Source organism: Lactuca sativa, chromosome 8, assembly GCF_002870075.4.
Source record: "Lactuca sativa cultivar Salinas chromosome 8, Lsat_Salinas_v11, whole genome shotgun sequence".
In the NCBI taxonomy this organism is placed as follows: Eukaryota; Viridiplantae; Streptophyta; class Magnoliopsida; order Asterales; family Asteraceae; genus Lactuca; species Lactuca sativa.
This window is the reverse complement of record NC_056630.2, coordinates 117,799,018-117,871,106: the sequence shown is the minus strand read 5'-3', so window position 1 is coordinate 117,871,106 and position 72,089 is coordinate 117,799,018. Positions and strand designations below refer to the sequence as shown.

The 72,089-nt window shown below is 35.3% G+C and overlaps 3 protein-coding genes and 1 pseudogene across 4 annotated transcripts; 2 read left to right on the top strand and 2 right to left on the bottom strand.

Annotated features, from left to right (window-relative positions):
• The first annotated feature begins 26,423 nt into the window (after positions 1-26,423).
• On the top strand, positions 26,424-27,963 carry LOC111897084 (replication protein A 14 kDa subunit B). The gene is made up of 3 exons (XM_023893055.3): positions 26,424-26,584; positions 27,088-27,355; positions 27,751-27,963. Exons 2-3 carry the CDS (start codon positions 27,100-27,102, stop codon positions 27,813-27,815), a joined length of 321 nt encoding a protein of 106 aa, XP_023748823.1. The 5' UTR covers positions 26,424-26,584; positions 27,088-27,099; the 3' UTR covers positions 27,816-27,963.
• Positions 27,964-27,990: 27 nt separating this feature from the next.
• On the bottom strand, positions 27,991-30,195 carry LOC111897083 (F-box/kelch-repeat protein At1g57790). Of its 2 annotated transcripts, XM_023893054.3 has the most exons (4): positions 30,037-30,181; positions 29,472-29,566; positions 28,276-29,385; positions 27,991-28,200 (listed from the first exon to the last, which is right to left on the bottom strand). In XM_023893054.3, coding segments are annotated over exons 2-3 (1,104 nt in total). In that variant the 5' UTR covers positions 29,474-29,566; positions 30,037-30,181; the 3' UTR covers positions 27,991-28,200; positions 28,276-28,283. The 2 variants fall into 2 exon arrangements, with proteins under 2 accessions (XP_023748822.1, XP_023748820.1); XM_023893052.3 differs by lacking the exon at positions 29,472-29,566 and having other exon boundaries at positions 30,037-30,195.
• A 10,014-nt stretch (positions 30,196-40,209) lies between these two features.
• LOC128127825 (formin-like protein 1) lies at positions 40,210-41,329 on the top strand (annotated as a pseudogene).
• Positions 41,330-42,824: 1,495 nt separating this feature from the next.
• LOC128127824 (protein FAR1-RELATED SEQUENCE 5-like) lies at positions 42,825-45,195 on the bottom strand. The gene is made up of 2 exons (XM_052766528.1): positions 42,934-45,195; positions 42,825-42,851 (listed from the first exon to the last, which is right to left on the bottom strand). The coding sequence occupies exons 1-2, from the start codon at positions 45,193-45,195 to the stop codon at positions 42,825-42,827; spliced, it is 2,289 nt and encodes a 762-aa protein (XP_052622488.1).
• Between the last annotated feature and the right edge of the window lie 26,894 nt (positions 45,196-72,089).

Sequence of the window (72,089 nt, the reverse complement as noted above, 5' to 3'; positions counted from 1 at the left end):
TTGAAAGTTCAATGAATCTCAAAGGATCTAGGAGTTTTCATAGATTTAAAACTTAAATTTCTTTTTTTGTTTTTCGTGGTGGAAATTAGTGAATCGTCATTCACTTACCTTCAAATATTCTGCAATTAGGGTTACGGCATCCCTCTCCCAAGTTGTAGAATATTGTGTTGGGTCCTAGCCTTAGTATCTCATTTGGGTGATTTACTAAGGACTCAATCAATCAACTAACTTGAATTTGTTTTTCTCCCATTTTGTAGATGTCAAAGTTCGACAACTATGGTCTTCCCAAATCCCGTGGAACAAGCATTCCACATGAAGATGATATTCCACGATTCAATCGAGGAACGAGAAATCATGCTTCAATTCCTCCTCCTCCTCCTATTGTTCTCCCTAACCCATAAGATCGAAGAATTGAAAGGTTCAATATCACTAAAGCCCTATTGGAAATGAAACATGAAGATGGTAAACCTGTGTGTGCCCACGTTCTAGGAATGAAATCACACATTGATAGGTTGATAATGTTGGGTGTGTCATTTCCAGATGAGTTGGCTGTGAATTGGGTTTTGCAGTCACTTCCTGAATCATATAATGAGTTCAAAAGAAAGTATTATATGATGAATCATGACGACAACCTCATTGACCTAACTTACATGCTCATTGCTGCTGAATCAGAAATGATTTGGCGAAGCAATGGAGTGTATTTGTTGGAAAAGTCAACCGACCATGCTTCCGAGGACGTTCTAGGAGAACCGACCTGCGTTTGCTGCCAAAAGAAAGGGCGTTGGATACAAGCCTGCCCAAAGAGCCTGAAGAGTCCAGAAGATGGGAGAGTCAAAGAGTATGGCTGCGCTTCAGGTAAAATCCACTATCTAACTCCATTAAATTCTTATTCATTAATTCTTAACACATAATGTAATAAGATTGCATTTGAATGTTTTACAGGATCGGTGAAAAGAAAGGAAGCTTGGTGAAAGAGCAAGATGAATCTAATCACAAGGAATGGATCTTGATCGCATGGACTTGAAGATTAGATTTTGATCTTAGATAGTTATGATAGAGTTGTTAGAAAATTTTCTTTTGAAATACATAGTTTTCAATGGATTTTGCATTGTAAGGACATTTGTTTTCCGCTGCTTTTATAAATAAAATAAGTTTTCGTTTGACTTATTTATTTATTTGTTTATTTCCTTGCAATGAAATCGTTATGAAAATTGGTGTTTGCATATTTCTACAACAAATGGATATGATTTTATTTATGGTGTTTATGGAAAAGTCGAGAATTTACCAAATAGGGAGAGTTTTCTCATCGCCCAAGTTTCAATTGGACAGAAATTTAGAATCATGCAACTTGGTTGCACGATGAATGAGAAATTTCATATTTGGAAATTAGACTAATTCATTGACAAAGTGTCAAGTAAAGGACTTGGAGATCGAATACACAAAGTTGCGTATTGATCAAGTCCACCATAAGAGTGACAATGATATTCGTCATGATTTACTAAAGGTTTAGTAAATATGATTATACTTACAAGATTAAGTGTAATTCTGAATTGATTAAAGGGTTTAGATCAATAGCAGAACGAATAAGAAGAATCAAGTAGGCAGAAAGATAAAAGTTTCTCCATTCTAAGAAGAAGGGAGAGTAGCTTTTATGCTTTATGATATGTCTTAGTGATTAAGAACCATATCTCAATTGATCCTCTAAGTGAGTCTTAGTACAATTGTATGTCTAAGAAGAGGAATCAAGAATTGAAGAAATGGTTAAATCAAGAAGTCAATCATACTTCGTCCCAATAACAAGTCTTAAAGTTAAGATTGTGACATTGAGTGAAAAGTATTAAGAAGGTTTGTAACATTCATCAAATGTGGAAAGTTGTGATGTCTTGGATAAGACAAAGACCAACTAGGACCAATTTATGAAGAGTTTTGATAAAAGCTACACTAACTCTTGAATATTTGTCAAGAAATGTTTTGACAAGAGAATCGTATATGTCAAGGAGTCAGTGGGAGTCTTAATAGTCTTAAAAGGTTTCAAGAACAAATCAAATAAACCTTATCGATCATCACTAGCACACGAGTTGACATTATTTTGATTATGTGCCAATCCAATCGAGTTAATTATGCATGTGAGTCCTATGAGTTCTCATTTGAATGCATAAAAGGCAAGGACCTTGATCAATGGAAAGTACATTGATAGGAAAATGTGAGCTGCTTAACTACTTGGAAGACGTGGTGGGCAGTTGTGCTACCATAAGGCAATAAATCAAGATTAAGAAAGTTCGATCCATATGAGTTTGAATTCGTCGTAAACTTTGGTTTTGACAAATTCACATGGATAGGAACATATACACCATTTAAATCTAAGTGTCATAAGATTTCCTCCTTCATGAAAATGGTTGTGAGGAAATGCTTTCACTAAGAAAGATTTTAAGAAGATAGTGATTGTAAAATTGCATTCTCGAATTCGATTATGGTTACGGTATCCCTTTCCATAATTTGAATTGTGAGGTTTGGCAATTAGTCTTAATTGTTTAGACACACATATGAACTATCGAAGGCAAAGGTGTATAAAGAAGCCTTGATAAAAGATTATCAAAGCATTAAGTATTAGAAACATTAACTTAAGAAATTCAATAAGCATTGTTTTCTGAAAGTTAAGATGTTTATGAATACATGTCGAAGCTAGTGGGAGCATAAGTGTTATGTTTTATAATAATCATCATGATAGTGGGAGCATAAATGTTATGATTGTGTGATTATTAAGGCACGTATTGCAAGATTGGCAATATTAATTATAGAAAACAAGAGTCATACTTTGCAAAGTCGCAATAGTTGAAGAGTTGTTTTGCTATAATTAAGGGAGAGAATATTATGCTTCATTTCAAATCTAAAGGTTTAGGTTGAGAAATGTTAATAAAATTAGTCAAAGGTACAAAGTGTGTTCTTAAAATTTCGATTATGATTACGGCATCCCTCTTCACTATTCGAATTTTGAGAACATAGCAAATAAAACATTATGCGTCGTGTTCCATACGCTTCGAGTATAGGATCGATTGCAAATGCTTTAATGTTTGACCATTCTAAAATTTTCCAAATGTCTAGCGCATTTAGAGGGAAAAAGGACAAGAATTGGTTTTGATTAAAATAATTAAACAACTATCAAAGGACAATCCAAGTTCGACGAGGATTGGTCGCTTGTGAGTAGTTGGAAGTATAGTATTGGAAAATATGGAAATGTTTCCATATTGGATGGACCATATCAACATCATTACGAATAGATAAGATTCTATTAAGAATGAGTTGTCATATGGAACATATGGAAGTGTGTCCATATTGGGAATTGAATATTGAGAAATCTATGACTAGATTAGAAACTTCTATGCAAAAGGATGTTCAAAGAAAGTACTTTGAGTGAGAGACATCACATCTATGGAATTGTCTTGTAACAATCTCCGATAGAAGACTTTGTAATATCATTGGCAATAGTCTTTGTGACTTTGGTGTAGTGACATTACAAAAGAGATCATTGCATAAAATGTTAGAATCTAGCATATTATATAAGTAGCAAGAATTTGATATTCTTTCACTTATGAAAAGGATTTGGAGTTGTGAAATGAGAATGATTGGAAATGTGTTCAGTGTGATCTATTTCACAAAGTAAGAACCATAGGTAAACATTGTGTGCATGCTAGGAGCATGGAACAAGTGTTGTAATTCAAGTAAGAAGTTGATTACCCGAAACGACAAATAATGAGTAATCAATATGGTGATAAATAAAATGTGTTTTATTTATACTCAAAGGTTTAAGGCCATATGGGATTAGTATTATTCTTGTGTTTCACATTTGCATGTTTTGACTTCCAGAATAATTGAGTTTATTAAGAATAATCGAATTATTCGAACGGGCCACAGTCGTTCATATGTTGGAAGTAGATATGAATGAAGACTGTCGTGAATTGGTGTGTGGATTGTCTAAAAGAGTATTAGACATAAGCAAATGTTTGCTGCAACGTTCATGAGTGCTTATGAATATGATTTGAGCATTGGATTAGACCCACGTTCACTTGGATCACTCCATGGATTGTATCATGAGTGATTGGTGAGACGATAACATCTTATATTCTTGAAACCGAGATGTGTGAGTTGTATCTTGCAAATCGGTTGCACATTGATAATATGTAAACGCACCAGTAACTTGGTGTTATAAAACATATTGTTGTGTGTGATTCGGTGCGTGAGTGCAAGCGAGCATTGTATCAAAGTTTATCCGTTCCTTTTATTTAAGTAGGATAAAAGCGATATCTTTGGGCCCCTCGATGATTTAGTGATGATAAACGTAAATGCTCGGTCGGGCTAGGGCTAATTTGATTTGTTCAATTAGTCAGTCGTCATAAATCGGGAATCGAGATATAGTACAAAGAGAATGATTTGAAATCATATCTTATATGATATCTAGAATGGAGGAATATATGATCCCTTATCTAAGGACACGTGTATTTGATATGATCAGAGTTGACAGCGGCTTTGGAAAGCTACGATTGCAGATCGGGATCCGAAGTCATATGCAGAATAGTTGTTAGACTTATCCAAGTGGGAGACTGTTGGATTAGTGTCTAAGTCCATAACTATTTTGGTATGTACTTGACCCGATGGTGCATGGTCCTTTTGGGTTGCCTTCACCAAAACAACTTGATTGGAGAAATAAATAAAGAGAGAGAGGTTATTATGATTTATTAATATGTTATAAGAATAATATATTAAAGGAGAAATCATATTTGTTTAATTAATATTGGTCAATAACTAATTAAGAATTAATTTTGTGATCAAGTGTAATTAATTAAACTAGAGGGGCTGAATTGTAATTATGTGATAGTTACAAAATAAGGTAAGGGTTATCTTATATATATGATGAACGAATTTGAGGTGTAAACCACTTAGAATTCGACTAGGATAAGGATTTATAGGACTTATCTTATGGTTGCTTGGTGGACAAGCAACTAGATAAGGATAAGGACTAAAACCCTAATCTTTACACCTATATAAACCCCCTAAGGCACATGAATTCGTCCAACCCTTCCCAAGAAGTCCTAAGGACGAATTCCTACCTCTCTCCTCTCTCTTTATACCTTCTCCACTTGCTTATGGTGTTTGTAAGCCATTAGAGGAGTGACACTTGTGACTCTCAGCTTTCCAAGGTCAATTCAAGGAGGAATTGGATTGTTATTGCTATATAACAATCAAGATATGTTCTTAAACCTAATTACATCTGAATTCTGATTTCCATATGCTAGAATTAGGGTTCAAAGTCTTGGATTCAAAGTATGTACAATAGAGAAACCTAGATCCAAGCTTTAGGGTTTGTATGAGCACATAGGATGTCTTATGACCAAAACCCATCAGTATATTGTTCACGAAAACGTTTCGTCAGAGGGTTTTTGGTACCCTTTGCATTTATAGTTTGTATATCTTATGTGGTTCGATATACTTAGTTCACTATAAACAATGCTCTGATACCAATCTGTCACACCCCCAAACCAGAATGGCGGAAACATTCGGGGGTGGATGACTTCACGTAGTATCACAACAATTGAATATTGTAAAGAAAGTAACACAACCATCATATATATATATATATATATATATATATATATATATATATATATATATATATATATATATATATAATGAAAACGTATAATTTGGCGTTATACATATTAGCAAAAGAATATTACAATATGATGATAAATGTTCGATAATAAAACATTCTTAGTGTTCCTTCTCCAAAAGCTGGTGGTTACCTGTATCACTAATTCCCTGAGAAATACAAGTGGTTTCGAAAAAGTGTCAACAATTAAGTTGGTGAGTTCATAAGTGTTTTTCCTTGAAATGTATGTCCTTTTTGGGTAGTAAATCGATGAATGAGGTTTTCAGAAAATCCAATATTTTCTATAAGTGGTTTGAAAAGTTTCCAGATGTTAGTGTGCGTTAGTGTGTTCCATACTTGAATAGTAATGATAGCTTCGTGCCAAAATGATGTAGAAAACTGAATGCATATATGAATCTCGTAAATCAAACTTGTTTTTATACTTTTATGTGAGTTTTATAACCATACTATTGACACTGACGGCCTCTAACAACATTCTTCAGGTATTGTAGTGTTATGACATTTGTCACCCCAGACCTGTCGGTCTAACTATAGCTAATAGTTTAGGTGCGGGGTTGTCAATCCCGTATAGATCTATACACAAGTATCACGCTCTCCCTCCAAGAGATTATGGTATATAATACAGGACTTAAAATGCATACATACGAGTACGTTGAAGTTTGAATGTCTCACATTACTTGGTATAAACATATTTACGATAATAAAGACTTTACTTCTTTTGAAAGTATTTCCTTTGTCGAGAGGTATATGTAAAATGTATGAATAACTTGAATACTATACTCATTATAGTTTCTCAAAAAGTATGTTTCCATTTAGTAAGAACAACTTGGTGATATAATAGCCCTTTAAACATAAAGATATTTTTTTATCAAAACCCTATAAGAACGATATTATAATTATGTTTATAAAACGATACTTTGATTTGTAATGTACTTGTATTCCCCCCCCCCCCTCTAAAATGTGAAAAGAATTGAAAAGTAGGGGTATGAACTCACTCGTTAAGTTCGAAGAGAGAGGCTAGAGTTGAGCAGAGTTTCGACCGCGGAAAGTTGCGTCTTCGGGCTCTCGGGAATCTCTGCAACGTAGATCTTTCGTCGGGGGCTCGAGTGCGGAAACCGAGGCGAGGGAATGGTCTCTGGAGCTGGGAGAATGACTGAGGAATTGTGAAAGTGTGCCAAAACTCGAAGCTCAACCTCTCTATTTATAGGCTGGAATTGCCTCGTACGCAGGGCGTACTTCCAGAGTACGCTGGGCGTACTCGATACGCGGGGCGTACCTCGGTTACGCGGGGCGTAATATGGCGTCATGGCTTACGACTCCTGGCTAGCTAAGCGTAGAGGGGGCGGGGCGATGGGACTCGACTCTGGGTCTAGTACGCGGGGCGTACTACGAGAGAACGCGGAGCGTAATCCGGCCTGTCCTCTTCTAAATTCTGTAACTTTCGCGTACAAGCTTCGTTTTTCGTGTTCTTTATATCCACGCGTAGGCGAGATTATGCTCTACAACTTTCATTTAGACTCCGTTGGCTAGTTTTGACTTTATTTTTAATGATATAATTTTAATAGGCCGGGCCTCCTAAAGTTCGTTAAAAATTCATAGGTTCTTTATTCGACGTCGGTTTTCGTTTGTCTTTTTATCAATTTGCTCCTATTGTGGAGCTCTTCAACTCTCATTTAGGTTGCATTAGCTAATTAACACTCGATCTTCAATCCGAGTTTTTAGCCCTCTACTACTGTTACGAAACTTTGAAAATTCGTAACTTCTTCATACGAGGTCCAATTTGGGCAATCTTTTATGCACGCTCACCTTTCAACGAGATCTACGATTTTTGTTTAGATACTTAAGGCTAAAATGAATTTTATTGAGATTTTACTTTTTACGTCAAATAATGTTTTAATGGCGTGTTGTAAATATACGAGTGGTTATAATTTCTTCAATATAACCCGGTTTTGAGCGTTCTTTATGTTTTTGGAAACCTTGGCATGATATCTAATATTTGATGCATCCCATCTTAGATATATGAACACTTTATTTTCGAGGTTAATTTCGTTGTATTTGACTTTCGAGCGTTACAATGCTTTTGGAAAATATAAGGTTGTCACATCATCCCCCTGTTAAGGGAATTTCGTCCCGAAATTTAATCTAAGATAGAGTTTACAGTTTTAGGAAAAAGATGCGAGTACTTTTGTTTCATCTGATCCTCACGTTTCCAGGTGTATTCAGGTCCCCGCTTGGCGTTCCAGCGGACCTTTACAATGGGTATGCGGCTTTGTTTAGTCCTTTTGATTTCCCGATCCATGATCTTTACTGGTTCCTCCACAAATTGGAGGTTTTCACTTATTGCAATTTCGTCTAGAGGGACGACAAGGGTCTCGTCGGATAAGCACTTCTTTAGGTTCGATACGTGAAAGGTAGGGTGTACGTTGTGGAGCTCCTGAGGTAGTCTAAGTTTGTAAGCCACTGGACCGATCCTGGCAAGGATCTCGAATGGTCCGATGTATCTAGGGTTCAGTTTTCCACGTTTTCCGAAGCGTATTAAGCCTTTCCAAGGCGAGACTTTGAGTAGGACATGGTCTCCAACTTGGAATTCCAAGGGTTTTCGTCTCTTATCTGCGTAACTCTTTTGTCTATCCCTTGATGCTTTTAGACGTTCTCGGATTTGAATAATCTTCTCCGTAGTTTCCCTTATGATTTCTGGTCCAGTGAGCGTGTTGTCAGTTGCTTGTCCTTTTGCTAGTTGTGTGTCCCCCACTTCGGCCCAGCACAAAGGTGACCTGCATTTGTGGCCATAGAGGGCTTCGAAAGGGGCAGCTTTGATACTGGTGTGGTAGTTATTGTTGTACGAGAACTCGACCAAGGGTAGATGTGTGTCCCATGCTTTGCCAAAATCGATCACGCAAGCTCTCAGCATGTCTTCTAGTGTTTGTATGGTTCTCTCGCTCTGGCCGTCGGTTTGTGGGTGATAAGCGGTACTCATGTCTAGTCTCGTCCCCAAAGCTTTTTGTAGCGACTGCCAGAACCTTGACGTGAATCTACTATCTCGGTCCGAGATAATGGATATGGGCACACCATGCAGTCGTACAATTTCTCTAAGGTATGTCCTTGTTAACTTCTCCAATTTATCCGTCTCTTTGATCGGTAGGAAGTGCGCTGACTTAGTTAACCTGTCGACAATTACCCAAATGGTGTCGAGTCCGCTTGTTGTTTTGGGTAATTTTGTTATGAAATCCATTCCACCTTGACTTTGGCACATGTCAGGCATTTGCTCACGTAGGTAGCAATTTTGGCTTTCATGTTTTGCCACCAATACAACTTCTTGAGGTCGAGATACATCTTATCGGAGCCGGGATGTATGGAGTATCGTGTTTTATGGGCTTCGTCCATAACGATTTCTCTGAATCCACCAAACTTCGGTATCCAAATTCGATCCATGAAATAACGAATTTTGTTGGTCTTGGTCTCAAGGTTCTTATCCATTCCCCTTAGGGCTTCTCTTGTCACATTTTTGGATTTCAAGGCTTCTATTTGGGCTTCCTTGATTTGCGTGTACAGGTGTGAATGGATCGTCATAGTTAGGGACTTTACCCGGCGACCTGAGTACTCCTTCCGACTGAGTGCATCAGCCACTACATTAGCCTTTCCGGGGTGATATCGAATTTCGCACTCGTAATCACTTAGTAGTTCTACCCATCGTCTCTGTCTCATGTTGAGTTCCTTCTGGTTGAGGATATGTTGGAGGCTTTTATGATCGGTGAAGATTGTACATTTTGTGCCGTAGAGGTAGTGTCTCCATATCTTCAGAGCGAAGACGACTGCCCCTAGTTCAAGATCATGCGTTGTGTAGTTCACTTCGTGCGTCTTTAGTTGCCTTGAGGCGTAGGCGATGACCTTCCCTCTTTGCATTAAGACACACCCAAGTCCTTGGTTTGATGCATCACAATAGACCACGAAGTCCTCCGTTCCCTCTGGCAGGGTTAGGATGGGCGCACTACATAAGGCTCGCTTTAGTGTCTGAAATGCGTTGTCTTGTTTTTCTCCCCAGTCGAAGGTCACATTTTTCTGGGTTAGGGTGGTAAGTGGCTTGGCAATCTTTGAAAAGTTCGGTATGAACCTTCGGTAATACCCAGCGAGTCCCAAAAATTTCCGGATTTCTGTAGGGGTCCTTGGAGTAGTCCAACTATCTATTGCCTTTATCTTGGAAGGGTCCACGTGTAATACTTCTTTGCTTACAACATGTCCTAGGAAATCCACTTCCCGAATCCAAAATTCGCACTTGGAAAATTTTGCGTAAAGTTTCTCTGCCCTTAATGTTTCCAGTACTTGGCGGAGATGTTGGCTGTGTTCTTCCTGGCTTCTTGAATAGATGAGTATATCATCTATGAACACGATTACGAATTTATCCAGGAAGGGACGACATACTCGGTTCATCAAGTCCATGAACACTGCTGGAGCATTCGTCAATCCGAAGGGCATTACCACAAATTCGTAGTGACCATAACGTGTTCGGAAGGCCGTTTTGGGGATGTCTCCTTCCAGTACTCGCAGTTGGTGATAACCAGATCTTAGATCGATCTTTGAGAAGTAGCTTGCTCCCTGTAGTTGGTCGAATAGATCGTCTATGCGCGCTAAGGGATATCGGTTCTTGATCGTGAGTTTGTTTAGTTCCCGATAATCGATGCACATGCGAAAGGATCCGTCCTTCTTTTTCACGAATAGGACTGGTGCTCCCCATGGTGTGAAGCTCGGCCTAATGAATCCCTTGCTCAGCAGCTCGTTTAATTGACTGGATAGTTCCTGCATCTCGGCTGGGGCTAAACGGTAAGGCGACTTTGCTACTGGGGTAGCTCCGGGGATTAAGTCGATTCTGAACTCAACTTGGCGTTCTGGTGGAATTCCTGGAAGATCTTCTGGGAAAATATCTGGGAAGTTGCAGACTTCCGGAATGTCTTTAATGTTCTTTGGTTCTTGTTTCTGGTCTACTATGTGGGCTAGAAAGGCATGGTATTCCTTACGAATATATTTTTGTGCCTTAACACAGGAGATGATTTGTAAACTTGAACTAGGTTTGTCACCATAAATGACACGGGTTTTGCCGTTTGGCAGATTTAGGCGAACGTCCCTTTCGTGACAAAGTATATCGGCATGGTGAAGGCTCAACCAGTCCATACCGATGATGACATCGAAACTTTTTATGGAGATGGGCATAAGATCGACTCGAAACAAGTATTCGTTTAAATTTAGTGTGCATCCTACGTACAAATCGCTTGTGTTTTCTGTTTTACCGTTTGCCATTTCTACAGTGAATATTTTATTGAGTGGTTGGGGTTTTTGACTAAGTAGGTGTTTGAATTTATGACTCACAAAACTTCTCTCCGCACCACAGTCAAAGAGTATGCATGCATAAGTGTTGTTGAGTAGGAACGTACCCGTAACCACCGTGGGGTCTGTTATCGCTTCATTCTGTCCCATTGCCAGCACTCTCCCCATACCGCCAACATTCCTTTCCTTGGGACAATTCCTCCTGAAGTGTCTAGTCTCTCCGCACCCATAACACGCCTGGCTTACTCCAGTACCAGAAACTTAAGTGATTGGTCGTGCCAGTGCTTTACAGAATCGGGCTGTGTGCCCTTTCCTGTCACAGTTCTTGCAGTGCATCTCGCGACAAATACTGTGGTGATGGTAGTTGCACTTGCTGCACTTGGGCAGATTCCCCGCACATGGTTTTGTTGGCGCAGAGGTAGCAGGAGTTGTGGTGGGGGTAGTAGCAGCATTGACCTCGCGAACTCTGGCTGCTTGCATGTCCATCTCGTAGTTCTGGGTAGCTATAGCGTTCACAATAACAGGAAGTGCTCGATCAGCTGAGCTTCCCCCACTGACATTGTAAAAATCTCGGCACATGCCGAAAGGAGGGCGTACACCTTGCTGGCGGCTCCAGTAGTAGAGGTGACTTCCCCACATGGGAATGGGTCCCGGTTGATATGGTATGATTTCGGGAGGATAAGGGATGGGAGGGTCGATTACTTCCGGCTCGGAGTCTGTTCCGCTAGAAATTTCCTCGACCTCTTCGTCGACTTCGAATTCCTCTCCGGCTTCGACTTCGAATTCTTCTTCGATAATCCCTTCGGGTTCTTCCTCGGCCTCTTCTTCGATTTCCTCTGGGTCTTCCTCCGGGTCTTCTTCTATCCAACCGCCGTTGCCTTGGTTTGGGTAGTAGGGATCTCCTGGTAAATGGAATCCGGCCATTTGTCTGTACTAGGATAGAGGTATGAGAAAAGAAATTTCTATTTAACGACTTACTATTTATAATTATATTTTTACGGAGCACAAATATTTTATTGTACAACTATTTTTAACAATACTCCTATAGTATTTCAAATTGGCGAAATCTAAAATAATTTGTATTTGGTAAGTTTTTGGCTTGTTGTCCACTATGACCATTCCTCGACGTATGTTGGTCAAATCCAGGATAAATATAGTTGATCAGGCTATATTTATTCTCGACCTGATTACATACCCCGAGGCTTAATCATAGTGTCGTAACTTGCCTTAATACTTTTGAGAAAACTTGTTATGATACGAGATTAATGCATGCTAGTAAAAATGTATATCTTTAAAAGGAAGTATATTGTTCACGAAAACGTTTCGTCAAAGGGTTTTTGGTCCCCTTTGCATTTATAGTTTGTATATCTTATGTGGTTCGATATACTTAGTTCACTATAAACAATGCTCTGATACCAATCTGTCACACCCCCAAACCAGAATGGCGGAAACATTCGGGGGTGGATGACTTCACGTAGTATCACAACAATTGAATATTGTAAAGAAAGTAACACAACCATCATATATATATATATATATATATATATATATATATATATATATATAATGAAAACGTATAATTTGGCGTTATACATATTAGCAAAAGAATATTACAATATGATGATAAATGTTCGATAATAAAACATTCTTAGTGTTCCTTCTCCAAAAGCTGGTGGTTACCTGTATCACTAATTCCCTGAGAAATACAAGTGGTTTCGAAAAAGTGTCAACAATTAAGTTGGTGAGTTCATAAGTGTTTTTCCTTGAAATGTATGTCCTTTTTGGGTAGTAAATCGATGAATGAGGTTTTCAGAAAATCCAATATTTTCTATAAGTGGTTTGAAAAGTTTCCAGATGTTAGTGTGCGTTAGTGTGTTCCATACTTGAATAGTAATGATAGCTTCGTGCCAAAATGATGTAGAAAACTGAATGCATATATGAATCTCGTAAATCAAACTTGTTTTTATACTTTTATGTGAGTTTTATAACCATACTATTGACACTGACGGCCTCTAACAACATTCTTCAGGTATTGTAGTGTTATGACATTTGTCACCCCAGACCTGCCGATCTAACTATAGCTAATAGTTTAGGTGCGGGGTTGTCAATCCCGTATAGATCTATACACTAGTATCACGCTCTCCCTCCAAGAGATTATGGTATATAATACAGGACTTAAAATGCATACATACGAGTACGTTGAAGTTTGAATGTCTCACATTACTTGGTATAAACAGATTTACGATAATAAAGACTTTACTTCTTTTGAAAGTATTTCCTTTGTCGAGAGGTATATGTAAAATGTATGAATAACTTGAATACTATACTCATTATAGTTTCTCAAAAAGTATGTTTCCATTTAGTAAGAACAACTTGGTGATATAATAGCCCTTTAAACATAAAGATATTTTTGTATCAAAACCCTATAAGAACGATATTATAATTATGTTTATAAAACGATACTTTGATTTGTAATGTACTTGTATTCCCCCCCCCCCCCCCCCCTCTAAAATGTGAAAAGAATTGAAAAGTAGGGGTATGAACTCACTCGTTAAGTTCGAAGAGAGAGGCTAGAGTTGAGCAGAGTTTCGACCGCGGAAAGTTGCGTCTTCGGGCTCTCGGGAATCTGTGCAACGTAGATCTTTCGTCGGGGGCTCGAGTGCGGAAACCGAGGCGAGGGAATGGTCTCTGGAGCTGGGAGAATGACTGAGGAATTGTGAAAGTGTGCCAAAACTCGAAGCTCAACCTCTCTATTTATAGGCTGGAATTGCCTCGTACACGGGGCGTACTTCCGGAGTACGCTGGGCGTACTCGGTATGCGGGGCGTACCTCGGTTACGCGGGGCGTAATATGGCGTCATGGCTTACGACTCCTGGCTAGCTAAGCGTAGAGGGGGCGGGCCAATGGGACTCGACTCTGGGTCTAGTACGCGGGGCGTAATCCGGCCTGTTTGTGTAACTTTCGCGTACGAGCTCCGTTTTTCGTGTTCTTTATATCCACGCGTAGGCGAGATTATGCTATACAACTTTCATTTAGACTCCGTTGGCTAGTTTTGACTTTATTTTTAATGATATAATTTTAATAGGCCGGGCCTCCTAAAGTTCGTTAAAAATTCATAGGTTCTTTATTCGACGTCGGTTTTCGTTTGTATTTTTATCAATTTGCTCCTATTGTGGAGCTCTTCAACTCTCATTTAGGTTGCGTTAGCTAATTAACACTCGATCTTCAATCCGAGTTTTTAGCCCTCTACTACTGTTACGAAACTTTGAAAATTCGTAACTTCTTCATACGAGGTCCAATTTGGGCGATCTTTTATGCACGCTCACCTTTCAACGAGATCTATGACTTTTGTTTAGATACTTAAGGCTAAAATGAATTTTATTGAGATTTTACTTTTTACGTCAAATAATGTTTTAATGGCGTGTTGTAAATATACGAGTGGTTATAATTTCTTCAATATAACCCGGTTTTGAGCGTTCTTTATGTTTTTGGAAACCTTGGCATGATATCTAATATTTGATGCATCCCATCTCAGATATTTGAACACCTTATTTTCGAGGTTAATTTCGTTGTATTTGACTTTCGAGCGTTACAATGCTTTTGGAAAATATAGGGTTGTCACAGGCGAGTAGGGTTGACCTGGGAGGTTGGCTTTGACCAGGACTTTGACTTTGACCAGAGTTGACTTGGTGGTCTTTCGAGGGTCAGTTAGACTCAGTTTTGCTTTGACATTGGTAGCTCGGGGAGCGAGTGGAGCAGGAGTTCAAAGAGTTGTCGGGCTGCAGCTAGTGGGTTCATCAGCCAGTTCAGCCAGGGCAGGTGAGTTTCCCTTTGTATGAATGGGTCTACGGCCACAATGCCGGCCCATGTAGTTTTGAGTAGAAGTCCCGGGGGTTATCCCTAGGCACAGTTGTTGGAATAGTGTCTAAGGCTGCAATTATATTAGGCAAGTATTTGACCCGATTGTGCATGGTCCTTTTGGGTTGCCTTCACCATAGCAACTTGATAGGATGATTTATTAAGAGAGAATAAATATTATTAATATATTATGAGAATAATATAAAGAATAATAATATTATTATTTGATTAATAAGTCATAAATTAATTAGAATTAATTTGGTGACTTAAAGAGATTAATTAAATAAGAGGGTATAAACTGTCAATTGTTTGATAGTTAAACTTTAGACTGTAAATCCATATTGGATAGATGATGGACGAATTCTAGAAGCTGGGGATAGCTTAAAATTGTCCAAGGTTATCTAAGGAATGGATTTGGATTTCTTTAAGGAAAGATTATCCAACTAGGGTTTAAGTTGTAATCCTTAAGGAGTCTACAAGTATAAATAGACCCTATGGCAAAGGGAAATCGATATCTCATCTCAAGTAGAGAACCCCTGGCCGATTTCCTCCCCTCTCCTCTCTCCCAAATCATCCTCCTTGCTATTTGGTGTTTGTAAGCCATTAGAGTAGTGACAATTGTGACTCTAGAGCTCCAAGACAACAAGATCAAACAAGAGATTCAAAGGTATGATTCTAGATCTGATTTTGTATTGTTCTTATACCTAATTAGTCATTAGAAGTCTTGGATTCAAAGCATGTTTAATTAGAAAGCCTAGATCCAAGCATTAGGGTTTTGCATGCGCACATAGGAAAGGTCTTATGGCTAAAACCCATCAGTGGTATCAGAGCCTAGCTTGGTTTCTATTAAATTGTTGCTTGTTTGTTTGAACTTAACTGCAAAATTCGTTTTTTGTGTTTCTGAGTCATGGACTCGGCGAGTTCAATAGTGGACTCGGCGAGTTGGCCTGACTCGGCGAGTCCAAGCGTCAGGAATGGCTAGATTCAGGATTTCTTCATGATTATCTTATGGAAACTTACCTTGATCATATTAGATCAACCCTAATCCGATTTTTTGATATATATGACTATAATCTTGATCTAATTAAAGATATTTATCAACTAATAAAATATTTAATTTCCATATATTATAATCAATTATTTTGATTAATTTGGTAATTATCTTGCAAGAAATCTCGAATAAATCAAATATAGATAATTAGGAGATTAATTGTTAATTAAAATTATTTGTTATTTGATCCTCCATGTTTTAAATGTTTAAAACTTGTCCTCAAGTTTTGAAATTTATATTTTGTGATTAAAAGTTTTAATTTAGACAATTCAAATTTCAAACCCTAGATTTTTTAAAAGGTTTAAAAAATACAACCCTATACTAATATAATATTACAAGAATAATATATATATATATATATATATATATATATATATATATATATATATATATATATATATATATATATATAACTAAAATGCTAGTCTTACCGTTAGTAGACCTCATTCACGAAGCCGATCTATAAGGTGGGTATAAGGTTGCGGCCTATAAAATGGCGCTTAATGGATGTACCACTCACACCCACCGCTTGCTTGATCGGTGGAGGGTCGTTAGCCGAACGGGTAGGATATGGCAACCTCATCCTCTCATTAAAAGTATAATATGAAATACAAAGTAACTACACATATTTTTAAAATTTCCCAATCTTAGTTACTTTAGGAAAAGTGAATTGATGCAATCCCATGAAATTACGCTTTGCACCCTTGCTAAGAAGTTAGTGGAGTGTGTGTGGTTTACCGGCACACTAATTGGTTATAAGAAAAGGTGGCAAAGGGTGATTCATTGTTTATCATAGTTCGATGGAGCGTGTGTGGTTTACCGGCACATCGAATAGGTGATCGTTACAATGAAGGCACCGTGTGAATTTGCATGGTAATTCACACCCGCTTTGTGATCCTCGGTATCCCGGTCACAAACAAGAAGGGCATATCGAGATTTAAACATGCCATTGAATAGTTTCAATGAATCTCATCCGAACCTAGGAATTCTCAATACATTTAGGACTTATAGTTAGGTTTTTATGATGGAGAATTAGTGAATCGTAATTCACTTACCTTCAAATTGTTTGCATGTTAGATTACGGCATGCCTTTTCTAATATGTAAATATTGTTGTTGGATCCTAGCCATAATTTTTCTTATTGGGTGATAATTAGGGATTCATATTCTAATCTATCTTTGTCCTTTCTATTTGTAGATGTCGAACGCAAACAACGTTGTTGCTAGTTCTTTCACATTGATGAGCCTTTGTCAAAAGGTCACTTTCGATGGGACGAACTTTAGCGAATGGATAAGATACATTCGCACCATTGCTCGCTATGAGGATAAGGAGTATGTCCTCGATGAGAAGCTCGAGAAAATCAACCCTGAAATCGCTACTCCGGCTGAAATGACTGCTTTTGAAACTCATGAGCGTGATGCAACGAAGGTACATTGCATCATGATAGCCACCATGAACTCCGAATTCCAAAAGTCCTATGAGGACATGTACCCGTACGAAATACATCAAGACTTATTGGAGAGATATCACCAGAACGCGAGACAAGAGCGTTATGAGATTTTCACTAACATGATTTCCGCTAAGATGGGTCATGGAGAGTCTCTTACCGTGCACCTGCAAAAGATGCAAAGGTATGTCGACCGCCTTCTCAAGTTGAACGTTGACTTTGGGGAAGACTTGGCGATCGACATGGTGCTTCACTCTTTGCCTCCGACCTACAATCAATTTAGGATGACCTACCACATGAACAAAGAGGAGGTCACCCTAAGCAAACTCCAAGGTCTCTTGAGGGTCGCTGAGAGCAACTTCAAAGACAAGTCTATTGCACCAACTCCCAATCCACCCGCTGCTCCTGTCTTGGCTATTGGTCAAGGAAAGGGAAAGAAGAGGAAGGCTTCGTCTAAGAACTATCGCAAGGTTAAAGCCCGAGATGGTGCCTCTTCTAGTGGGACCAAAGTTGATCCTGCTAAGCCCTGCCCTAACCCAAAGGAGGCAGAGTGCCACCACTGCCATAAGATAGGACATTGGAAGAGAAGCTGCCCAGAGTACCTGCAAGCCATTAAGGAAGGAAAGATCAAGCCGTCTTTCGCAGGTATATACACAATTAAATCTAACGATTCTAATCATGCTATTTCTTGGGTTCTTGGTACCGGTTGTGGTTATCACATTTGTTCTAATGTGCAGGGACTAAGAAGAAGTAGGGATGTGGAGCAAGGAAGGATCAATCTAATCATGGGGAATAGAAGATCGTCGCCTGTGACCAAGATTGGAGTGTATTCTTTAGTGCTTAGGAATAATTTATGTTTAGATTTGAACAATTGTTGTTATTCGCCAGAAATGGCTAGAAACATCATTTCATTTCATGGTTTATTTAGACAAGGTTTTAGATTTTCTTTTAATAATGAGAATGGTTCTATTTTGGCTTATCTAAATGGTGTCTTTTATTTTGAAGCTATACCATGTAATGGAATTTATGAAACTGTTATGATTGTTGATAACATAGGAAATGATGTTTTAAACATAGATTCTTCCAATAGTATGGATAGTGCATCCTTGTGGCATTGTCGCCTTGGACATGTCAACAAGAAACGCATAGCCCAACTCCAAAAGGATGGAGTGTTGGAGTCATTCGACATTAGGGAAGATGACACGTGCGAGTCTTGTTTGCTTGGAAAGATGACTAAATCACCCTTCATAAGCACGTGTGAAAGGGGTGAGGGTCTATTGGACCTAATACATACCGATGTATGTGGACCGTTTAGATCAACCACGAAGGATGGGAACCGCTTCTACGTGACTTTTACCGATGATTATAGTAGATATGGGTATATCTATATAATCAAGCAAAAGTCAGAAACCTTTGAAAAGTTCAAAGAGTTCAAGAATGAAGTGAAGAATCAATTGGGAAGGAAAATCAAGATGCTTCGATCCGATCGAGGAGGAGAGTACCTAAGTCTTGAATTCCACGATTATCTCAAGGAGTGTGGAATAGTTTCGCAATTGACGCCTCCTAGGACACCGCAGTTGAAGGGTGTGGCAGAAAGGCGTAATCGAACCTTATTGGATATGGTTCGCTCTATGATGAGTCGTGCTTCACTACCTATCTCTTTTTGGGGGTATGCCTTAGAAACTGCCGCTCATATCCTTAACCGAGTCCCTACTAAGAAGGTTACCAAAACACCTAACGAAATGTGGACAGGGAAAGCTCCCTCGTTGGCACATATCAAGGTTTGGGGTTGCGAGGCTTTCGTAAGACGAGATACTCACGACAAGCTCGAACCTCGAAGTGAGCGATGTATTTTCATCGGCTACCCGCAAAAATCCTTTGGATATCTCTTCTATAGACCGAAGGACAATGTTGTCTTTGTTGCGAGGAGAGGAGTTTTCCGAGAGCGAGAACTCATAGGCCAAGGAGACAGTGGGAGGCAAATCGAGCCTGAAGAGATTCAAGAGTCAATAGATGAAGGAACCTCTACCGCTGGCACTCAACCCGAGGAGGAAACTCCGGTTGAACCGATTGACGAGTCCTTACCTCTTAGACGTTCCGATAGAGTTAGAGTTCAAGCCCAATTTTATGGTTTTCATATTACTACCAAAGGGGACACGTATATTAGTGATGGTACACTAATAAATCTTGATGAACCTAATAGCTATAAGGAAGCCATGGCAGTCCCAGAGTCTGCGAAATGGAAAGAGGCAATGGATAGCGAGATCCAATCCATGTATGATAACCAAGTTTGGAATTTGGTTGATAATGTGCCCGGACGTAAGACCGTTGGGTGCAAATGGATCTTCAAGAAGAAGACTGACGTGGATGGAAACGTACACACATATAAAGCGCGATTGGTTGCGAAGGGCTTTACTCAAACTCTCGGAGTTGACTATGATGAGAGCTTCTCACCAGTTGCGAAGATAAAATCTATTAGAGTGATGCTATCGATTGCCGCATTTCATGATTATGAGATTTGGCAAATGGATGTCAAGACCGCTTTCCTTAATGGAAAGCTGGATGAGGATGTTTACATGGCTCAGCCGGAGGGGTTTGTGGATCTGAAGCATCCGAATAGAGTGTGTAAGCTTGAGAAGTCCATTTATGGACTTAAGCAAGCGTCTCGCAGATGGAATCTTTGCTTCAATGAGAAAGTCAAAGAGTTTGGATTTGTACGAAGCGAAGATGAATCATGTGTATATGTCAAAGCCAGTGGGAGTATAGTTAGCTTCCTCATTCTATATGTCGATGACATATTACTCATAGGAAACGACATCCCGACTTTGCAGGAAGTTAAGTCCTGGCTCGGGAAGTGCTTCGCTATGAAGGACCTCGGAGAGGCTTCTTACATTTTGGGAATAAGGATAGTAAGAGAAAGAAGTAAGAGACTAATAGGACTTAGTCAGAACACTTATTTAGAGAAGGTAATAAAACGTTTTAGTATGGAAAACTCAAAGAAGGGAGAATTACCGATACAAAGTAATGCATGCCAAGTTGAGTAAAACTCAAAGTCCGAGTACCGAAGCTGAAATAGCATAAATGAGCCGAATACCATACGCTTCCGCAGTTGGCTCAATCATGTACGCTATGACTTGTACTCGCCCTGATGTACCCTTTGCTTTGAGCATGGTTAGCATATATCAAGGGAATCCTGGCAGAGCCCATTGGATTGCAGTGAAGAATATCCTTAAGTACCTTCGGAGGACGAAGGAATGGTTCTTAGTCCTCGGAGGGAGTGATGACTTGAAGGTGCGAGGGTATAGTGACGCCAACTTTCAGACCGATAGGGAAAACTACCGTTCGCAGTCGGGATGGGTCTTTACCCTGAATGGAGGAGCAGTGACATGGAAAAGTTCCAAGCAGGAAATCGTAGCTGATTCAACGTGCGAATCAGAGTACATTGCAGCGAGCGAAGCGTCGAAGGAGGCAATATGGCTGAAGAACTTCATCGGTGATCTTGGAGTTGTACCTGCCATAAAGGAGCCCATGGAGATTTTCTGTGATAATGAAGGAGCGGCTGCCTTGACCAAGGAACCAAGAGATCATGGTAGATCACGACATATCGACAGAAAATATCATTTCATTAGACACCGTGTAGAAGAAGGACAACTCGTAGTGAAGAGGATATCATCAGAAGATAACCCAACAGATCCGCTTACAAAAGGGACTGAGTAGGGTTAAGCACTTGCAGCATGCTAGGAGTATTGGGCTGAAGGGTGATATTAACATAGATTAGATAGTATTAGAAACTTGTAATAGATAAATGTAATTAACATTTGATGATTAAATAAATGAGTTTTATTTATGAGTAATGTTACTGTCTTATGTTAATTGTTTAACTATTGTTTCTCTTTGCATGTTTTGACTTCCAGAATAATTGAGTTTATTAAGAATAATCGAATTATTCAAATTGTCCATAATCGTTCATATCTTGGAAGTAGATATGAATGAAGATTGTCATGAATTGGTATGTAGATTGTCTAAATGGTGTTAGACATGGAAAAGGGTTGTTGCAACGTTCATGAGTGCTTATGAACTAGTTTTGAGCATTGGAATAAACCCGCGCTTGCTGGAATCACCTTATGGAATATGATATAAAAGGGTGATCGCAAGACGATAATATCATATAGTCTTAAAACCTAGATATATGGTTTGTTATTTGTTAATTGATTGTACATTGATAATGCGAAAACGCATCAGTAACTCGGTGTTATAAAACGCATTGTTGTGTATAGTTGGTTAATGAATAAGTAAATGCATATAAGTCGAAGTTTATCTGTAACTTTTATCCCAAGAGGGTAAAAGCGATATCTCGGCCGCTCGATGATTTGATTTGACTTATGTGTCGGGCCCGGTCAGAACTGAATTGATGTGTTCGATTAAGTCCTATGTCAAATAAATCAGAGATCGAGAAACCTAAATGATTGACTAATCATTCCATAGAATTGTCAGCATGATATCTAACAGAGGACTGTACGATCCCTTATCTAAAGGACAAAGATTGATTAGATCAAAGTTTGACAGCGTCTTTGAGAGCTACGATTGCAAATCGAATTGTACTTGTGCATATAGTTACTAGACTTATCCAAGTGGGAGACTGTTGGAATAGTGTCTAAGGCTGCAACTATATTAGGCAAGTATTTGACCCGGTTGTGCTTGGTCCTTTTGGGTTGCCTTCACCATAGCAACTTGATAGGATGATTTATTAAGAGAGAATAAATATTATTAATATATTATAAGAATAATATAAAGAATAATAATATTATTATTTGATTAATATAAGTCATAAATTAATTAGAATTAATTTGGTGACTTAAAGAGATTAATTAAATAAGAGGGTATAAACTGTCAATTGTTTGATAGTTAAACTTTAGACTGTAAATCCTTATTGGATAGAGGATGGACGAATTCTAGAAGCTAGGGATAGCTTAAAATCGTCCAAGGTTATCTAAGGAATGGATTTGGATTGCTTTAAGGAAAGATTATCCAACTAGGGTTTAAGTTGTAATCCTTAAGGAGTCTACAAGTATAAATTGACCCTATGGCAAAGGGAAATCGATATCTCATCTCAAGTAGAGAACCCCTGGCCGATTTCCTCCCCTATCCTCTCTCCCTGATCATCCTCTTTGCTATTTGGTGTTTGTAAGCCATTAGATGAGTGACAATTGTGACTCTAGAGCTCCAAGACAACAAGATCAAACAAGAGATTCAAAGGTATGATTCTAGATCTGATTTTGTATTGTTCTTATACCTAATTAGTCATTAGAAGTCTTGGATTCAAAGCATGTTTAATTAGAAAGCCTAGATCCAAGCATTAGGGTTTTGCATGCGCACATAGGAAAGTTCTTATGGCTAAAACCCATCAACAGTATGCTAGTATGATATTCGGGACGAGGTCCAATGATAGAGGGCGGGTGCCCAAGGAGTGGTTTATGTGATAGTTTATACTTGTTGTCTGCGTGATACTTGTATGTGCATGGTAGGGAGGTGAGTGTAGGCGAGGTCCTGTGTCTCACCAATTACAGAGTGTGGATGGTGTTCCACATCTCATTAGCAGCAGATCAGGGGCGAGGCCCAAGTTAGGGAAAGAGTGAGTGTGGGTTGGGCCCATATATCACTATCAGTAGGAGCATGGATGGGGTTCCATGTCTCATTAGTAGAGTTCAGTTGTTAGGACCGGAGGGTAGTCAGACGCCCCATAAACATCTGACAGTATGTGATGATATGTTTATATGCTGACAAGTTATGTTATATGTGATAGTGTTAGTAGGAGGGGAATAGTCCCCAAGTTCGGTCGTTAGGACCGAAGGGTAGATCGAACAACCCATATATGTCTGATAATATGTTGTGTTATGATATATGTGATAGTAGCAGTAGGGGGTGAAATAGTTACCGAGGATCGGTTGTTAGGACCGATGGGTAGTCAGCACCCCATAACGGCTTGACATGGGTAGTCAGCACCCCAGAACGACTTGACTCGGGTAGGTCGGCACCCTAGAATGGCCGTACCGGGTAGGTCGGGCACCACAGAATTGTCCAGCAGTGTGTATGATATGTGATTGTATGGTATGTGGTAGGGTGGGGAACTCACTAAGCTTCGTGCTTACGGTTTTCAGTTTTGGTTTCAGGTACTTCCGGTAGCGGAGGGAAGAGCTCGGGGTGATCGCATGACACACACACCATAGATTAGACAGTCTGGGAATGTTTACTCTGATAACAAACATGTATTTTGGAAATTAATACTCTGTTTATGTTTTGGAATGATGAATTTGCTTAAAGAAATGTTTTATTAAAAGAAATTTTTAGTCTTGAATTTTGGGACGTTACATAAGGACCACTATCAGGGAAACTATCCCTATCATGTAACATATCATACAAATATAACTCATAACCAAACGTAAACCAGACCAAGATAAATTATCACAAAGACAATTATCTTCTAAATACTCCTCAATGGTGGGCCGACATTGTGGCCTTAGACCCACCCCTACTGGAAGGTAACTCACCTCGTATCAGCTGAATTGTGCGGGAATCCTCTAACTGCTGTCGCTGCTGCTCTGGAAGTCCTTCGGCTAAAATTCCCACAAAACACTTAGTCAGAAACTGACATATACCCTTAGGATAAAATGACCATTTTACCCCTTGACCAAGTCAAAGTCAAAGTCAACTTCTAGTTGACCTGACTCGTCAACTCGCCGAGTCCCTATCCTTCCATCAGACCTCATACCCGTCTCTACTCGTTGAGTTAGGCGATGACTCGACGAGTTTTCCTTTTAAATGAACACTGACTGAATCCACATCTGACTCGTCAAGTTGTATGAACAACTCGTCGAGTTCATCATCAACTGATACTTATGTCCCGACTTGACTCGCCGAGTTGTATGAACAACTCGTCGAGTTACTCTTCATCCTATGAACACGTTCTGTCCTCGACTCGCCAAGCTGATGAACAACTCGCCGAGTTCCATGAAGATTGTCTTGGACTCGCCGAGTCCGTTCATGCACTTGCCGAGTACCATGAATTCCCAGAACACTTTGCTTAGTCCAGAACGTTGGGTCACTCCCCGGGACTCCTAAAACCCTTCCACACTTAATTGGTCCTTATGACCCTCACTGATATGGGATCAAAACCCTTGGACTCGCCGAGTCTATCACATTCCTTACTAAGAACTTCGATTTCTGATGTACAACACTTAACCAAATGATAGATCCAGGCCCCTAAACTCGATCTAGCACGTAAAGTTTCATACTTTACGTGCATGCATGGGACATTAGAGCTTAAAAGGCTCTAAAATGGTTCTTTTGTTGCATGGGGCCTTCCTTGGTGCAAAAAGCAACCTAGATCTGACTTATGGCTCATAAAATGACATGATACAGAAGCCCAAACCCCCAACCATGTCTGCAAACATGGTTGGCCACCAAAAACGCCTTATAAAAGCCCTAAATCACCCCAAAGTGGGATCTAACAAAAGAATGAGCAAGGTTCAGACTTTATACCTTCCAAAGACTGCAAATGATGAACCAAACTCGAATCCTTCAGTCCCCTATTGATTCCTTCTATGCTCTTCCTTCTTCATTGAGATGAAAACTCACAAGAATCACTCAAAAAGCCTTAGATCTTCACAAAAACGGCTAGGGCTTGCTATGAGGAGTGTTTGGGAGCATAAAAGGAAGAGGAGGCTGCATAAGGTCGTTTAAATAGGATGCAAACCCATGGATTAGGGTTTTTGTCCAAACAACGGCTACTCGCCGAGTCCGGGACTCGACTCGCCGAGTCCGCAGCTTAAACTCCGCGCCCATCCCGCTTTTACTCGACGAGTCCGTCCTTCAGCTCGCCGAGTCCAAGGTCAAAAATGCAAAATAAATGAAGATTTAATAACATAATACATACCAAGAACCAGGTGCTACATTATCAGTGTGATTTAACAGTACAAAATGAGTTTCTTCACCATGTTTAACAGGTTAAATGCACCAATATCGAACCATGATCTGTTATGTTAGAATACTCATTGTCTGTGTGACACTAGTATGTGTATGTGTTTGTATGGTTACTAGACGGGGCCCGATGATTATTCTGTATGCTATTACTTGTTATGTAGTATGAATTGTATGTGGGCGGGGCCCGTTATGCGAGTTAGGACAGGGCCCATTATGTGTTATATGTTTGGTATGCGGTATATTGGGAACTAAGTAAGCTTTTTGCTTATGATTTTAAATTTATGTTTCAGGTACTTCTAGTTCCAAGGGGAAGGGCTTGGGATGATCGCAGAGCACACACAATATCTTTTCGCTTTTAGTGTTTTACTTTGATTGTTATGATGTTTGACACATTATTTTGTTTGGCTTGCATTGATGATGTTTTAAAAATACTGATTTTACTAAATTAAAAATGAAAATTTTTGGTCTTATTTTTAGGACGTTTCAATTGCCGCTCCTGTTGACATCCGTGGTCACACCTGAAGCTCCATTGTTTTGTTATACTTTTTCGACTAAGAACAATTACTTAAGAGCTGCGAATTACTTACTAAGTCACAATATCGTAACTCATTTAAATTCGAGTTGATAACAGATAGATGAGGAGCTCTTTGTGGTTCTCTCCACGACCATTTAGAGACAATGATAGTGTGTGTAAGAGAAAAAAAAGGTCCATGTGGTGTGAATAGTCAATTTTCTATTTTCCTTTTTTTTTAAAAAAAGTGTTAAAAGAAGAGAAAAAAATTAAAAAATAAAATAAAAATGGAAAGACATACTTTTCAAATCTTCGAGGATTAAAACCACAAGAATTACTTGATTTTGCATGCAAGTGGAATTTTTTTTTGGATACTATGTACAATTTTTTTTTTCAAACATAAGGATTAATCTTTTTTTTTTTGTTTAATTTTTTTAATGATAAAAAAAACAAGGTTCTTGATATGCACCTCTACCAATAAGTCGTAACCTATATTTGGCTAGGCCCAAATATTTCTGTTTGAACTAAAAATCATTTCCATAAATTTTGTAATCTTATCAAAACATAAATCGGGTCCTGTTTATTCGGAAAGCCGACCCACACCAGTTACGGGTTGGCGGGAACTTTTACCGCCTCTGATGGCATTAGGGCTCCAAAAATATCAGTCCAGTTCAAAGAATTTTCAATCTGCGCCTCTGCATCACAGATCGTCTCCCCGAAAATCTTATCTGATCGACTCAGCTCACGGCAACAGGTTGGTGATGAACTCTTCTATTTTTCTTTGTCCGATTGTGTGTTTGTGTTGTAAAATTCTTTGATTGTAACCTTGTTATGCGCTTTCACCAGTTAACAGTATATGTCTAGTTTTCTACAAAATTTGCGATATGTCGATACTGGTAATGGAAACATACCGGTTTTTGGCGTATAGGCCGCTTCATCGGGTGATTCACAAGAAAACACGTTAGAAACCCCCTTTCTTTTCTCTCTCTATGTACTTCACATTTTAGTAGGGTTCGGGATATGGATCACTGTTTTACTAATCGTGATTCTGTAGTTTATAATCCTGAAAAATATGCTACACCATGTCTCGACTTAATTTGTATGAACACCACATGTTCGATAAAATGCATCTGGGGGTTTCTGCTGTTCTCTTTGAGGTCTATACTATATATACCTAGTCGTCTAGCTGATTGAAAGTTATTTTGTTTCTAAGTTGAGTGAACGAATCAGATCTTGAAAACCTTTTGCTGTTTAAAGTGTTTGTAGGAGATGGATACATCGAACCCAGCTGTCCTTGTCAATGGTGATCTGCTTCGTAACTATGTGGGCCGAAGAGTACGGACAGTGATTCAGGTAGTAAGACCTGATGGTGGTGGCCTTATTGGGAGATCGACAGATGAAAAGCAAATTTCTGTAAAGGGCCACCCTCCATCTGATCTTAGTACTTTTGTTGAAGTAATTGGTGTTGCTGATAGTGCACAATCTATTCGTGCAGAGATAGTGACCAACTTTGGTGATACTTTTGGTATGGCTTTTCCCCCAATATGAAATGTCCATTTTATCTTCAAATCCTAATGAATTAGTAAATATGTGTTTAATTTCTTATTTTAACTGGTGTTTGCTAGTTATGTTATAATATGGGTTAAAAGCAATTACATAATTCATGTAAAGGTGATAGGAGCTACAAATGCTATAAACAAGTGCTATTTAAGATCTACTTTTACTTTTTTTTTTTTAATCTGGGAAATGTTTAAAATGTTTAAAGATTCCTACTTTTGTTAAAAAGAATCACCATTGATGCGGGGAACCATAGTGCATCAAAAAGACACCCACCACAAGTTTGAAATATTTGAAATACCAATTATGATTTGTTTCTCTATAATTGATTATTTGTTTATGTTATTGATTGATATTTTGCAGATACAAATAACTTCAACCAACTTTGCCAACTTGCTAATGGAGAGTTTAGGCACTTGTTTATCTGAAGAGGACAAAATGGAGTCCTGTCTACTTAAATGAATTTAGATGAACTTGGCTACTTATCTTTTTTTCTTATCTTTATTTCTGAAACTTTGGTGGCATTTGGTAAAAGTTGTCTTGTGGCTTTAATGCAAAGTTGAAAGATATTATGCACTCAAACATATAAATGCACCATGTATCTAGTCAAAACTCAGGTACATTAATGATTAAACAAACCATTATCACAAGAAAAAGATAAAAGTTATCTCTTACTTTTACATAATAAACTACATAAATTATGTAACTTTCTAAATCCTACTACTTGGGTTCTAACAGCATCTCCTAGTATACATCAATCCTCATGTTACATCCACAACACATTTTTCCCCACTTATTAATCTTTAATCACAACTGCAAATAACAAAAAACGAATTTAGCCATAACAATGAAACCAATCATCAGAAATAAGTAGAGTAAAGAAATTACCTTCACCACTAGCTTTCCAATGCTGATACGTCATCAGGCGGGTCGACCCAAATACTTTCAAATGGATCTTGTTCGCCCCAATCATGACACTGTTTCCGAGGGTAATATCGTTTATGATCAAGAGAATAAGAAATACACCGTTTCCCATAAAACCGAACTTTAGAGAAATAAACACAATTCCTCATCATACCCAAAAGATCCGTTCTTGCATGTGACGACAAAAAACTAGCGAACAATGTCACACCTTCAAGCGTTTTCATTTCTACCCACTCTTTATTTTCTTGATCTAACTTATAAATAATCGGGTTTTCACTATAACATGTGTAAATAACAAAAATGTCACCTTTATTTTCCGCCATAAACTTCCCTTTCCACCAATTTTTCACAAAGAAATTATCAGGGCAACGAGGTGGGGGGACAATCCGGATGCTCCATGTGTGCTCTATCGGGTCATAAACTCCAAGCCATCCGGTTAAACTCAAACAGTAAAACAACCCGTTACAGAAAACAAGTTTGTTCCAAATACTGCTAACGAATGGCAACCGATTATGGTAGTTTACAGTAGTCCATTCGGTTGCATTTGGTGAACAGGTGCTAATGGCGACGACTGTAGGGCTGACGTGTTTGACTGTGAAAAGAATACAGTTTTGCGATTTGGGGGAGTTCGAAAAGGCGACGATTTGGTATGTCATTTCGAATCTGGGTAGTTTAATCATTTCCCTTGTGAAGGGATTAAAGAATAGGACGCGTTGTGTTCTTGGTTTGTAGAGTAATAACCACCCGTCTTTGTTGTAACAGATTCTGCATCCATGGAGTTGTGGTAATTCGAGAGAGTATGTTTTGCGTTTTGATGGGTCGTAGAACTCGAAGAGGTGGCCGAGTTTTGGGAAGTACATTAGCCATGGCGGTTTGTTGACTTTTCTGACTGATAAAGCGACTGAAAGCCATTTTTTGCAGACGGAAGATGTGCGGATGTTGTCTTTTAGAGTTAATCGGGAGATTATGAGTTCGAGAAGTTCAGACGGAAGGATCGACCATGATTCGTGATGATCTTGCTCGTCGTTTTCTTTCGTTGATACTCTTTTATCATCCTTGAATGTTTCAGACAACCTACAAACGGAAAATTTTAAGAATTATTTTGCGAAAAGAGTTGAATTCTATGAAATGCAGACTAAAGTCACGAAACCAGGATCTACATTTATGATCTATAGACTATAGATAGAATTGAATGATGAAGGAGCACGGAAGCACAAAATTTCTCTGTTGCCATTAAAAATACCTGATTCATACACTAAACAGAAACGTAAGTTACGTAATCTAGTAAGAAGATAAAATATAATCAACTCAGATCGAACATTGAGAACATAAGTTTTTACTAGAAACCCTAAAACCTAAAAACCTACACCTGCCAAACTTTATAAATTGTCGATGAATGAACCAAAACCACTATTTGTCACATACGTATACAATCCAATCAAGCAATTACAGAAAACGCAACAAATTCCATAAACTCAGCTGAATTACGACAATATGTAAATTACCAGCAAAACGCACACATGCTACCATTAATTTGGACCAAATTCACTTGAATTGAACAGAAACTGTAGCTGGATTGTAAAATCAAAGACGGATCTCATTTCTATAAACCCTAAAATCCAAATTCATCAATAAACCCAACAATAATTCAAACTCCAAACAAAAAACAGTAAGGAGTCCTCAAACCGAATTGGATTTCACTTGGAGTTGTTGAAGAGGACTTACAATCGGTGTTTCCTTCTCTTCCTTCCTGCCATAATTGCGAACAGATTAAGCTAAGCTCCTCCCACCACCAGTGTATGTGTGTTTTTGTAGAGAGAAAGATATGTTGAAGAGAGATGATGGGAATGGGAATGGGAATGACTGTTGTTGTCACGTTATGAAAACACCTAGGCTTTGTTACTACAACACGTGTACACAAAGAACTTATCTGGTGAGACGGGCCGCAGGGTACGTGGTAGTGGTAACTAATGGGATTGTTAGGTGAAAGATTAAGGGATGAGGTGGCAAGTTTTAATTGGTTGAGGAATGAGGGTGTTTGGAATACATTCGGTGGTCATCTCTGGAACTACCGTCACATGTGGGAATCGACAAGCTGGGTGCTGTCTATCCGCTTGTGGGTAAATCTGTAAATGATCCAAGCATGATGTGGCAATCATTCTTTGCACCTTGATAAAAGTCACAGCAGAATAAAAAAAAATGTTAATTTCTATTATAATAAATAAATAATTTTAATTTTTTATGTAAAATCTCATTTTAATAAAACTTTCATAAATATTATGCTTTGTGTGATATAGATATATATTATACAACTCATTTCAAAATTCAAATTTACGTTTTCTAATTATATGTTAAATTTGAAGTTATAATAATTTTAAAAATTTTAATATATCTCTTAATTAATAATTTATTTAAAATGAGTTATTTAAAATAATTGATTAATAATTATAAATTTCTATTTTAAAATTTTAATTAATTTTATAACCGTGTTTTCCATATGTTATAAACTAGTTATTTAGATAAACTAATCATACATATTTATAAAGCTAACATTTTTTCTTGAATCTCATGCATTTGAAACCCCCATTTTTTTTTCCTTTCACCACATTCATTTGAAACTCCCATGACTTTTCGATTTCCTTATAATAATAATAATTATAATTTGGTAATTAGGTTAAATAAATATCAAATCTAAAGTGTATTCATATATAAACTAAATTTGAATATTAAAATAATATTTTTAATTTTACTTATGAAATTATGTTTTTTAAGTTTTAACATATTATACTTAATTTATTAGTTTTAATAAATTGTTGGATGTAAACAATTATCATTTTAAAGGTATAATTTTTGAATAATTTGTATAAAATACTTAAACTATTAATTAAAATATAACATTATAGTTTCCAAATAAGTAGCTTAAAATATTTCTTAAATATATTTTTATAATCGTTGAAAGTTTCCAAATAAGTAGCTTAAAATAACTTACAATAACAATAGTTAAAAACAACTATATATAAATGATTATATTGTTAGCTTTAAAATAAAAAAACAATGTTTGATGTTTTAAATAATTATAATGATAGAAATTAAAACATTAAGCAAATTAATTTTAAAAATTAATTAATAATAAAAACAACTATATATAACATCAAATCATATATTATATTTAATTTTATTCATGTGTAATTCGCGGGTAGAAGTCATTCAAATGATTGAGATTATGAAGTTATAATAAATGTATATATTATCATATAATTCAAAATAATCAATATATTATATCAATTTAGTATATCCAAATTATTATATCAAATTTAACAACAATGTTATTGTTATATTTAAAAAGTTATATATTTGTAAATACTTCAACTATGTTGGTGTTTCTGCTTCAAAGTAGTATTATATTTCGTTCCACATTATTTGTCTCAGTTTCAAATTCGCATATCGGACAACGAGTTCAATTTAACACCCCCCCTTCTTCCAAATTAGCAAGATTGATCAATCCAAGGCCGGTATGCCAGATTCGAACCAAGGCCCAACAATTTTGAGGGCCCAAAATCTTTTATGTTTAAAATATAGCAAGTATCATTATACTCTATCTCATACAATATAGACTTTATGAGCAGAGTTTTATTAATTTAATACTAAATTATTATTTATTATCTCCCTACCTAATAAGAGAGTAGTACATTTGACACATGTCAATCAATTAGAGCTTCACATTAATTATTTGTCACTTGTCATTCTAAGGTTTTTCCTCATTAATTAAATTTCCACTAATTCACTCCTTCATTTTACACATATCAAACACGTCAACAAAAAAATTATTTATAATATCTATTGCCTAATTTATTAATTTTTTTTTATCATAGCTCAATAATTACCTTATAATTTAATTAAAATAATTTTTACCTTTCTAATCCGTGGTGCCCACGGGTTATAAACTAGTTAAGTAATAATTTTCTACCATTTTCCCAAGTTATGTCGGAGATAACGACGTTTCTATAATTATATATCATCCTTATTATCAAATAATAATGTTCATATTTAATGTAAACATGTTTAATGGACCATGTGATTGGAGCTGAAAAATGTTCCATGGTTTTCTAACTGTTTCAAAGTATTTTCTACAACCAAACATTAAATTTTCATGTACTGTTAGATACACCAAACAATCGAGGGAATTAAATACGCCACAAGATTTGTTAGTGGCTACATGTTGGAGATGTTTTTGGTCCGATAACATTTCCATTGGCAAAGTTAGTTATAAGCCCAATCAAGTTTCCAAACCGTTCAAATAACCTCAATTATATTTTTATCTATTTAATAAAATCCAATAAACTTAATATTTTGTTTAAAAAAGCTCAATGAAGTTTTTGAACCGTTCAAAAAATTCAATCATGCTTATCTGTTCAAAAAGTTAAGTTTGTTGAATTTTTTTTGAACAGACAAAACATAATTGAAGTTTTTTCAACAGTTTGGAAACTTCGATGGTCTTACAAGTCATTTTGATGATATGGTAATAAGCAACGTTCTTTGTTTTTCTTCTTTGACTTCCATATAATTAAACAAAAGTGTAATTTAGTTGGGCTTTTTTAGATAAAAAGTTAAGTTCGTTAGGTTTTTCTTGAACAAACAAAATATGATTGCGGTTTTTTGAACGATTTGGAAACTTCGTTGGTCTCGTAAGCCATTTTCCCCATTTCCATTCAGTTCATTGAGGCCACAGGTACCATAAATTATGGTATAGCAAAATATTTAGATATTTCGCTACTAATACTCAATACGAAATCATGAAACAAATTTTGGGGTTTTTTTTTTATTCCTTAAACATATTTCATCGATTTACAAGACCTAGTAAAAAAGGTTTGTTTTACATGTTTCTGATACACAATTATTTAATAGGTTTATCTTCACAAAGCACTTTCACATTTTAAATATAATGGATGAAGGAAGCTGGTTTTTCTCAGCTACCTACAAAGAAAGTTAAGAGGATGTGTTAGAAATATATTGGGAAATTTGAGTGCTGGTTGTTGATACTTTTCGATACATACATAAGCCAAAGAAAAAGTAGAGAATATATGTTGTGTACCATTAATGTTTCATTTGTAACAGTTTTGTCCTTAAGTATGGATTATAAGTGAAAAGCAATATGCAACAACATCACTAGTCTTTTACTATAACCCTTTCAAATTACCATCAAAAGAAAATTTTGGGTTGCCCGAACCACCCACTACAACATCTTCAAGGTTCACAAGAAGAGAGGGTTCACCTTTGACGATTGGACTAAAGCAGTTTTGACTTTTGAACCCCTCCTTGTTGCCTCTAAATTGAAACCTTCAAAATATATTTAAACCCAATACATTCTTTATTGGGAGTTTATCCTTTGTTTCTCAACCACTCAACAACTATGATGGTGGTTATTTGAAAAAGAAAGGGCCAATGAAGTTGTAGCCATTTTTTTCTTGAAAGATGAGGCCATTTCAAGATTGGAACATACGGGATTCAAATCTAGATCAAGTCTAATTTAGATTGTTTTTATTCTAAACGATGGAGGTATAGCCCTTATGTATAATTAGGGGTGACAAATCGTGCTATCGTTTGTGTTTCTGTCTGACACAACACGACACGACAAGGTTTTTGTAACACGAACACGACACGACACGATGTCTTGTTTTTTTTAACTAACACGAAAACGAACGAAGTAAAAAAAACGACAAACACGACACGACATGACAAATATAACATATACTAAAAAACTAGTTCATTTAATGAATAATTTATCAAATACATGACGATAAACACGACAAACACGAAAACACGATAAATAACTGCTAAATCGTGTCGAATTTCGAACACGAACACGACACGACATTGTGTTTTTTATAACTAACACGAACACGACACAAACACGAATTCAAATTTTAGTTTCGTCCTAATTTCGTTTCGTGTCGTGTATTTTTGTCGTGTCGTGTCATAAATTGCCACCCTATGTATAATCATCATTCTAAGACATCGTGATCTATCGTTTTCTATTTAAAATTTCTTGATTGAAGCAATTTACCATCAAATAGGCCATTATATTATTGTAATAAAATACTAAATGAGCAAAACATAATTTTAACTAGATGAGGCGCCCCGCGTTGCGGGGATGGATCTAAATAGATATGATAGTTTTTGGCATCTGGTGCTTCTTATGAATACGAAGGATTACATTTGTGGGAAGGATTACATTTGTGGGACGTTATCGCTTTGCTATAAGAATATTGACCAATCATGTTTTAGAAAAATACAAGATTAAAAAGCAATGGCTTTAAGAAAAGATCAAAAGAATAAGAATAATTACATTTGTGGGACATCATCGCTTTGTTGTAAAAGTGTAATCTCCTAAAATGCAAGTATTTAATAAAAACTTAATTTATAAAAATAAAACCCAATGCAAGGATAGGAAAACCTCAATTAAGGGCCAAAAGTGTGAGTTGGTTTCTCTAGGGACAAAAATTGAAAAAGGGTTATACATATCCCGTGGATCAAAATACCAAGATGAACCTTTTGATCATATACCAACTTCAACATCTTATCATCTGACTTTTGTTGCTCCGAAGTTGGCAATTCATTCTGCAAAAAAAGAACCTTACTTTAATGATTAATACTTTGTGTAAATTGGGAACTAAACAATACTTACCTGTGAATTTTGTAAATCCACTTTCACCAGCCTTTCTAAATCCCTAAAAAGGAGAATCAAAGGAATCAACAGTAGATACGGAAGAAGGTGAAGTAAAAGATATGTAGGTTTTCTGATGCTTATTACGCATGTTATCTAGTCAACTTACAAACCCTCAATCAAATTGCTCAAATCTGAAAAAAGTCATTGACTATTCAGACAAAGAAGTCAATCTACATGATTGTATCTACTGAATTACTACAATTTCAAGGCCAAAGCTATAAGAAGACATCAAAATCAACCATGCTTACCTGTGATATAATATAACCTATCTATTGTTTGGCATTATAACAATTTGAAGAGTGAAGCTTCCCGATGACGAATAGAAGTTCCACATCATACAGGTAGCTACAATATCAAAACTCAACCTCATTAAAAAATTTAAAACCAGTTGTGTGAGAAGTCAATCCATAAGATATTAGCAACTCCCAAATCATAGAAAAAAATTATAAAGCAGAACACTTCTTTGTAGGGGATTCCAATGAATCAGTAGATTCATGTGCAGGGCCGGTCCAAATGTATATGGGGCCCAGGGCAAAAAGACAAAAAAGGGCCCCTTAAAGACAAATATAATAAAAATTAACAAAAAAATATCTTTTATTCTTCACTATAAACACGTTCAATTAGCAATAACAAACAAGCCAAATTGTTTATGTTTTGAACTGGTTTGAGTTTGAACCAACTTTAGGCCCTAAAAATCATTTTAGTAATAATTGGTTTACATATATACACTATATAACCCATAAATTTTGGGCCCCTGGAATCGTGGGCCCTGGGCGGTCGTCCGGGTTGCCCACCGTCTGGACCGGCCCTGTTCATGTGAATAATTATGACTATCTTCATCATATTTTCTTACAAGGTTAAATAGTTCATGGAAGAACTCCTTGAACTTACTTTGAATCAGTCTTGGATTATGAGTCTCTGCAGGGTGCTGAAAGCTAAATATCACAAAAAGCCTCAAATTTTAGGAGAAGAAGATGATGGAACTGTAAAAAGAAAACCGTTTTTACACCTTTAATAAGATACTCATTGAAGTCAGTTACATTCAACAAACCATCTCCATCAGCATCAGATGCATTGAAGCGCTCCTCTTTTCGCCACGAAGGGTAAAATTAGGGATGAGCATCGGAACCGGGTACCCGCTTTTGGAACCGTAACCGCCTCGGAACTGCCGGTTTTGGAACCGAAACTGCCTTACGCGGTTCCGGTTCCGGTTCCTAAAGTTATGGAACTGCCTTAAGCGGTTCCGGTTCCGGTTCTCGTTTTTTCGGAACCACTACCCGCTGGGTACCCGCCGGAACCGGTTAATATATATATATATATTATCTCATATAAATATGTGTGTTACTTAGACCAATTTAGAATATATATTGGTCCGGTTTTGTCCGTCTTTGGTCCGAATTGACTTGATTTGAATCGAACTAAATTGTGGTTTTATCAACAAAAATTAACAAAATTAATGTAACCGGGTTACCCGCTCCCGGAACCGGAACTGCCGGTTCCGGGACTGGTTCCAAACATTTAAGAACTGCCTAGAGCGGTTCCGGTTCCGGTTCTAACTTTCTAAGAACCGCCGGTTCCGGTTCCGGTTCTCGCCAAATGAGGCGGGTACCCGCCTATGCTCATCCCTAGGTAAAATCACTGAAAAACGAAGATTTGAAATAAAATCAATGTTGGGCGTAATCAAATTGAATGAGAAAAAAAAGCATATGAAATTTAGGGTTTAAACATTAATGGAGGGAAAATAGAAACGAATTGGACCAACACATATGCACCAAAACCGAAAGAGATATGCTATCCTTCATCTGATTATCTAAAAATCAAATGAAATTAAATGTAAATAGGAACGTCGATGCGTAGGAAAAAAGGAAATTAGAAATTGAAGCCCTTTACCTGAATTGATTCCAGATGAGAGAACGGATACACGGAGCACGTTCAAAACCAGTCGGTATTGGAGCTGGTTGAAAACCACCTCCGCTGCCAGATTTAATAGCTATAATTAAAATCACAATAAACCCAAAATAGAAACCATACCTAGATGAAGGATCGACTTGTACCTGCCGAGAAATAAAGAAACGAAGTCGCTAAAAAGAAAAAGCGGAAACATGTCTGATTTGAATTGGAAGCGGAAGAAGGGAGAGGCGGCCTCAAAATGGAATAAAGGAGTATTAGATGAGGCGGTGGAGGAATAAGCAAAACGGTGAAGAAGAATAAGCCAGAGTACGTCGCAGTCGGATATGGGAGTCAACCAAAGATGGGGGCAGCAGATGCAGAAGAAGAAGTCGATGAACTATTGTTTGAGTTTGGGTTCGAAGACAAAGAATAGTTGCAGTTGAATAGATAAGGAGTAAGAACGGTGACAGAGAGAGGCGGTGGGAAGGATCCGGAAGCCACAACCATGGCATAGAGGAGAGTAGCCGGAGGAACAGTACCCTGGTTAAACCCCGGTTAGATACTGTTTCTAAGGATTGTCCATCTTTAATATTTATATATAATGTCGACTTCTATTTATATTAATTAAATATAGAAATCCCTTTTCCTAGCCATTTTGATTTTTATTGGCAAACAAAAATCACTTATAGTAAATCATATCCAATTAAATTTACCATGACGAGAAAACAATGTTCACTTACGAAAAACTTATATAATTAAGTAGAAAAACGTATAGTAACTAACAAAAGATAATTATAGGTTGTATTTTGAGTTTCTTTAACGAAATAGATTTTAATAAATATGTAATAAGACGCCACAAAGAACAAATTATAAAATTGAAATGACTAAACTACTAATGTGTAACCAACCAATACAACAATTTTATCGTTTTGCCAAGAACCCGACAAAACTTAATTGCAAACAATACTCAAAGTCATGCTTAGAATTTGGAAGTCAATTGAATTTCAATCAGTGTATTATTTTCTACACCATATTGAGAATTATATACATTTTTTGAAAAATAACATCTTATCTAATTATTCTCACTATTTTTGCCCATAAAACCTAACGCAAATCAGCAATCAACCAAATATTCTAGTTGTTTTATGCAATAAGGGTTGAGTGGCCGCCTGACCGGGTCTTTTCCATCTCTTGCAAATGATCATCTTTTTCATTCATCCCATCTCACATTTTTCTATTAAACTATTTAAAAAATTGAAACTAATATAAATTAAAAAAAAAACTAGTAATTAAAACGAGATTCTTGTAGTAAAAAAAACAAGTCCAAATGAAGAACATAAAAGCTAGTTTTCGAGGTTGGATATGTATGTATATGTATGGAATATCTTCAATGAGTTTTGGTCGCAAGTTGTTGCGAGTTTCTTTGAACTTATAAAGTGTTCATGGTTTCGAATAGTGGGAGCAAATTTTTATTGTGAAAAAATAAATAGATTAAAATAATATCAAGCAGAGTGTTTTTTTAAATAATTGAAAAATAGGAAAAGTAACTGCTGGAGGGGAGTCCGTAGGCAACGGTTGAAAATCGATAGTAAACCCCAAATCGGGTTTAAAAATCGCAGTACTGTGAGTCTGTATCGACCGGTTCCACTCTTGTTGCTTGTGGCTCGATATTGTCTAGCCTTATAACGGGAAGGACTAAGTTTGTGGTGATTGTTTGAAGAGCGTGAAGAGGTCCGGTCCAAAAATATAATGAATTTAGGATGAAAAGAAAAAAAATGGATTCCCAAAATCATAAATATAATAAAAATTAAATCGAAATAGACGCACCGTTATAAAATTTAATATTAATATTAAAAAACATAAATATCATCAAAACATTACAAAAATAACTAATTTAAAGAAAAATACATATATTAATACTTTTAGCTAAGTCAGTTTTTAAGAAAAAAAATATATAATTATATAAGAATTTTGGATCCTTAGAGATATGGGTCCTAAAAGACTACCCGTGTTGCCCACCATCAAAACCGGGGCATGAGCATAAATGGTGTGACAAAGAGTTTAGTGCCGTGAATTTTGAGAAGTAAACTTAGAAGACAAACAAATAGATTAGGTTGACGATTTGACCAAGTAATACAGAGTATTAGATACGACAACCTCAATAGAGGTTGACCATGACCATTTTGATGAAGTTGATTTTGATTTTTGCCTTTTCAACAAGGCATATGATATTTACGTCTAACAAACACTTGAATCCATTCTGGTTTGTATATATTTAATTTATATAAAGTGTAAAAAGTTTTTGTCAAACAAACACTAAAATAACTATTCGTTATTTTCCATTTTAAAATTTTTATATTAAATATAGGAAGTTTCATAGGATTCCATTGGAATTGTTGTTTCGTCTTCATTTGCAATGCAGAGATCTATTTTGTTTTTTTTGTGATTTTATTTATTTCTTTCATGTTATATATATATATATATATATATATATATATATATATATATATATATATATATATATATATATATATATATATATATATATATATATATATATATATATATATATATAGGGAAAAGTGAATATACCCTTGAGGGTACTAAGGTTGTGTACCCTGATTATTAAAACTACGTAGTTTTGACTTTTGATGTTTTACTCCTTTTATTTTTGTTTGACTTTACCCACCATCGTCCCCTTTTCCTCCTCCCTTATCTCTCTTCATCAGAACCGTGTATTACACCTCCTCCATTCATTCGCTACACCTACAAAAGAACAGTCACCGTCGATTCATTCATCACACACTGATGCATCAAGAACAAAATTTTCTTCCCTTCCTTTACCCACCGATGTTCGCATCCGCCACGACCACGAATGAAACTGGAATCTAAGCTCCCTTAGCTAATATTTAGACCTGCTTTCGCTTCAATTTTGGTTTACCGCCGCAGCCACCGACGAAGCACAGAGAAACCCTAATTCGCACAACTCCACCACCAGCAACTCGGCTGAATCCACCGGTTTTGATCAAACCTGCAAGACATGTGCCTATATGTAGCCATCAACCAGCGATTTCTGCTACAGAAATGTTGCTGATAAATCAAGAAAATCTTGAAACAAACGAGAAAACCCCAAAACCAAAATTAAAACCTCTTCATTGGGATAAATTGAGAGCAAGCTCTGATCATTAAATGGTGTGGGATCACCTCAAATCCAGCTCCTTTAAGTAAGAAACCTGTCGATATTCTCCTCCTTATATGTTTTTGTTTTTTCTTCTCATGTTATGATTTGGGGCCAGATTCTTTCCTCAACAATCAACCATGAAAACCAAGTTCTTGATCCAAAGAAGTCTCAGAACATCGCAATCTCATTGAGGGCACTTAGCGTGACAACTGAGGAAGTTTGTGATGCACTTTTAGAAGGTGAGCTTCTTCATTTCTATTTACACCACACCATAATTTATAAACGACACTGTATCAATCACATTATGCACCGATTATACAGGCAATGCAGATACACTGGGCACCGTGCTCCTTCAAAGTTTAATGAAGATGGCTCCAACAAAAGATGAAGAACGTAAACTTCAAGAACATCAAGACGATTCACCTCTCAAAATTGGTCCAGCTGAGAAATTTGTCAAGGCTGTTCTTGATGTGCCTTTTGCATTTAGAAGAGTTGGTGCAATGCTCTTTGTTTCCAATTTTGATTCAGAAGTGGAATACCTCAAACAGTTGTTTCAAACTCTAGAGGTAAATTTTAAACACCATAGCTCTATTTAACATCAATTGTAAATGACAATATTCATTGATTTCGTGTTTTAATAACTCCCAAATGTTTCAATCTAAATCAGGTTGCTTGTGAAGAACTTAAAAACAACATGATGTTCCTAAAACTGCTAGAAGTTGTGCTCAAAAGTGCTAACCATGATGGCAATCAATGCCAGAAACTTGGTCTTCAAATTGTTTCTAGTTTGAGTTCGGGTCTTTCAAATGTCAAGAAAGCTGCTGGAATGGATAGCACAAGAGGAGGTCATCAAGATTCATGCCCAAGAAGAGGTGTCACTTTCTGTAGTCAAAGAAATCACTAAGTATTTCCATGGAAACTCAGTGAAATTTGAAGCTCAGCCTTTTAGAATATTTATGGTGGTGAGGGATTTCTTGACTGTTCTTGATAGGGTCTGCAAGGAAGGTGGTTCCATAAACATGGAATCCACTCAGAAACTGCCAGTATTGGTAAACCGAGGTCTAGTTTTTGATGGATTTCATGGAAAGCGACAGTACTTTACTCTAATTACCAATATACGTAATGTACATTGTTTTTATTGGTTAAAAGAGTAATTACATTGCTATTTCTTGCAATTTGTCTTTTCTAGTTTTTTAATGAAAAAATTCTGTTTTTTTTTCTATCTCAGGTTGAACAAATTTCTTTTACTTTTTTTTTTTTTTAATTTTTAATTTTTATCTGTTTTTGCTATCCAACATTAGGGGTAGTTTTGGAAATGTTTGTTTATTTATCTTTACTATGAACATGGATCACCATTTTATTCTACAAATATCATAACATAACATTTGGTTTTGTGATAAACTTAAAGCCAGAAGATATCAGCTGGATTAACCCTCGATTGCTTCCCATTTGCTTGTGTATCATTTGTTTGTTTGTTTACCCGGAGGTATATTGGGCATAACATAACAATTAGACCAAATGCAAAGAAGTTGAGTGTTTTATTCTTGCAAAGATAGAAGATATCATGGGGGGGTTTCTCAAGTAAAGTGAAATCAACAATTTTCAAAGAGAAAACCTTGAAGAGAAAAAAAGATGATGATTTTTTTAGAATAATGGTTAGCAATTTTTTAGAATAATTGTTTGTCATTTCAAGTCACTTTACTCATTGTGTATTTATATATGCGATTTTTTATGAACCAAACATCCATGAATGGTATTTGATTATTGATCATAATAGATGATATTTCGCATGCTCAACAAGTGTTATGGATGGAAATAACAGATTTACGGATGTTTTGACAAAAAGTATATAAAACATGTATTTTGTGGATTGAGCTGAAATACCAACAAAGTTACATTTTTAACCCAAAATGACAACAAACTTTCGTTTTTAACCCGTAATTGCAGCAAATTTACATTTGTAGCCCAAAATGGCAGCATACTTCCGTTTTTAACCCGTTGTTGCAGCAAATTTACATTTTTAGCCCAAAAGGACAACATACTTTCGTTTTTAACCTGTAATTGCAGCAAATTTACATATTTAGCCCAAAACGACAACATACTTTACTTTTTTCACAAAATACCCTAATACTTTTGTTTTTTCACAAAATACCCTCGTACTATGTTTTTTTTTCACAAAATTCCCTAAAATTTTCGTTTTTTCACAAAATACTCTCATACTTTTGGTTTTTTCACAAAATACCCTAATACTTTTGTTTTTTCACAAAATACCCTCGTACTATTTTTTTTCACAAAATACCCTAAATTTTTTGTTTTTTCACAAAATACTCTGATACTTTCATTTTTTTCACAAAATACCCTCATCCTTTCGTTTTTTCACCAAATAACATCATACTTTCATTTTTTTTCAAAAAATACCCTCATATTTTCGTTTTTTTCACCAAATACCATCATACTTTCATTTTTTCACAAAATACCCTCATACTTTCGTTATAAACAAATTGTGGCAGCCAAATTTCAGTTATAAACACACAAATCATAAACAATCAAGAAATTTCATTCAAAAACATTAAAATTGTTAAGAAACATCAATAACTTCTATAATATTCACATATCAATTGTGCGTAAAACATGGAAAAGGTGTAGTTAACCAAAAAAAGAATGTCATTAAGCATCTACTTTTTCTTTTGCTTATAGTAACAACATGTCTCATCATTATGTATCTTGCAAGGATTCATCCGCCTGATCCATGAAAAAAATAAATAATTGTTAATATAATTGTTAGAGTTGTAAATCATGAATATTAAATTAATATAATAAGAACCTTTCTTTTTAAACAACTAGTAGCGTAATGGCCCAATCTTTGACAGTAAGAGCATGTTCGTTTTTTGGGGGCTTCTAAAGAAGACTTGATTCTACTAGCAATTTTAGGACGCCCTTTTGTAGTAGTTGGACCAAGAGGATCACGGACAGATAACTGTGGCATCATATCTATTTGCGAAGCTCCCATACAAGAACCTTGAGATGCATTCTCCAAAGACATAGATTTCTTTCGATTTGTTTGATCATCTAAAAGACTTATCAATAGCGTATTGACTTTTTGTATCTCTGAAGGGGAGTCTCTAGCTTGTTCAATTAGTTTTGTAAAATTTGAACGGACACACCATAGTGTGTACGCACTAACTCCATTTTCATTATTCATTTCTCCGATTCTGATACTATCACTACCTAGTTTGTACCTAGCATTAAGGGTCCATCGTGGTAAAATATAGTGACTCGGGAGTTCTTTAACATGCTTCTTCTTCATCACATATAGGCTATGTTTACATAAAATCCCATTTGTCTCATACTTAGCACAGGAACATGTGACGCTAACTTGATCCAAAGAACGAAAGGTAACAATGCGCCAATATTTTTTATCAACATCCAATTGCCCAACTCGATATGTGCTTTCTTCTGTAGTTTTTCCTATAGTCTCATGAGTCAAATTGGTAATAGCTTCGGTCCATTCTTTTTTGAAAGTATCAAACATCTTTCTAGTATAATATTGACCTGCTTTTGCTTCGATTGGATGCACTGAAGAAAGAACCGGCCTCGAGTTCATAGTCTTGAAGTCTTCATCTTCTTCAGCGGCCCTTCGAGACTCAATTGCTTTGTCGTATTGTACAACAAATTCATTCAACATGGTCCTCGAATTAACAAATCCATCAAAAAATGAATTGATGCTCTCACTTCGTCCGGTTGTTGTCATACCAGCAAAGAAAGTATCTTTCAAGAAGGGTTTAGCCCAATGTATACGTTGGTTATACATGTCACTAATCCAACAATTGCTTTCCAGTTCATACTTACTACGCATAACCTCCCATGTTGCTTCAAATTGTTCAATGGTGTCGCTATTTATCCATTGTTTGTGCGTTTCTTGAAAATCACTGTAACGGGAAACATACGATCGAAGGTGCTCGGTTTCATGCTTCATGATATGCCATGAACAGAAACGATGCCGAGTCTTCGGAAACACTTTTTTTATTGCATTTCCCATTGCTTTGTCTTGATCTGTTATAATTGCCTTCGGATACTTGTTAAACATACATTTGAGGAAATGTTTAAATAACCATTCAAATGTCTCTTCCTTTTCATTTTCAAGCAATGCTCCACCAAAAAGTATAGACTGCCCATGATGATTGACCCCAGTAAAGGGAGCAAAAGGCATCTTGAACTTGTTAGTCATATAAGTGACATCAAACACAACAACATCTCTGAATTTTGTATAAGCATCTCTTGATCTACCATCAGCCCAAAAGATATTTCTAGGATACCCATCATCAGACAAATCCACGACAAAATACTGGTCACTATCAACTAATGTTTTATCTTGAAAATGTTTTATAAGTCCATAAAACTCCTTTCCTTTATGTTGTTTTCGTTGCTCAGATAAGACATCAGCACATTGCTTTGAAGTAACATCAGCTATATTTGAGGTTTTCATTGTATTAACAGCCTTTTTAATTTGAGAAGGTTTCAACCCTGCTTGACCAAATTGCACCATAAGAGATTTACCTTCTATTGAACGGTGGAAACTGCTATGAGATCGATGCTTCATCACCTTTGTAGGTGTCATGGTCAAGTCGTGATTGTGTGTGTCATTAAACGAGTCCACCAACCATTTTCCATCCTCCTGTCTTGTTATTCGAAGCTTTGCTTGACATCCGGTTCTAACATCTCTACGACGTTTTTTCTCATTTTCACTTGAAGCATTTTTGTCCATCCTTTTGAAACCTTCTTTGTTGCATACATATATCTTCCGAAAAGGCTCATTTGTTTTAGGATTTTTAATTGTGTCATCTCTACGTATACCAAAGCCATGTAAAAATGAATAATCATTATAAAATGTATAGGCATCATCGGGTGTATCAAAAACCTTTCCAAGTATACTTTCTTTGTTAACTTCATCTTCGTCAAATTCAATGTTCTCACCGATACTATTTGTTTTTTCACATTCATATGTTGCTTCCAAGTAATCATTTGTGTCACTATCTTCGGTTATATATGGCTCTATAGCTTGATTAGTTGCTTCGGCTTCACTCATTGTGGTCTGCAATAGACAACGATGCATATTTCCAAATAAAAGATTAACACCAAATTATTTTATATTGAATATAATGGAAACATTATACATAAAAAAACAAAATAACAAAAATTTGCAATTTGTATGAATTCTTGTCAATTTCAATTTGTATGAATTCATGTGAATTACAATTTGTATGATTTACCTTAATTGGCTTCCATGGAATCGGAGCAGAAAAAAATCATTCATTAAAATACATTACAGCTCATAACATAAAAAATCATTCGTTAAAATACATTACAACTGATGACTTCATATTCAATTCATTTGTTACTTTTTATTATTAATTTTTCATTGTTTGCAATAAGTTGGATCAAGTTCATCCAAGTTACCCCAAAATATAGACTTTAGATGGCACCATGAAGTTAGCTCTTTAGAATAATGAATTGCCTAAACTAGCTATAAACAATGAAACTGTGTTTAGCAATGAGGTATATATCTTCAGCAGCAGCAGCAAAAAAAAAAAAAAAAAAAAAAAAAAAAAAAAAAAAAAAAAAAACGCAGCATTGCAGACCGCACGCACACAGGACCAAAAAATTGAAATTAAGGACTACATGTATGAATTGAAAACGATTCCAATTAATAACAAAAAATACAAACCTTGAAACATCATAATTAGTTGATATAAAAAACAAACGATTAGAATCAAGGAAAGTCACATACTTTGAAGCCGTCGAATTAAAAAAACAGGGGAAGCAATCGATTCCTTGTCGATTACAATTTTTTTGATTTCAATTTGTTGTAATTTTTTTTCCAGCTCCCTGAATTGCGATTCCAGATTGTATCATTCGATTTTAGTTGAATCCGATTTCTTGAATATGGAACGAATCAGGAACGTGATCACGTAGTCGATTCCTTGTCAATTTCTATTTTTTATTTCAATTCGTTGTAATTTTTTTCAGCTCCCTGAATTGCGGTTCCAGATTGTATCATTCGATTTTAGTTGAATCCGATTTCTTGAATATGGAACGAATCAGGAATGTAATCACGTAAGGAAACCTGCATACTTTTTTTAAGGATTTGTTTTATTTAGAAAATTAACCCAATAATCAAAACTACGTAGTTTTAATAATCAGGGTACACAACCTTAGGTACCCTTAAGGGTATATTCACTTTTCCCATATATATATGGAAAAGTGAATATCTCGTTAAAGGTATATAAGATTAGAAACCCAATATTTAAAACTACGTAGTTTTAATTAGTGGTTTCATTTTCTGAAAAAAAAACAATTACCTAAAACAAAATTATTACGTTTCCTTATTCACATTGAGTGACAACATCGAACACAATGTATCCTTGATTTTCGAATTATTCATGGAAATCACAATTCAATATAAATCGGCCCAATTTATGAATAAAGTTAATCAATCGTCTTCTGCAACAAATTTATTTTTTGTGACGCTATTCATCGGTTGAAACACATACACAAAATTGATTGAACTGGAGTTTTTCTTTATTTTATGCTCGTATTATTAATTTAATGAATCCAAAACACAAACAAAAAACTTGAATCCTACTGGGTGTGAATGTAGTCATTTAATCACTTTTTCAAGATTGAATTTGGATTTTCGTTTAGTTTATACGAATATTACTAATTCCATGAATCCAACACATATACATTAACATGAAACCTTACGCGTGGCTATAAACATTTAATCAATTTTTTTTCCTCCGATTACTAACACCATGAAGTTATAAAAAAAAATATTTGAACATGAATTAGAAGCCAAAGTAATTGATAGTAGATTGAATAACATCGTTAGGTTTGGATGAAGGAATAAAAGAAAACGAACCGATACACTTTAAATATTGTTTTTGGATATTTTTTTGGTTAAAAATTAAACCACTAATCAAAACTACGTAGTTTTAACTATTAGGTTCTTAATCTTAATATACCCTTGAGAGTATATTCATTTTTCTCATATATATATATATATATATATATATATAACATTTGTGCCCACGTAAAACGTCCTCAATAAACAGTTTTTTTGGTAAATAATTAATTACTAAGAAATAATTATTAGATTTTATTAGTTATTATGTAATAAAAAATTATCACTTTTAAATAAAATATTTAAGTTTATACCTTATATTTATAATGTTTGTTTATAATATTGTTTTAAATTAATTAATATTGATGTTTAGTTTAAGAAATATAAATTAATTTAATATTTTAAAGTTTTCATTTGGTTCAAATTGAATCTCTTAATTACTTTTTTTTAATATAAATCTTAATTTTTTAATAAGTATTAATGAATTATTTATTTAATAACTGATTTGTATAAAAATTTATTACTTATATCTCTTAAAATTCAAAATATGAATAATATGTTTTAGGATATATATATATATATATTCTTGATTTGGTTTTACCTTAGGGAAGTTTTTGTTTATCTTTAACAACGATAAAAAACAATAGTTTTATAATAAATATATATAAAACATTTGTGTCCACATAAAACGCCCTCAATAAATAGATTTTTTGTTAAATAATTAATTACTAAGAAATAATCATTAGATTTTATTAATTATTATGTAATAAAAAATTATCACTTTTAAATAAAATATTTATGTTTATACCTTATATTTATTTTGTCTGTTTATAATATTGTTTTAAATTAATTAATATTGATGTCTAGTTTAAAAAATATAAATTAATTTAATATTTTAAAATTTTCATTTGGTTCAAATTGAATCTCTTAATTACTTTTTTTAATATAAATCTTAATTTTTTTAATAAGTATTAATGAATTATTTATTCAATAATTGATTTGTATAAAAAATTTATAACTTATATCTTTTAAAATTCAAAATATGAATAATATGTTTTAGGATATATATATATATATATATATATATATATATATATATATATATATATATATATATATATATATATATATATATATATATATATATATATATATATATAACATTTGTGCCCACGTAAAACGCCGTTAATAAATTGTTTTTTTGGTAAATAATTAATTACTAAGAAATAATTATTAGATTTTATTATTTATTATGTAATAAAAAATTATCAATTTTAAATAAAATATTTATGTTTATACCTTATATTTATATTGTCTGTTTATAATATTGTTTTAAATTATTTAATATTGATGTCTAGTTTAAGAAATATAAATTAATTTAATATTTTAAAATTTTCATTTGGTTCAAATTGAATCTCTTAATTACTTTTTTTAATATAAATCTTAATTTTTTTTAATAAGAATTAATGAATTATTTATTCAATAATTGATTTGTATAAATAATTTATAACTTATATCTCTTAAAATTCAAAATATGAGTAATATGTTTTAGAATATATATATATATATATATATATATATATATATATATATATATATATATATATATATATATATATATTCTTGATTTGGTTTTACCTTAGGGAAGTTTTTGTTTATCTTTAACAACGATAAAAGACAATAGTTTTACAATAAACGAAAATAAATAAAATAAATATTCATAAAAAACTATAGCCTATATGCACGTATATATGAAATAGTTATAATATATATTTTTTATTAAGGACATGTTCGGTAAAATTAACTGATAGTGGACAGCTTGTAGTTTGTAGCGTTTTATTAAACGTTATATGAAGTGACATTTGGATTTGAAGCGTTTTGTTTAAACTAAATGCTAGAAGTTTGTAATTCCAAACAAGACTTTTTGTTCAATACGGAACGTTTTGTCAAACGCTAGAAATTAGAAGTTCTCAAACGTTTCGTACCGTACACGCCATGTCTCTCACAATCCTTTTGAAGGCGAATCAAACTAAAAAGAAAAATACTAATATACCAAATTTATCTTTTTTATTCTTTATTATCTATTATACTTACAAAAGCATATATAATATTATTGCAGTCCAACTCTTCACAAGCATTAGTAATAATCAAAATTGGATGATACATAGGAATTTAATTTTTCGTTCATAAATTTGTACTTATTTTGAAAAATAGTTTTATCATTTAAGACTCATCGACGAAAGCATATATTCAACACATGTATTTCAGAAAATCTAATCCCACGTGAGTTCATATTATTTGCCTTCAGGCTAGCATCTGGCAACTCCATATGAAGATTATTCGATTTGTCCACCATTTTTTTCAATTCTTTTAAAAATATATCAACTAAGAATTTTTCCATGATATGACGGGAATGAAAACAAGCTATACCATTAATATGTTACGAATGCTACAACTAATATTTTTAGAAATTACATCCATAAATTTTAGGATTATAATATTACTATATATTATGACTCGTTATAGAAAAAACATCATAAATGGTCTCTGTGGTTTTCAAAATCTAAAGTTTAGTACATGAGGTTTAGAAACGTCATAGTTGGTCCTTGTGTTTTCAAAACTTTTGACAGTTTGTCCTTATCCCTAACTCCGTTAAATTTTGTCCGTTAACTGAATGACATTTTCGTCATTTCGCTACCACAGGGACCATTTATGATGTTTTCTCGTATTTAAAAAAAATAAAAAAATGAAATAACATCCTCTCTCTCTATTTGGGTTGGGTTTATCTTCCATAAACACCTAAGAACATCCCGCCTAAAAAAACATCTCTGAAACAAAAAAAACATACACAAAATCTGGGTTTATTCTTTAGTTAGCCCCTAAAAATCATTCCAGCCTCTCCATCTTCATCTTCATTTAAAAGCCATCTTAAGCAAAACATATGTATTTCATCTTTTTCTAACAGGTACCATAACAACACCTTCCAAAGTCTGGTACATACACCTGCGATGCAAATCAAGTTTGATGGCCAGATTAGAAGTGGATACATCTTCCCTGGAGGGGTTTTTATAGTGGAGAATGGAGTAGTTTCCGTTTATGATTCAGATCGAGTTTAGGCATGTTTCAGATAATAAATCGATTCAGATCCGGTTTAGATTTTGGTTTCATATAAAAAATCGTTTCAGATTAAGATTAAGTTTCAGATTAAAGGGGTAGTTGTGAATGGTTTCTGGGTTCAAAATCAAAGTAGAAGATGATGAGGGCAGTTGAGGAAAAGAACCTCCACCCTGCCTCAATTAACACAGAGAAGGTATGTAAAGCTTCCATCTTCCTTGATTATTGTCGAATCATACCACACCCCTCCCTTCTTTAGAATTAGATGGAAAAAAACCCATGAATGCCTCGTCGGAATCGGCTAAGGAAGATGTCGCTGCCATCTACTTCTCGTACTACACCACTGTAACCACCAACGAGCACCATTGTTGCAACAACCAGCGATCACCGTTGCTGTAATCCCTGATGGGGTTTCAAACCTGCAAAAACAACCTAGATCATAAATGGGTGGTGTGTGATGGAGCAGATCTAAAACGCATGAATGGCTCATTAGAAACTGTTACTCAAGGTATAGACAAATGAGAAAAGCAAATCAATTTACTGGTAATGGGTTGGTGGTTTAGATTAGGATGGGTTTTGAAAAAATTTGATATGGGATGAAAATTGAAGAAGACGATGGGATGAGAAAGAGACCTTTTATATTTTTAATTATATTTATTTATTCATTTATTTTTAAAATACGAGAAAATGTGGTAGCGATATGACGAAAATGCCCCTCATTTAATGGACAAAACTTAACGGATTAAGGGATAAGGACGGACTGTCAAAAGTTTTGAAAGCATAGGGACCAACTATGACGTTTCTAAACTATGGGTACTAAACTTCAGATTTTGGGAAACCACAAGGACCATTTATGATGTTTTTTCCTTGTTATATTATATAAAAGATGAAGTAAATGTAAAAACACATATCAAGTTTTATTATAAAAAAAATATAATGTTAATAACGCTGTTAAATTATATTTTATATGAAATTATTTTGTCGAAGCTAATCAAACATTTTCTTGAAAATTGTTGCATTTTGTTAGTTTAGTTTTTTAGTTATTTAATTTTCGTATATCTTTCTCCAACAACTAATATGTGTTTTATTTAATTTCTTAATTCGGAAATTAGTTTTTATTTAAGGGTTTTTAGAAGATAACTAGGACTCTCATTTATTTGGAAGAATTTCCCAATGAGAGATATGTGAGTGTTACTAGGAACCTTGTATTACCAGTATACAAAATCAAATGAGGAAATTCTCCCAATGTGGCTATAATGATGCTTTAAATTTGTTTGAAGGTAATGACCAAGTTGATTGAGAGTCTTAATTACCGTCCGTGCGTTTATATAATTGTCATTTAATGAGTTTTAGAATCTCACGCTATAGGAAATTTAAACAATAATGTTTTATATTCGGTTGAAATTCTCTCAAATAAATAGAAGTCCCAAGTATATGACTATATTCTCACACTCAAATATCCCTCATAAATATGAAATTCTACCAAGTAGTAACAGTGATGCTTTAGACCTGTTTGAAGATAATGTAGGAAAATATTATAGGGTTTGTAGTTAGAGATTTCGATACAACTTGGATCATGTGAACACTTTCCGATCTGATATTTCTATCATATGCCTGGTTCATAAGAAATTCAACGTAAGATAATCTAAGAGTACACTTATGATTCCAGACATAGAAATTGTAATCCAAATTGCTAGAAGAATTATGTGAGTGTTTAAAGAAAAATGAGAGCTAATTTTCGTGTATCTCTACTCAAAAGGAAGAGCCATTTATATAATAAACGAAATAGTGTTGTTGATTATTAGTGTCACCACGTCATTTTAAGTAACTGGAACTAACATGTGAGCTAAGAGGCTTCATGATTTGTACTCTAATACATGTACGGGATTGTGCGGAGTGCACGCATGTATAAGATCGAGTCAGAAGCCGATTCGACGACTAGTCAGGGGTCCAGGGGCAGCGCCCTCGGGTCTGGGGTTTCCAAAGGGGCAGCGCCCCTAGCGGGGTCCAAGGGGTAGAGCCCCTCACCGAATTTTGCATGTGGGAACTTAATGGAAATCTCAATTTCTTGAGGGTGATTATGGTAAAACTAACGAAACTCGTTAGTTTTGGTAACCCTAATCCGGATTAATATTACTTGCTTCCAAAGCAACTAATGACGGCCCAACCCTAATGAAACCCTAATCGTGTTTAATATATAAACAACTCTTTTGTTCCAGAAGGGGTCACGTTCTTTAGCTCTCGTTTTTCATCACACATTCACAGAACCCTTTAGCATATTGGCTTACGTTTTCTGTGCCTAGAAATATAAGTGTTCGCTTGGATTATTCTAGGCAGAATTTCTTGTAACCCAAGCATAGGATAGAAATATCAGTTCGGAAAGTGAAATCACGATCCAAGTTGGTATCCAGATCTCTACCACAAACCCTAAATTTCCCAACAAGTGTTTCATTAAGGTTGTGCTGTCATGAGTTGCTTTGGAAGCAAGTCAGGGTAATCTGGATTTTAATGAGGATTTAGGGTTTCCAAAACTAACGAGTTTTGTTAGTTTTACCATAATCACTCCCAATAATCTGAATTTTCCCACTATGTTTCCATATGTAAAATTCGGACAGGTTTTGGGGGCGATGCCTCTCGACCCCGCCCGCCCCAACTAGGGCAGACCTTGGACCCCGCTAGGGGTGTTGCCCCTAGACCCCGCCAAAGGGATGCTGCCCCCGGACCCCCCGACTTGTAGTCGAACCGGCTTCTAATTCGATCTTATACATGCGTGCACTCCGCACAAACCCATACATATATTAGAGTACAAATTATGAAGCCCCTTAGCTCAAATGTTAGTTCCAATTACATAAATGACATGTGACACTAAAATCACCAACATATAGTGATCAAGATACTTAGACTACGGATGAAAAAACATGAAGGATAAGACATCATTAACTCAAATTCATTTTTACCATCACGATAACATTTTCCAAGAAGTACTCAATGAAATAACTGCAACTAAAAATTGGTCAAAGCTTGAATTAATATTCATGAAGAAAGATCTTACAAACTAGTTGTGAGACCCATGTATTACAGGGGTTTATTAAAAAAAATAACCAGGAAGTAACTATTTAGAAAATTTAAATTTATAAGAAAAAACGAAAAATATTTAATTATTAAAATTGAAGCGCTTATTTATCTTTTAAATTTAAACAAATAGTCCTCCTTAATAAATGAAAACAATTTTGTCACTTGTTATGTTCTTATGTATTATGTCACATGTCATTTTGTGGTAAATTTTAAATTAAATTATATCAATATGTCATTTTGTGGTTTTTTCTATTTCCTTAAATTTTATAGAATACTTAAATGTAATGTAATAATAAATGTATATCCAATTTATTAATGTAATAAATAAATAAACAACTAAAACAATTGGATTCAATTTACAAATTTAGAAGTTATAAGGAATGTTGCATTAATAAATTGGACATATATTTATTATTACATTTAAGTATTATATGAAATTTAATAAAATAGAAAAAACCATAAAATGATACATTGATATAATTTAATCTAAAATTACCAGAAATTGACATGTGGTATAATGCATAAGAAGATGACAAGTGTCAGATGTGTTTTTATTTATTATGGAGGATAAGATGCACTTAAAGCTATGTTTTCTTACATGAACTTCAAGAAAATGGATAACTCTTAACCCTCACGTCTTTTTTGGTCTACTTTCAAAATTGTGGTTTTTAATTTCTTTTATTCTAGTCCATTGACTTTTAAAATTGTGGATATGGTTTTCTTGATCTATTTTCATTGTGGATTTTGTCACTAGAGATAACCACTGCTAAATCACATCTATTAACACCCCACGTGCCTGTCCCGTGAGGGTAAAATTGTCTCTTCATCTATGTACCCCTTTATAATTTGAATAACTAAATTGATTCTGCCTAATTTCTTTCCTCTTCTCCTCCTTCTTCTATATGCTAAAGGTATGAGGAAAATCAAGCAACAAGACTATATGGAAGAATTACGGTCGTAAAACATCATGGACAATGCTTAACCATATTCTTCGTTTATACTTATGTACTAGGTATGTCAGATTCTTATATAAAATAATTGATATCATGGTTTTCTTACTCTTTTTTTTTTAAACAGAAAATATATATAACTTCTCATGACCCCAACTAACAAAAAGCTAGAGGAGACGAAAAACTGAATACAAAGAGAAACAGAACATTGCATGGAGCAAAATGGAGAGCGCATCCAATCCTCCCACTTACAACTACCCAATTTACCCCTGTGTTTAAGCAAAAAAAAAAAAAGACTAATTGTGGCATCCTCAAAATCACGGCCAGAAAAGACCGGTTTGATTTATGTTTTTAAAATGATTTCAGAGTAATCCTTTGATTAAAACAGTTGCGGAATTTGTTCCCAAAAACAAAATGTGATAAAATAATATTTTCCAAAGCATTTCATAAAGAAATGTATTTTCATTATATAATCAAAACTCGGGATGTCATGTTTCGATACAAACCATAAAGCATAAACGATAACATTACAAGTCATTCAAATATATACATATACAAACTTGTAAACAAAACAACTTGATGATTCATCCATCTTATGCCCTTGCCACTTCCTGTAATACAAATAAACTGAGTGGGTCAGGCTTGGGAGCCTGGTGAGCATATAGGGTTTTCAACCCACAATAAAATAATTATATTTAATTCCATCAACCAACAATAACCCAATTACTCATTCCCGTTATTCTCACTTTACGTACCTAAAACAACTAACACAAGGGACCTAGTCTTAGAATATTTCATCGGGGCGGCAACACATGCATTCAGGGTTTCCCTGCAATATATGTCAAATAAGGCAACCATGAGGGGGATGGAGTACAACGAATGATGAACACCCAAGTTCATTAACACCTACAGGTGGCGAACCTGCTAGCGTTCCACAGAACTGTCTAGAAAAGTTTGTGGTCGTCATCTAAACTCCGCTAGATGACTGAATCAAAAACAATATCGAGGCCTCTCATCTGTTTATCACACAACTATCTACCCATGTTCTACCTGACATATTAGTAGATATATATATATATATATATATATATATATATATATATATATATATATATATATATATATTTATACATAGTTTAAAACCTGTATAGCATTCTCATTCAATACATATTCCAAACAACAGATGAGACACATACACATAACACGTATTTCATAGAGACTAAATCATATCTATGAGATAGAAGAAAGTGAATATACATTCACACATATAACAACAAAATATACACATAACACGTATTTCATATAAAATACTTCATAATTATGCGTTAGAAGAAAGTAACCACACACTCACTTGATCAGAAGATCATTGGACAACACTACGGCTTGTAGAAGTAGTATTCTTTGGTAGATCTGGAAGATCTTCACAAAAACCGGACTACTCGCGGGCAGAGCTTCGGCTCGGGAATTGCACTTCTTGGGATCTTCGGGGCCTTGGGACTTGCTTCGGGGCTCGGGAATGATACCGGGGCTTCGGGATAATTCTTGCACGACAAACGATGCAAAAACGCGAGAGAAAGGGAAGAAATGAACAAAGAACTCGGCTGCCCTCGACATCCTTTTATAGGGGGCTGGAAACCCAAATTACACTGGGCGTAAATTACATTACGCTGGGTGTAATGGGGATAAGACCGTTGACTCCCCCCCTTTGGATAATCTCGGTATTTTATATTTAAATTAAATACCGAAAATATTTAATAAATTTCAAAAATTCATATCTTCCTCATACGAACTTCGTTTTCGACGTTCTTTATATCTCCGCGTAGGTGAGACTACGCTCTACAACTTTCGTTTAGACTCTGTCGGCTAATTTTGACTTTATTTTTATTATTTATTTTTAGTAGGTCAGGACAGGAAAACTCCGTTATAAATTCATAACTTCTTCATCTGACGTCCGTTATCGCCTATCTTTTCATCGTTTCACTACAATTAATGAGATCTTCGATTCTCGTTTAGATTGTTTCAGCTAAAAACCGTTCGGTCTCAAATCGAGTATTCGGGCTGCGTACTGCTAAGTCGAAACTTAAAAAAATCATAACTTACTCATACGAAGTCAGATTTGGGCGTTATTTTTATGCATGCTCTCGGTTTAACGAACTATACGAATTTCATTTAGATTGCTAAGGCTAAATATTGCTCTAAAGTAAATTTCACTTTTTCGTCATTCAACGTTGCCGGTTGTGTCGCGAAACTTCGACAGGTCATAACTTCTTCGTTATAACTCGGATTTCGGCATTCTTTATATCTTCGAAATCCTTGTTTCGGCCACTACATCTTTATGCAAAGATATTGGGCTTATCTCACACTTCAAATTTGTCGCTTAGTTTATTCTTAATTCATTAAATTATAATAATTAAGAAAATAAACACATAATTCACATAATACTCAAATATTTCATCATTAATACTTCAAAAAGAGTTACAAGGGTTAACCTAGACTATTACATCAATGATAATGCCTAGCCTGGAAATGCGGGCGTTACACTAATGACTTTACATTATCCCTTATTTTTGTTGGATGTGTGAAGAGATGTTGAAATAGCCTCTTATTCCTATGTTTCCATAGACACCATAACAACCCATAACAGATGATAGTGAACCTTTTTTTTTCATTTTTGGGCTGTGTCCCCAAGATGCAACAAAAGTTAGGAGGTCATCCAAGCTTTGAAACACGGTTTGCTGCTGTATTCCACACCAGTTAAGAATTGAACATGTAATCATACGGGAAAATGGGCATCCAACTAAGACATGGTCAACACAATCAACCCCATCAATACATGTGCTACATGCAATTGTGTCAATCTCAACTCCTCTTGACCTCAAGGCAGTGGCAGAAGGGATCCTTTTCTGGATTGCGTTCCATAAGAAACATAAAACTTTCACCGGGATTTGTTGTAGCCACTATAGCTGTACAAAGTTTGGGGAGATAGGGGTATGAGGGTCAATTACCTTCCGCAGTGCACTAACCATGTAACATCCATCAGGTTATATGATGCATCGCCAATTATCCGGACCAGATGCAAGCGTAATATTGCCTAGATCTTGTTCAATTGATAAAATGTCATGCTCAACATTATTAGCAATAGGAAATGATGCCCAATCCCATGCCCAATCTTCTTCAAAAGCATGATCAACTACAGTACACCTTTTTCTAGACTCAAGATCATATAATGTAGGATATTTTTCTTTTAGGGGACTAGTACTTATCCATGTGTCAATCCAGAATAAAGTGTTTTCACCTGACTTTACCTCGTGATTAAAAATATCATTTAGACCAACACCATGTTTTTGCAAAACTTTTCTTGCATTCACTATGTTTTTCCAAACTCCGGTTATGGTATTGTTGCAAAGGTATCCATTTGGCTTTCCATGTAGGTTATGTATTCCTGAAATAACTCGACTCCATAATCTTGGTTGATCCACCTTCAATCTCCACCACCATTTAACAATTAACCCCAAATTTAGTGCTTTAATTGATCCGACCCCGAGTCCACCAACTTCCTTGGGTGCAATTACCTTCTCCCACGCAACCTAATGTGTCTTTCTCTTGTATTCGTTACCGCCCCACAGATACCTTCGTCGAATCTTCTCAAGAGTTTCCAATACACCTGTTGGAGTCTTAAAAAGGGACATGAAATAAGTCGATTGGTTTCCTAATACCGACTTGATGAGTGTTAGTCTACCACCAAATGACAACATTTTCGATTTCCACACAGACAGTTTAGATTGAAACTTCTCAATTACCGGTCTCTAATTTTTTGCAAGGTTCATATTAGCACCAACCGGTACCCCGAGATAATTGAATAGTAGGGTACCCGACTCACATCCAAGTACGTTTTCCCAATTTGTTGATTCAAGTTCAATTGCGCCAATGCCAAATACCTTCGATTTATGATAATTTACCTTGAGCCTAGAAGTCACATGGAAACATTGTAGAATACGAGCTAAGTTTTTAAGGTTGGATCGTGACCAATCCCCGACAAACAGCACGTCATCTACATAAAATAAGTGTGATATAGTCGGTCCACCATAAGGTATGTCAATACCCTTGAAGATTCGTTGATCTTTAGCAGCCTCCAGAACTACATTTAGGCCCTCAATTGCAATTATAAAGAGAAACGGGGACATCGGATCCCCTTGACGCACCCCTTTTGAGATTGAAATTCTTTTGTGGGCGAGCCATTGACCAATACTGAGGCTCGTGATGATTGAAGGCAACACTTGATCCATGAACTCCACTTAGACCCAAATCGCATCTGAGAGAGAGTAGAATCAAGGTATTCCCAATTAATTGAGTCGAATGCCTTATCAAAATCGACTTTAAAGAGAAGTATCTTCTTTTTGATCTTTTTTGCCCAAGAACATAGTTTGTTAATCACCAATGGACCGTCGACTATGTTGCTGTTGGATTAGGTGTCTACGCCTATAACTATATTGGTATGTACTTGACCCGATTATGAGCATGGTCCATTTAGGTTGCCTTCACCATAGCAACTGATAGGATGAATTAAGGAGAAAGAGGATTAATTATGATTTATTAATATATTATATGAATAATATATTAAAAGAGAAATCATATTGTTTAATTAATATTGATCAAGAATTAATTTAGAATTAGTTTTGTGGTCAAAAGAAATTAATTAAACTTAGGGGACTGGAATTGCAATTATAAGATAATTGGTTTTTGGGTTGTAGATCCCTTAGGAATAAGGATGAGCATATGGACCGGGGAACCGACAGGAACCGGTACCGGAACCGGAACCCGATGGAACCGGTCGGGCCGGGACCGGGACGTTATTTTTGTGGATTTTTGGAACCGGGAACCGATATAACCGGAACCGATAGAACTGACAAAAACTGGTAGAACCGGCAAAAAAATGGAACCGTATGATGCTATTTTTCGAGGACCGGTTCCAACATTTGAAGACATGATAAGAACCGGTAGGAACTAGGAACCGTAGAACCACCGGGCCGGTTCGGTTCTTGATTTTGGCCGAAGCCGGTTCCCGGGTCGGGTCCGGTTCGGGCCGGTTCCGACCGGTTCAGTCCTTACGTTCATCCCTACTTAGGAATAAGGTGGACGAATTCAAGGTGGTAGCCCACTTAGAAATAGTCCAGGCCTTGATTATGGAAGGATCTAAAGGGCTGCTTGGTGGCTAAGCAATCCAATTAGGGTTTTGACTGAAACCCTAGCAGCTCACCTATAAAAGAAACGCTAAGGCTCTCAAAATTCGGCCCTATGCTTTCCAAGAGTGCCTTGGACGAATTTTGTGCCTCCTCCTCCCTCTCCTAAGTCATCTTGTTCATTGTGGTGTTTGTGACTCCATTAGAGGTGCAATACTGTTGGGTTTTGAGCATTCTAACACTCCTACGGTGTACATGCAACCCTATAAACCTTGGATCTATGTTTTCTCTATTATACATGCAAATAAGAACTTTCCAAGGCTTTAATCCTAACTAGCATATTATGATGTTCTTAATCTACAAAGTACTAGTTATAAGACATACCTTTTGATGTAGCTTGATGTCTTCAAACTTTAAGAGCTTAGCCCCAATAGTGTGGAAGCCTCAATTGGAATCACAAATCACCAAGACACCTTGGAAGACTTTAGAGAATATGGATACTTGGTTCTCTCTAGTGAAATTGGCTAGCCCTTCTTAGTGTATCCACACTAGTGCCTATTTCACCAACCAAAGACATCTTTATATAGTATGGAGGATTAGGGTTAAACCCTAATACCCATGACCTTTCATTTCCTAGGATCCATGGGTTAAACACTCCATGGACTATCCATGAAAGCTTAGCCCAACCTAAATGAACTTGGCCCATTCCATATATATAAGAGTCCATATTTAATTAGTTCCTTTTGATCACTTAATTAATTATAAATTAATTCTTGATCAATGCTAATTAAATAATATGATTCCATATTAATATATTAGAACTTATAATATATTAATATTAATCATAAACATACTATTCTCAAAAGATTATCCATATAAATTGTGTCGGTGAAGTGCAACCCAAATGGACCATGCCGGGTCGGGTCAAGTACATACCAAATATAGTTATGGACTTAGACATTAATCCAACAGTCTCCCACTTGGATAAGTCTAAAACTATTATTGCGTATGACTTCAAACCTAACTGGCAATCGTAGCTCTTAAAGCTGCTGTCGAACTCTGATCTTGTCAACGAACTTGTCCATTAGATAAGGGATCATATATTCCTCCATTCTAGATATCGTATGGACTGAGACATGGATTATAATCATTCTCTCTGTCCATTTGTTGTTTCCCGATTTTCGATTTATGACGACTGACTAATTGAACAAATCAAATCAGTCCTGGCCCGGCCGAGCACTTCCATTTGTCATCATCAAATCATCGAGGGGCCCACAGATATCGCTTTTATCCCGAAGGTAAAAGGAATGGATAAACTTCGACTCATATGGCTTGTTCTACTACTTGTTGAATCATACACAAAGTCACGTTTTATAGCACCGAGTTACCAAATGCGTTTTCGTGCAATCAATGTACAACCAACTCATAGTAACAACTCATATCTCTAGGTTTGAAGAATATAAGATATTATCGTCTCACGATCACTCGTGATAAAATCCATGAAGTGATTCCAATGAGCGCGGGTTGAATCCAATACTCAGAACTTATGAGCACTCATGAGTGTTGTAGTCCTTTGTCCAACACCTTAGACCTCTACAAGCCAACCCATGACAGTCTTAATTCATATCTACTTCCAACATATGACCGACTGTGGATGGTTTGAATAACTTAGTCATTCCGGAAGAATAACTTAGTTTATTCGGGAAGTCAAAACATGCAAAATGAAACACAATAATAATTGAATCCAGTATGGTATCAACCCTTTGAACATAAATAAAACACCTTTTATTTATCACCATATGATTACACATTATTCATTGTATACTGTTTCAGCTATCAACTTTATTCTTGAATTTAAAACAATAGTTGTCCCATGCTCCAAGCATGTACACTATGTTTTTCTAAACACTAGTCATGCCATACACCAAGTATGCATACCATGTTTGTCTATGATCTTTACTTTGTGAACTAGATCCATTGAACATAACTTCAATGATTCTCTTTTCACACTCCCAAATCCTTACTGCAAATGCAAGAATTTCAAATTCATGCCATTTACTGAAATCTGTTAGATTCTAAACTTATATGCATTGATCTTCTTGTAATGATTATGCACAAAATCAGAAAGACTTGACAATAATCATTACAGAGTATTCCAAAGGAGATCAGCTCCTTGGAAACATCCTTCTTGCATTAAGTTTCCTTAATCTTACACAGATTGAAAATTCTAACTTTGAAACATTTTCATAATCCATTTTGACTATCACTTCTGACCAAGAGTTTCCTCCTTACAGATTATGTCAATATGGTCCTTCCAGAATTGTCACTACACTTCCAACTGTACTTGAGCAACCAATCTTTGGTAAACGTTAGATTGTCCTCGACAATTGTTTAATCCTTTTAGTCATATCCAGTTCTAAACCTTTTCCCATCTTAATGCCCCAGGCATTTGGAAAATTTTAGAAAGGATGAATATAGCACAAGTAATCGATCCTATATCCGAAGCATATGGGAATCGATTCAAGATGTCTCACATAAAGACTAAACCAGTCTTTTGCTATAATATGTCCATTTCAATTTGCCAAGTTCTCATAATTCAGATTATGAAAAGGGATGCCGTAATCATAATCGAATTTTAGAACGCAAATAATGGACCCATATACAGAATTTCCTTATGTTAAGTCATTCCAACATGAAATTCATATATATCCTTGACTAAATGATTAAAAACTCACAATCTAAGCTTATAGATTTGAGATGAAGTATAATTTCCTCTCCCTTAATTATAGCAAAACAACTCTTTCCCAATTGAAACTTTTTGTTTTCTATAATTAACATTGCTAACTTGCAATACTTATCATAATTATCATGCTCCCACTAACATGATGATTATTAGCATAACACTTATGCTCCCACTAGCTTTGACATGTACTCAGAAATCAACTGACTTCCTTACCAAAGTTCATATTTCTGATACTAGATTGTTTTGATAAAACTTAAACATACACCTTCCCTTAGATAGCACACTTGTGTATCTAAACAATTATGAAGAGGGATGCCATAATCATAATAGTTAGACCTTTTTGCCACTTCTCACAAGTCCAGGTTAGTGTGCCGGTAAACCACACACGCTCCACTAACGACTTTGAGAATGCAAATATCACAATTGCTATCTAGCTATAATCTACTTAGTGAAAGTGTTTCCTCACCATCATTTTCATGAATCGGAGAGAAACCTTATGACACTTAGATTTAATGGTGTATGTGTTCTTATCCATGTGAATTTTTCAAAACCATAGTCACAAGACAAGGATAATGACAAAACCACACTCATATGGATTGAACTCAATCTTAATTTCTTGCCACCTGGCAGCTCAAGGGCCTGCCATTGCTTCCAAGTTGTTGTGCAACTAATTGAGAACTCTCAGAACTCATATGAAAAGCCAACTTTAACTGGAATGGGCACAGAATATGTCAACACGATAGGTTATAAACCTCAAGTCGTGTGCTAGTGAAGAACTTCAGGTTTTATTCTTGATTAGTTCTTGAGACTTTCAAGACCTTTAAGACTCCCACTGTCCGCTTGACATATAAGACTCCCTTGTCAAATATCCAAGAGATAGTGTGGATTCTAATCAAGACAAACACTTCACACAATTGGCCTAAGTTGGTCTTTGTTTTATCCAAAACATCACAACTTACCAATTTCAAATGTACAAGAGTAGAAAACTTTTACTCTTACATTTGACAAGTGTTTTAAACCCTTTTTTTTTTGAGACATGTTACTCAAGTTACAATCTTGGAGTATGACTCTAAGACTTGTATTGGAACGAAATATGACTCATCTTCTTGATTTAGCCACTTCACCAATTCATAGTTCCTCTTCTTATCTATCAGAATGCACTTAGAGGATGAATTGTGATTAGGTCTCTAAATCATTAAGATGATCATAAAAGCTGATACTAAAGTACTCTCCCATCTTTTCAGATTTGAGAAACTTTTATCCTTTTGCCTAATTTGATTCTTCTTATTCGCTCTGCCTTACATTGAAACCTTTTCCAATGTCTCAGAATTACACTTAATCTTGTAAGTATAACCATATTTACTGAGCTTTAGTAAACTATGACGAATAGTCTTATCAATCTTTTGTGGTAGACTAAATCAGTGCACAAGAATGTGTACTTGATCCCTTAGTCCTTTACTTGACTCACACATCCATGTGACCGAGTAATTAGTCTTAATTTTTCCAATACTTGAAAGTTCTCATTCATCATGCTATACAACTTGCATGATTCCAAGTTCCGGTCCAATTGAAACTTGGGTGATGAGAATCTTTCCTAATTTGGTAAATTTTGACATTACCACAAATGAAAGAATCAATTTCATATTTCCACTCTTGCTATTAATGGAATCATATAAGCAACAATTTTTCCTCAAATGCCATTGTAAGGATGTTTTAAAATAAATAAAATAAAAAATTTTCTATTATTTTAAAACTTTGCGGAAAAACTTATCCTTACAATCCATATGAAAACATGTTGTTATCTATTCCTAAGCAATATCTCATAACTCCTAAGAAGTAGCTCAAGAATCCGATCTTCAAACTATGCGATAGAAATCCATCTACGCGATCAGATTCAGCATATTCTTTCTTTAAGTTCCTTTACTTTTCTTTGATTCTTAAAACATCACCATGTGACCTAGTCACATCATGTATCAAGAATCTCAGAATAGAAACTTAACAGAGTTAGATAGTGGACTTTACCTGAAGTAGAGTCAAACTTATTGACTTTAACAGCCTAAGGTAAATTTGGCAGCTTCGCAACCAATGCCCCTTCCTTTGGCAATATAAACATATGGACCCTTTGATAATGGTACAAGGGACTATCACAAACTTAGCTTTTCTCTTTACCATTTGGTCAACCGAGTTGACTATGGCCGATCCCTTTACCGTTGGGAAGAGAATGCTTTTCTGGATTTCCTGTGTCACTATTGTCAATGTCCATCAAGTTTTAAGGAAGTTTATCTTAACAAATAGATAAGATCATTAAGGGTCTTGTCATAGTCTGTTTCATAGGTGTCCCAAAGGAACTCACTATGTGACTTAGAAAGTGATTGAACCACCAACTTTCTCAAGACTTTGACACCCAACTCTCCCGGCTTGTCAATATGTGACTACATCTCCAAGATGTGATCACACCTAGACCTTGCCTTGCCAATAGGGCTTGAGTGACCTTGAACTTGTGGGTTAGGGAGAATAATTGGAGGAGGTGAAAGAAGTATGATTTCCATGGGACATCATCTTCATTTAGGAAAGCTTGTTTCAAGAGATTTAGGAAGATCATAAATGTCTAAACCAGACATCTTTTGGGAGATATTCAAGATAGTTGATCTTAAGTCCTTAATATAACACCCAATATGAAATATTAAGGCTAGGACCCAACAAACTATTTTATAACTTAGAAGAGGGATGCCGTAATCCAAGCTATAAAATATTTGAAGGTAGGTGAATGACGATTCACCAATTTCCACCAAGATAAACGAAATGTATTATTAGGTTTTAATTGGTTTTGAAACTCCTAGATCTATTGAGATTCATTGAACTGTTCAATGACATGTTTCAATCTCGAGTGTGCCCTTCAGGTTTTGTGACTGGGATGCCGAGGATCACAAAACAAGGTGTGAAGTAACCATGCAAATTACTTGGTACCCTTAAGTGTTTACCCCTCAATCGATGTGCCGGTTAACCACACACGCTCCACCGATACTATGATAAACATTAAGTTACCCTTTGCCTACCTTGTTAAATACGAGTTAGTGTGCCGGTTAATTAGAACTAGACTCTTCATTTTTGTAACCTTTGCCAATTTTTATGAGTTTTATGATTCTTGAATGTGACTTTTCATATAACTTGAGGACAAGTTACAAAAACACATTTTAGAATCAATTCTTAGATTAATTTGGATTAAAACCAACTATCACATAATTTTATTCATTAATCTAAATTCACTCATAAAACAAGGTAACACAAAAAACTTTTGGTGATCTATAACTTATTCTTAAGTTATGGAATCCTTTAAAACATTAACACCAAATTTTGTAACTCCATAAAAACTTTGAATCAATTTTTTTAAAAAACCTTTTCATATCCATAACTAATGGAGGTTTCAAAAAATAAAACTCTTTAGATCAAACTTTTAAAACTAATAAAATAATCATATTATTTTATCTTTTATTAAATTTGACCTAATTCAACTCATAAACCAAATTATTCAAATTTTACAAATAATTAGTTTTTCACAAAAACAAGTAATTATCTTAAAATTTGACAAACTTCATGTTTTTTTTTTTTTTTTTAGTTTTTTCAACTTTAAAAATAAAATATTTGCATCAATATAACAGAAAACAACCCGTGGCTCTGATACCACTGTTGGGTTTTGAGCATTCTAACACTCCTACGGTGTACATGCAACCCTATAAACCTTGGATCTATGTTTTCTCTATTATACATGCAAATAAGAACTTTCCAAGGCTTTAATCCTAACTAGCATATTATGATGTTCTTAATCTACAAAGTACTAGTTAGATGACATACCTTTTGATGTAGCTTGATGTCTTCAAGCTTTAAGAGCTTAGCCCCAATAGTGTGGAAGCCTCAAGTGGAATCACAAATCACCAAGACACCTTGGAAGACTTTAGAGAATATGGATACTTGGTTCTCTCTAGTGAAATTGGCTAGCCCTTCTTAGTGTATCCACACTAGTGCCTATTTCACCAACCAAAGACATCTTTATATAGTATGGAGGATTAGGGTTAAACCCTAATACCCATGACCTTTCATTTCCTAGGATCCATGGGTTAAACACTCCATGGACTATCCATGAAAGCTTAGCCCAACCTAAATGAACTTGGCCCATTCCATATATATAAGAGTCCATATTTAATTAGTTCCTTTTGATCACTTAATTAATTATAAATTAATTCTTGATCAATACTAATTAAATAATATGATTCCATATTAATATATTAGAACTTATAATATATTAATATTAATCATAAACATACTATTCTCAAAAGATTATCCATATAAATTGTGTCGGTGAAGTGCAACCCAAATGGACCATGCCGGGTCGGGTCAAGTACATACCAAATATAGTTATGGACTTAGACATTAATCCAACATATATTGGGGCATAAAGCTTTCGAGAGTCAAGGACTTTGTGGTTTGTGATTGTTATTGCTACATAACAAGTAAGGTAAGATCTAAACCCTAATCATGTGTGATTTTCGGATTTGATACGCTAGTTTTAGGGTTTATTGCTTTGGTATTCAATGTTGTATGTTAAAATTAGAAAAACCTAGATCAAAGCAATCATAGTTGCATGTACACCATAGGAATGATGTTATGCTCATAATCCATCAGTGGTATCAGAGCCTAGGTCATTTTTCTAGTTGAATAGATGCAAAAGTAAACTGCTAAAGGATCAAAAAGTCGAATTTTTGCTGTCTGCGCAGCCGACTCGGCAAGTCCATTAGTGGACTCGGCGAGTCCAGGGTGTAATTGCCAGGATTTTCGATTTTTTTAGCAGTTTTTGATGATGATAATTACCTAAACTCGTTTTTCTTGCCTAAAATCGATTTTTCATTATTGGTATGTTTATCCTTATCAAAATTAAAGGATTTGGTTAAATATGGATAATATAGGATTATTATGATTCAAATATTTGACCTAGTAAGTTTGAAAAGTTTCAATTTACACCCTTTAGGTTTTATAGTTTAAATTTGAACTTAAAAGTTTTAGTTTTTGAAATTTAAATAGTTAAACCCTTATATTTTGAAAGGTTTCAAAATTTATCCTCAAGTTTTGGAATTTAAAATTTAATTAAAAGGTATTAATTTTGAAATATTAAATTCTAAAACCCTAGTATTTTGAAAAGTTCATATTACACCTTTATGGTTTTATTAAATTAATTAAGTGTATAATCAAAGGAGAGTTAATAAATCCATAATGATATGGTTTGTGTTTATTTAAATTAAAAGTTTAATTTTATTAAATTCGATCACATAGTATTTTAAAAGTGTAAAATACATCCTTATACAATATACAATTAAAAGTCTAACATTATATATGTATGAGTAAAGAGTGAGTCTTAGCGTTAGTAGGCCTCATTCACGAAGCTGGTTTATAAGGGGTGTTTAAGGAAGCAGCCTGTAAAATGACCGTCATTGGGTATCCACTCTTACCCACCACACTCTTCACTAGTGGAGGGTCGTTAGCCGAACGAGTAGGATACGACACAACCTTCCATTATAAGTATAATGAAATACGAAGTAACTAAACACTTTTACAAATTCCCAAATCTTAGTTACTTTAGGAAAAATTTTGAATTGTTGCTAATCCATGAAACTCTATATTGCACCTTGTTGGTCGTTAGTGGAGCATGTGTGGTTAACCGACACACTAATATGGGACCAATAAAGGATAGCAATGGGTAGCTCTTAGACTATCATAGATCAATGGAGTGTGTGTGGTTAACCGACACATTGATTAGGTGATGGACATCTTCGAGAGTATCAAACTAATTTGCATGGTTATCCACACCTTGTTTGTGATCCTCGACATCCCAGTCACAAACATGAAGGGCATAATCGAGATTAAACATGCCATTGAAAACTTTAATGAATCTCAAAAGAACTAGGAATTTCAATTCATTTAAAACCTAATTTTCAATTTTCGTTTTTCATGGTCGAAATTGGTAAATCGTCATTTACCTACCTTTAAATATTCTGCAACTGGATTACGGCATCCCTCTTCCAAGTTGTAGAATATTGTGTTGGATCCTAGCCTTAATAACTCATTTGGGTGTTTCATTAAGGACTCAATCAACTAACTTGAATTTTCTCCCGTTTTGTAGATGTCAAATGACTATGGTCTTCCTGAATCCTTTGGAAAAAGTTTCCCACGTGAAGGTGATGTTCCACGATTGGATCATGGAAATGAGAATCATTCTTCACTTCCCCCACCTCCTCCTATTGTTCTCCCTGACCCACATGCTCGAAGAATTGAAAAGTTCAAGGTCACTCAAGCCCTATTGACAAAAAGACGTGAAGATGGAAAGTCTGTGTGTGCACATATCTTAGAGATGAAGTCACACATTGACTGGTTGAGGATTTTGGGTGTCGATGTCTCAAGGAAGTTGGCTATTAATTGGGTTCTTCATTCACTTCCCGAATCATATAGCGAGTTCATTAGAGAGTACTATATGACAGACCATGAAGTGACCCTCATTGATCTTACCTATTTCCTTATTGCCGCTGAATCAACAATGATTTGGCGCACTGGTCAAACAAATTTGTTAGGAAGATCAACCTACCAAACTTCCATGGACATTGGAAGTCAAGAAAAGTTTTCTCTACGCAAGAGAAAAGCTAAGTCTGAGATTGTCCCGTGTACCATTCCAGAAGAGTCCATATGTTTCTACTGCCAAGAGAAGAGGCATTGGATGCGAATCTGCCATGTTTACCCGAGAGATCGCAAGGATGGGAGAGTCAAGATGTATGGCTCTACTTCAGGTAAAAATCCACTATCTAACTCTATTAAGTTCCTATTTGTAGATTCTTAATACATGATGTGATAAGATTGCATTTTGATGTTTTGTAGGATCGAAGAAAAGAAATGAAACTTAAAGGAAGAGTGAGCTGAGTCTGATCACGAAGAAATGGATTTCGATCACATGGTTCGAAGATCGGATTTTTGAGCTGTTGTTTAAAAGTTAGGATAGATTTCTTAGGAATATTTAGTAGCATAGCTTTCATTTGTACTTGAGTTGTAAAGACAACTATTTATGCACTTTATAAATAAAATAAATTTTGTTTTGTCTTATTTATACATCCTTACAATGGTAGTAATGAGAATTGATGTTTATATGTTTCTATTGAAATGTGGATATGATTCTTAGTTATGTTATTTGTGGTAATGTCAAAATTTACCAAATAAGGGAAGATTCTCATCACCCAAGTTTTGATTGGAAAGAAACTTGGAATCACGCGACTTGCATTGTATGATGAATGAGAACCTTCATCTTTGGTAAATTGAGACTAATTCCTTAATCACATATGAATGTGAGTCAAGTGAAGGACTAAGGGACCTAGTACACATTGTTGTGCACTGGTCAAGTACACCACAAAGAACATAAGACTATTCATTATGTTTTACTAAAAGTTTAGTAGATATGGTTATACTTAAAGGTTTAAGTGTAATTCTGAATCATTGGAAAACGCTCAATGAATAACATAACGAATAAAAAGAATCAATTAGGCATAAAGATAAAAGTTTCTCCAATCTGAAAATAAGGGAGAGTACTTAATTATCGTGTTTTATGATCGTCCTAATGATTATGAGACCATATCACAATTGATCCTCTAAGGACACCTTAGTGCATAAGTATGACTAACAAGAGGAATCTGAAATTGTTGAAATGGTTAAACCAAAATCACGAGTCATACTTCGTTCCAAAATCAAGTCTTAGAGTTGTACTCCAAGATTGTGATTTGAGTGACATCATCTTAAGAAGGTTTATGACACTTATCAAATGTGGAGTAGAACAGGTTCTTACTTTTGTACATTTGAAATTGGTAAGTTGTGATGTCTTGGATAAGACAGAGACCAACTAAGACCAATTGTGTGGAGTGTTTGTCTTGATAAGAATCCGCACTAACTCTTGAATATTTGTTTGTCAAGTTATGTTCTTCGACAAGAGAATATTATATGTCAACAGGTCAGTGGGAGTATTAATGGTCTTGAAAAGTTTCAAGAACCAATCAAGGATAGTTAATCACTAGCACACGACTTGTGGTTTATAACCTATCGTGTTGATATATTCCTGTTTCTATGCCATTCCAGTTTTAAGTCCACTATGCATGTGTGTTCTATGGGTTCTCATTTGAATGCATAAATGCAAAGCACCTTGATCAATGGAAAGTACATTAATATGTAGAGATGAGCTGCTTAATAACTTGGAAGCAATGGTGGGACCCATGATGGCAAGAAATTAATATTAAACAAGTTCAGTCCACATGAGGTTGGATTTGTCACAATAATTATCTTACGGTGATGGTTATGACAAACTCACATGGATAGGAGCACATACACCATAAAAATCTAAGTGACAAGGTTTCTCTCCGCTTCATGAAAATGATTATGAGGAAACGCTTTCACTAGGAAGATTTTAAGGAGATAGCAATTGTGTAAATTGCATTCTCGAGTTCGATTATGATTACGACATCCCTCTTCATAGTTCGAATTATGGGAAATGGCAATAGGGTCTGAACATTTGGGACTTATTGCAAAAAGTTATGAATTAGTTTACACATACATATAAACTATCTACGGAAAGGTGTATGAGTATAAGAAGCTTAGATAAAGGCTTATTGAAGCATATCGTATTAGAAATATGAACTTTGGAAGTCAATAAGTATTGATTTCTAGAAGTCCAACAATTTTCTGAGTACATGTCAAAGCTAGTGGGAGCATAAATGTTATATTGGTATGGATATAATTATCATGTTAGTGGGGGCATGATTATTATTTGAAGTGTTGCAAGTTAGCAATATTAATTATAGAAAACAAAAGTTTCACTTTGCAAAGTTGCAGGGGTTGAAAATTTGTTTTGCTATAATTAAGGGAGAGAATATTATAGTTCGTTTCAAATCTAAAAGCTTAGATCGAGAAATTTTAATCAAATTTAGTCAAAGGACATATATGGATGTTACGTTGAAAAGGTTCAACTTAAAAGGAATCTATATATGGCAAGAAACTGGTAAAGTATCACATTTTTCATGAATCGTGTCCCATACGCTTCTGGTATAGGATCGATTACATATGCTGTAATATTCGACCGTTCTAAATTTTCCAAATGCCTAGGGCATTAAGAGGGAAAAATGACTAGAATCGGATATGACTAAAATAATTAAACAACTGTCAAGGACAATCTAAGGTTCGCCAAGGATTGGTCACTTGTGGGCAGTTGGAAATATTGTAATAAATGGACCATATCGACATTATTATTAAAGATAGGATTCTATTAAGAATGAGTTGTCAGATGTTAAATATGGAAATGTTTCCATATTGGGAGTTGGACGTTAAGAATTTATGTCTAAATTAGGAACTTTTATGCAAGAAGGTTGTTCAAAGGAATGTACTTTGAATGTGAGACTTCATATCTATGGAATTGCCTTGTAACAATCTCTAATAGAGCACTTTGTAATTTCATTGGCAAAGTCTTGGTGACTTTGGCGTTATGACATTACAAAAGGATCATTGTATAAAATATTAGAATCTAGCATATTCTAATAGTGGGAAAAATTTGGTATTCTTGCACTAATGATAAGGATTAGGAGTTGTGAAATGAGTATCATTGGAAATGAGTTCAATTGATCTATTTCACAAAGTAAGGACCATAGGTAAACATAGTGTGCATGCTTGGAGCATGGGACAACTGTTATTATAATTGAAGTAATAAGTTGATTATCCGAAACATTATACAATGAATAATGAGTAATCAATATGGTGATTAAATAAAGGTGTTTTATTTATACTCAAAAGTTTTGGGGCCATATAAGATTAGTATTATTCTTGTGTTTCACTTTGCATGTTTTGACTTTCCGAATAATAAGATTATTCAAACCATCCACAGTCGATAAATACTATGGAAGTAAGTATTGAAGCTAGATTGTCATGAATCCGACTGTAGATTGTCTA

Coding starts and splice junctions, on each gene's coding strand:
- LOC128127824 (XM_052766528.1), bottom strand. CDS start 45,195: ATGAGTGAAGCCGAAGCAACTAATCAAGCTATAGAGCCATATATAACC. Junction 42,852..42,933: donor CTAGTTGTTTAAAAAGAAAG/GTTCTTATTATA, acceptor TTCATGGATCAG/GCGGATGAATCCTTGCAAGA.
- LOC111897083 (XM_023893052.3), bottom strand. CDS start 30,068: ATGGCAGGAAGGAAGAGAAGGAAACACCGATT. Junction 29,386..30,036: donor AAGAGAAGGAAACACCGATT/GTAAGTCCTCTT, acceptor TTCCGTTTGTAG/GTTGTCTGAAACATTCAAGG.
- LOC111897084 (XM_023893055.3), top strand. CDS start 27,100: ATGGATACATCGAACCCAGCTGTCCTTGTCAATGGTGATCTGCTTCGT. Junction 27,356..27,750: donor CAACTTTGGTGATACTTTTG/GTATGGCTTTTC, acceptor GATATTTTGCAG/ATACAAATAACTTCAACCAA.